At 43.4% G+C, this 72,089-nt stretch overlaps 1 protein-coding gene across 1 annotated transcript; it reads left to right on the top strand.

Moving 5' to 3' along the window:
• Positions 1 to 3,276: 3,276 nt before the first annotated feature.
• LMX1A (LIM homeobox transcription factor 1, alpha) lies at positions 3,277 to 45,535 on the top strand (the record flags this gene model as incomplete). The annotated part of the gene is made up of 6 exons (XM_008584901.1): positions 3,277 to 3,509; positions 35,273 to 35,445; positions 39,575 to 39,652; positions 41,082 to 41,151; positions 43,285 to 43,455; positions 45,375 to 45,535. Coding segments are annotated over 6 exons (886 nt in total), but the record flags the coding sequence as incomplete, so codon positions are not given.
• Positions 45,536 to 72,089: the final 26,554 nt, after the last annotated feature.

Below are 72,089 nucleotides of genomic sequence, written 5' to 3' on the forward strand. Positions count from 1 at the left end.
ACTGGTGTGGTGTCTCAAGACCTGTGTTGAAAGTAAGATAGCATGTGCATTTCCCCTCGCGCAGACTGGCCCTGTCCTGGGAGGCTGTTCCCTAGTGAATTCATGGGAGGCAGCTTCATTCTCTTCTCCAAGCCTTGGCTTCCGTCACTCCCAGAGTTTGCATGGCCTCCCTCTTTCTTGTGCCAATCTGTGTGTAATTCCTCCTAGGGAATTCGTCCTTCACTTCCTCTTTACTCCACCCTCAAAACTCTTCCCTTCCTCCAGAAAGCTTCCAAGGTAAACACACTGTGCACATGTATTGACTTAGAGTCATAAACTAGTAGAATTTTAGAGCTGGGAAGTGATTAAATATTATAATGAAATGTATTACAGCTTTATGTCATTCTATTTTGTATTCATAGGACATTGCTTTGTACTGTTCTTATATTCTGTTTCCTAAGTAAATACCTATAGCAGATATTATCTATCCGTTCATTTATTTGTTTATTTACTGTCTCTCCTACAAGCACGTGAGCTCCATGGGGTTGAGGATTTGTCTTGTATCCTCCTGTGTCTACAGTGCCTGACACATAACACTCGATATATCCTTGTTTATGTACCTGAATACTATCGGGGTGGTGTTTTTTTTTTTTTTTTTTTTTTTTTTTTTTTTTTTTTGCCTCACCTCCCTGTTAAGACAGAGTGTATGGTGTATTGTAGGACTCACAGTGAATGCTTCTGAATAAATGAAAGATTGAACGAAAAGAGTAAATAATTGAATGAATGTGTGAATGAACTTTTTAGATGAGATTGTCCACACTTAGGCCATCGTGGTAGTTGGCCTGTCTATAGGAAAATGCTCTTCACTTATTCATGTTTTCTTAGCTCCCGCCGAGGTGGAGCTCATGAGCAGAGCAAACTGGCATCAGCTCCCTGGATATACTCGGAGTCAGCTTGTGTCTGTCTTTGGGAAGAGGGAGTAGCGTGGAGTTTTATGTGCTTACTCTGGTCTTTCTATCCCTTCTTTCCATTCTCTCCCTTACACCATCTGACCTTCGTACATCTATTGACTCCTCTGGTATGTGGAGACAAACAGAGAGTGTTTTCGAGAGAGTTTTTTCTCCCCAGTGTGCTGCTGCTTTAAAAAAGAAAACGATTCTTTATTTTGGAAATAGTGAAATGACTGCTATGATGAATGAATCCCAGAGATACTTTTAGGGTATATTGTCTCTGTGCTTATGACAAAGCTTTGAGAAACACAAGAATGGTATCATCAGGCAATTTGAAAAAGACCAAAAAAAACAGAGAGATCAGATGTAAATGTTAGGGCTTTCATAGGCTGCCACGAACTGTTATTAATCTAGGGTGACAAGAGAAGAGACACCTTTATTGGGTGCTTATTATGTGTTAGGTCCTGCACTAGGCTCTTTACACATGTTATTTTAGAAAAAAAGTGAACAAATGAGATCCATGGGTCAAATCAAATCAGCTTTTGTTGAGTTCCCCCATGTACAAGAGGCTGTGGAGTATGTGAGTATCCCATAGGCCTTGTTTTTGAAATACGAACTGTTGACAAGATAAGTTATAAACATGGGAAAAGTTAAATAATAAAGCAAGATTAAAATGATATTTTGAGTCAGCAATGATGATAAAACTTTTGGAAGTGGAAGAGATGGTCTGGCCTAAATGTCTTTAACAACAGCCAGAGGAAAGGAGGTGCCTGGAGTGAAACAGTTACCTGTGGAACTGGCAGCAGCACCCAGGCCTCCAGGTCCCACTGCTTCTTGTGTTATAGTCCCGAGACTTCTCCAGAACACTGTGAATGACCAGCACAGACAGTTTGTGGTACCTGCACTCAAAGGCTTCAGGCCGGGGCAAGGAGATCAGGGCAGGATTCAATGAGAAAGAGGGAGCTGCTGTGTCCTGGAGGGTGGTTTGGATTCAGAGAGATTAAACAAAGAAGGAAGGGCTTTCCAGGAGGGTGGAATGGCATGAACAGCTCCGAGGTAGGAAATGAGGGGCATCATCATCATTGTCACCTGCCAGCTCTGACACCAGGAGCCAGGGGGAAGCCGCCACGCTTCCCTATCTCCCAGCTGTGGGTTCTGCGCCCTCTCTTGTCTTCCCTGCTGCTGCCTGAGTGCTGGCCCTGGTCCCTTCTCAGCTGCTCACTCATCTCTTTACCTCCATTTCCATCCCACCTTTCATACTGCTATGAGTCCCTTTTCCAAAATATGTTTTATCATCTTAAAACATTGTTCAGTGACCCCTTATTGCTTGTCAGATGACATACGGCACCTTATTGTAGGATCCGATCATGACTTACCTCACCTGCCACCCCTCCTGAGGCCCTGCCTCGCACCTGGTGTTGTACACCCCATGGCCTGAGCACACCGTGCACACTCACAACTTCAGGACTTCACATGTGCTGTTCCCTCTGCTGGGAATCCCCGCCCCCCCCCTCCCCATGCCAGCCTCCCTTCCTTTCTTCCTACCTTCTGTTTGATTGAGATTTACTGAGTACATAATAAAATCCCCCCAGTTACCCACCGTGAGTTAGTTGTTTTCCCCTCTCTACTCACTTTAATTATTTGTATATGTCTGTCTCTCCCATTAGCCTGAATTTATTTCTGGAAGGGATTTTCTTCTATTCACCTTCACATCACTAGCACTTACTGCTTTTGGCTAACTTATACTCACATAAACATTCTCTAAGTGTTTTGTTGAAAATAAAAGAAATGAAAGAAGAGTAAAGTCCTGAGGGATAGGCTGAATCCACTGAATGTCAGGCTGGGAAGTAGGGGTGTAGTTTATCTTTCAAAAACTAGACTACACATCTAGGAGCTTACACATTCGGGAAACTTGTTAAAAATTCACATTCTGGGGCCACACCCTTTTACCTGTTGGTTGATGGGAGTGGGCCTGGACATTTTTGTTACTGTTATTGTTGATTTAAGTATTAAGCTCCCTCCAAGATTCTGGGCAGCCGTCTTGGCACCAGTCTATAGGCCAGCCTTTGGGAATACTGTGTCATGGACCACACTAAGTACATCCCAGGCATTCGCTCAGACGCTCTTCTTCTAGTGTCTCTCAACCATTCTTTGCTTAAGCCTTTGAGAGAGTAACTCAACTGAATGCTTTAGTTCAACCTCCTCAGGGAATAAATAACCCAATTTAAAGTAAATTCCATTCCAAGCATCCTCTTCCCAGTTCTTGGCTCCTTTTGCTGTTGAGTTTAGGGGCCCATGCCAGGCCTTAACTCACTGTGCATATCCTCCCTTTCTCCCCTGCTGCCAGGCTGTTTGCTGTCAAATGTGGGGGCTGCTTTGAGGCCATCGCACCCAACGAGTTTGTAATGCGAGCCCAGAAGAGCGTATACCATCTGAGCTGCTTCTGCTGCTGTGTCTGTGAGCGACAGCTTCAGAAAGGTGATGAGTTTGTCTTGAAGGAAGGGCAGCTGCTCTGCAAAGGGGACTATGAGAAGGAGAGGGAGCTGCTCAGCCTGGTGAGCCCAGCAGCCTCAGACTCAGGTGAGTGCCATGTGGTGGGCAGTGCTGCGTTGGGGTGGGTAGAGTGAAGTGGGGTGGCCATCTGCACTGCTTCCTCCCTGGAAGGCCAGCCTCCAGGGCAGCCTGTCTCCATGGCAAGGCAGTTCTGTGTATTCCAGAAACTTTCTTAGTAAGCTCAGAGTGATCAGCTATTGCCATAATGATGCTGTGTAACAAATTACTCCCCAATTCCATGGCATGCAACTGTGGATACTTACTTACACATTCACAAGTCACTGGGTAAACTGGAGTGACCATTCAGTCTTCAAGTCAGCTGGTGTCTGCTGATCTCAGCTGAGCTTAGCTTCAGGTTCAAGACCAGGGTCTGGCCTGCTCTGTGTGATTCATTTCAGGGTCTAGGTTTGAGGAGCAGCAGCTACAGGGCAGGATCTCCTGGCAGTCGCAAAAGTACAAGAAGGCATGCCTAACCACACAAGCACATGTCGAGCCTCTGCCCACATTGTATCTGCTAATCTTTCATTGGCCAAATTACAGGATGAAACCCAAAGTTGTGGTGAGGGGAAATATACTCTGTGCAGCACAAAGCTCTGCCAGACTTACATACATCATTACATGTTATGTGTAGATGCATAATACTGTTAAAGGAAATGATGAATTGGAACCAGCAATTCAGTCTACCACAATATGAACTGCTCTAAGCCTCTGTTTCCTTGTCTGTCAAATGGGAAAGATAGAATCCATCCAAAGCTTGGTGGGTCACATAAAGAAAGGAACCAGAATATATTTGTTCTTCCTCCTCATCACCTACCTTATTTCCACCTTGAGGGGAAGGGCAAGAGGGGAGACAAAAGAAGTTCAGCAATTTTACAGAGCAGATTTCACAAGGCCAGAGAAATTATATGAAATCAAAGCTGTCTAAATTTAGTATGGAATGCCTTTCCAGAGTGTTATTCCCCACAGTGTAGAGTGTGTCATATCCCCAAGACTCTGTGAGATCCAGTGAGGTGATATCCATGTGACTTCCTAGTTCTTGCCATTGCCCAATTCCAGTCCAATTCCAGACCCCTTGACACAACTTCCCAGGCCCTCTGGAAGCTCATTCTGCCCATCTCTTTCATCTCTTTGGGAGCCTGTGGTCCCCTCCAGCCTTACTGGATTCCAGCAGCCATCAGTGTCTCCCACCCACTTCCAGACCTGAAAGGCCTGTTTCCTCTCTGCCTCTCTCCCTCTCTTGTCTCTTTAGCACATCCACTAGGTTTCCCTCTAAATGCTACTTCATTGGGGAAGCCTCTTATTCCTGGTGCTGGGTGAGTTTAACCTTAATTTCTCCTGCGACAGTGATCCCACTTGATCGTGGTTGCTTGTTTGGTTGTTTCTCATTCCTCTCAGAGTGCTAAGCTCCATGAGGGACAGTGTGTGTCTTATTTACCACTGCGTCCCCAGTGCTTAGCACAGTCCTGCCACATTGAGGGTGCTCGATACCCTCTCTGTTAAAGAGTGAATAAACACATGAAACAAAAGCACCATGGCCTGCTGATTAAGCTCAACAGCTTTGGAGACAGACAGATGGGGTGCCTTATCCTGGCTGCAACACTGTATCTGTGTGATTCCGGGCAAGTTTCTGAACCTCTCAAAGCCTTGATTTTTACACCTGTGAAATGGTGATAATCGTGCCTATCTAACAGGTTTATTGTTGAGGAATAAAAGAAATCATGCATATAAAGATCCTAGTGTTCAATAAAGGCTGGTGCTTAACATCTGCTGGTTTTAGTCAACATCTTCATAGCCCTTGTGTTTTGCTTCCTTTCCCTCCCACTTAGTTCTTGCCTGACTCTGCTTGCAGCTTAAGTAAACTGATACCGGGACAATCCCAACTCCTGCTGGGCTTGTTGGTCTTACGTTTTCCTGGATTTGTTTTAATTTGAGGCAAATTTCTCCTTGTCAGGAACACTGACACTGACATATTGACTATCTCCTGGAGTAATTGGGCACATTCTAATGGCCTCTACTTGGCACAAGAAGGTCAGCTTACCCTGCCATATCCCTTCAGGTGTCCTGCTGTGCCCACCCACATAGACCTCCTCTCCAGGACATTACAAAATCTTCAAGTTCCCAAAAGGCTTAGGTGCTATGGTGATCAGAATACCAGCATGACCTTAGAGAGACACGCATACCCAGAGGGACATACCATTCTTCTGCATATGGAAATAAATGCTGTGGTCTAGCCTTTCTTGATATACAGTTGTGTGGGGCTTCATCACTATTAGCCCCTATATTAGAGGTTTACAGATTTTTTCTTTACTACGAACTCATTATGAGGCTTTAGTGTATTGTCCCCCTGCCCCCTTCCACACTGCTCTGCAAAAAGAAGAAAAAAAAGGCAATAAGGAATATCTTTAGAGAGAAGAATTAGAATTCATTCATTTAATCATTCAGCAAAATCATGGAGTTCCTATACTATAGAGAGAAAGGTGTAGGGAAGCAATTTTTGACTCAACGCAGAGAATGTTGGAATGGCATTCTAATGATTAGATCTAACAAAGAGTAAAACTACTCAAGAGATAGCTCCTCTCCTTCCATTTGTTAAACTAGTACTGGCAGGGTGGCTCTAGAGGACAAAACCTCTGTTGTGCCTTTCAACCCTAAAAATCTATCATTATTTAGGTAGTTTTAAATAAAGTGACATCAAAGTCTCAACCAAAATCAAGTATCTTGTCTGTACCACTCATTTTGTCAATTGTATAAGTGCTATGTGTCTTGGATCATAAAATGCTTTTTTGTGCCAAAGCCTGCTTCACTATTGAGAGGACAAACTTCTAGAGAACAGAGTTGTAGCTTTAATTCCTATGTTCCCTTCACAAAGCTTAGCATAGTGCCAAGAGAAAAGTAAGTGATCAATAGTACCTAATGAGTTGAATTAAATCTTTGAGGAAAGAAGTCCACCTCTTCTTAGGGGTTTACAGAAAGCAAACAATTTTAGAGTTTGTTTCAGTACAGATACAATTTCTCTTCTGGTTTCTATCCTGAGTGCCTTATATAATGTAGGTGCTCAATAAATATTTGTTGAGTGAATGATTGACTGACTTGTCATCTTTAACATTTTTATCAATGACACAGAAGGCAGGTTTATTCAATTTGTGGATGACACAAACCTGGCAGGGAATGCTGGTGTGGCAGCTGAAACTCACAATGTTCAAAAAGATTTTGACAAGCTAACGGAACAGCACAAAGCTGGCGAGATGAAATCTAACCAGCAGTTTCCAAAATTCAAGTGTAATTGTATGAAATGGAGGCTGTTTTGATGGGATTCCACGTGGAGTTCCAGTTGATGATAAAGTCCATAGGAGCCAAAAGGATATATGCTGCATTAGTAGAACTAGAGTGTCCCTAACAAGTAATTGTAGTTTTTCTTTTTTACATTGGTCGGACAGAGCACATTTAGATATTTGGGCTAATTTTAAATGGTACATTTTAGGAGGTCACTGGCTAATTAGAGAGAGTCTTCAGGAGAGTGATTAGTTTGTTAAATGATAAATAACTAAAGAAACTAGGTATATTTAGCTTTGTAAAAATAAGGCTAAGGGATATATGAGAGTCACACCCAAGGTTGCAGACCTATGTACTAGGGGTGAAATGAGAGATTTTGGTTCAATATAGGGTAGAACTGTGTCTGACAAGGGTGCCCACTGGACCGCCTTTATGGGAAGTGAAATTGCTTGCCTCTTAACATCTTAATTGCAGTTGGTGGAAGACGGTATCAACCTGCATCAATGACCTCTGGGGCTGCTTAAATGTAGGATGCTAGAATCTATGGTTTTATGATAATGACTTATCTGACTTACACAGAAGTGTTAGACGTGTTCACAGATACACGGGACACTGAACTCAAGACATCTTCAGCTGTTGGATACTTTTTTCTGGTGTGATCCAGCCTTTTTTGTCCTGGTCCCTTCTTTGTCAGTGGCCTTGAAGTATCCTTTCAAGCAGATAAATGGAATTTGTAGCCAAAGTCAGACAATTTTCTTTGGGGCTCAGTGGGCAACTTGGATGCCCAGGGTCACCAGGACAGACCCCGCAAATTCATGCCTGTGCTCTTCTCCTGCACCAGCGAATCTCAGGCTCTTGCAATTGGTAGGCATTGGATGTTAACTAGCTCAAACTTCATCAGATGCTTATCCAGCCCACGAGTGAATATCTTCAGCCACAGGGAGCTACAGAGATATAGGGGGAAATACCCAAAGTGCATTTCCTGCTCTCTACTCTCCACTCAACACAACACTTCTGACACCAGATATATGGGTTTTTTTCCCCCAAACACAAGCAATTCTCCACCGAACACCAGCTGATGTCCTCTAACTCAATTCAATTCTGACATGATCTGCCTGGAGATAGTATCAGATTCCACAGGTTAAGGGCTCAGTCCTACAATATTGCCTCTCCTGCCTTCAGATTCCAATCACAAGTGATAGATCGTCACTAATAGTTCTGACTGATTGGCTATATATCGGGGTTCCCATGACCCCTTTCCAGGTTAAATTAATTTGCTACAGCAGCTCACAGAACTCAGGGAAACTCTTACATTTACCCATTTATTACAAAGATATTTTAGAGGATACAAATGAACAGCCAGATGAAGATACATAGAACAAGGTATGAGCATGGAGTTTCAATGCTCTTTGAGCGTGCCATTTTTCAGAAACTTCTGTGTGTTCAGCTATCTAGAAGCTCCATGAATTCCCATCCTTTTGGGTTTTTATAAAGGCTTCATTACATAGTCATGATTAATTACATCATTGGCCATCGGCAATCAACTCAACCTTCATCCCCTCTCCATCCCCCTCTCCCTTCCAGAGGTTGGGGTGTGGGGCTCAAAGTCCTAACCCTCTAATCAGGGACCAGAACCCATCCTGAAGCTATCTAGAGGCCCCCAGCCATCCATCATCTCTTTAGCATACAAAAAATACTCATCACTCAGATTCCAAAAGCTTTAGGAGCTTTTTGCCAGGACACTGGACAAAGACCAAGTATATATTTCATATCACAGGAGCTCTTGGCTTCACATCCTGAGTATAAATTGTCAGAATTAATGTATTGAGCCCCAATGTCTGTCTCCATGTGTAACCTCAAACCTTGGTCTTGGCTGTACTTTCAGGAACTCATAAACTAAGTCAGTCTTCCCTACATGTGGTAGCCCTTGAAGTTGAAGACAGAAATCTTCCCTAAGATCTAAGAGACTTTCTAATTCTTCTACTTTTCTTTCTATTTCTTCCTCATTATTCCAACTGGCTCTTACAAGAGACTTTTTTGCTCTCTGTGAAAATACTACAATCTCTTTAAACAGTACCACCAAGATTTTCCAAATGTGGTCTGAACTAGCACAGTGTCATTATTATTCTTTGTCATGGATACCATATTCTATGGATGTAGTCCATGATTTCATCAGCTGTTTTGACCTGGGGGTGGAGGCAGGGGCCTGGGGCCTGGCTGTGGACGACCGTGACTTCTGCTGGTCCATGTTGCACTTCTTAATTATCTGCGCCTGTTGTCTTCACATTTTCCTTTAAAATCAGAGATCATCTGAGAGTGAACTGTGCAGCAATTTTTTAAAAGTTTTATTTTAAAAAGTTTGAAGTCAATTTAGATTTACAGAACAGATGCAAAACAGGATAGAAGTTCCCATATACCCTTCATCCAGCTTCCCCTAATTCTAACATTTTATACAACCATGATACATTTATAAAAATTAAGAAATTAACATTGACATAGTGCTTTAACTAAACTATAGACTTCATTCAATTTCACAAGATTTTCCACTAATGTTTTTATCCAGTCCAGGATCTAACCCAGGATATCACATTGCATTTAGTTTTATGTTATATTTATGTTAAATTGCCTTCCTTTTTTTCCTTATTTTGGGATCACTGAAGAATGTCTTGTCACAATTTCACTTTTAGCTCCTCCCCCCAATAAAATCTTTTACATTTTATTTCCTTTTAGCATCTCTCACCATAGGATCAAACTGTGGTGTTTTTGCTTGTTTACTTGGGGGTTTGTTTACAATTTAAACATTTTCCTTCCTGAAGGCCAGTATGCATTTTAGATTATGCCTGTGATTTTTTCCTTGGCTAAGGCAAGGCTCCTTTAGGTGCTCTGCTTTTGCAGAAAGATTTTCCCAGAGGAAGCCTGGGTTGTAAAGTCCCTGTCACGAGGGCTCCTTTCTGCAAAGGATGTTCTATGTTTTGGATTAATGCAGTGATTCCATGGCCTCTGTTTATCAGGTAGTCTATATTGCACTGCAAGGCTTATGCTCTGGAATTATCCTTGTCAGTTCATAGCCATGAATTTTACGAAGCAAGATATAAAGGAAGAAGTCAGCAGGAGTTATGAGAAAGCCTCATTCTGCATAGTGTAGTGCGAAGGGCTAGGGCTCTAAAGTTATGCAGCCTGATGTGAGTCTTGCCTACATTCACAAGCACTGCAAGCTTGGGCAAGCCACTCCCCCTCTCCATGGCTCTACTTCCTCATCAGTGAAAAGGGGATTATAATACCTCCTTTGTGGGTTGCCATAAGAACGAAGAGAGGTACTATAGATTAAGGACCTGGAACTTGGTTGGTGCCCAATGAATGGCAGTCACCATTATCATATCCTGGTGCGGGGGCTAGAGTGTTTCTAGGGGATCATGTCTCAGAAGCTTATTTTGCCAAAGACCCATCATTTCACAGACATCTCCTCTTCTTTGCTCTTCTGACTTAGACTCCTCTGGATAGCTGATCTGTGGCACCTTGCAGTAGTACAGACAGAGGGCCTGTCATTTTGGGTGGCTAGAGTGCACTAACTGGAGGTAGCTGATTCACACCATGGGCCTGCATGTCCCAGAGGTGCTCCCCAGTTTCTGAACATTCTAGATAGCATTGCATCCTTCAAAGTCAATGCAGAAGACCAGGAGGAAATAGTTTTGCAGTCGCTTCTAGAACTTATTAGGAAGTTCAAGCAAGAATAGGAAGGATTTATCAAACTTAGCTGCCATTCTTTTATAGACTAGGAAACTGATGCTTATAGTGGTTATGATTTGAGATCTGTTGAATGCCCATGTGCTTTTTTATTCCTGAACATAACATTTCCTGATATATAGTAATCCTGGAGATGGATCTCTCTGTGTCTTGGTCTGAGGGTGGTGGTGTGTCTCCCATCTTTGAATGAGTTGCTTTTGGAGTGGATTAGATTTTTCTCCTGCTAGTCATTGAGTCTAGAAAGAACATTGAATCTGACAGTTACCCATTAGTGAATGCACTGCACATCTGAGGCCAAAGTCACTCTTTTTATTCCTGAATAGGCCTCTTAGCATTGCTCTGTTACACACCATAATCTAGGCAGCCACCTTATCAACCTTTAATTCAACAAGTATTTCTTACAGATACCTACACTGTGTCAGGCTCTGTGCTAAATGCTGTGTTTTAGTTATAGAAAAAGAAAGGCAGAAGAGTTAGTGAATATTGAACAGCACTGTTGAGAAAAACATCTCAAAGCCAACATCCTAATGTTAGGGGAACAGTGGGGCAACTTTATGATATAAAGGGGCTGCAAGAGGGAAAAGGAGAAAATGCATGGAGCTCAGTCTGGCCATTCTTCCCTTTAAGAAGTAAAGGGGTGAGTCATTTGAAAAAAAAAACTGTAAAAATACTCTGATAAACATTGTATTTGTGAAGAAATGTATTTAAATCATATTTTATATTTTCCTTTAAAACAGTGCTTTCAAAGACACTACAGCACTTTTTAGAAAATATTAACTGCAGCTTGGTAAAAAATACATTTTTAAAAATCATGACTCAGTATGCACATTCATATGTGTGTATATGAAATTAATTTCCACACTTTGATTCAATGCTTGCCCTATATGCTGATGTTTTCTATTCTATTTATATTTTAATTCTAGTCTTAGCTTATTGTATTAATTTCATAAGCTACTGATGGATCAAGGTTTGAAGTTTGAAAAATACTGCTTCAAAGCACAATTATTTACAAACCTATTCCCTACTTTTGGGGAATTTCAAGCCAGCCAATAAATATTTTAAACATACATACTGTGTCAAGTGCTGAAAATAAGATGAAAGACACAAAAGATATCATCTCTGGCCCCAAAGACTTGGTGCAGTGCCTTACATACAGTAAACATGTAAGAACTGTTATTTCTTTTTATTATTATTATTGAGACATGAAGAACACACATTTTTATATCAGGGCTTGCAGAAAGGTCTTCATGGATGTTTTCTGATTTATTAATCCAGTATCTCTGGATGGTAGGTAGGAGGCAGTTGTAATTGCCTGAGCCTTTCAGGTTGTTTTCAAAATCAAGTTTTGTCTCTTGTTAGTATCACAGCCATAAAATTGACTACCAGAGTTACTTGTTGCCCTCAGTCTAAGGCTCAGCACTTCTTTTCTGTACTAAACCTTTGTCTTCTAGTGTATTTGTTTTGTCTTCCTAATACAGATGGATAAATAAAGACACAGGATACTCTAGTCGGGGATAAGCCAGAATAAGAACTTAATTCTACCAATTACCCAGTCAGGACACTTGATACTAAAACAGAGGAGTTCAGCCCTTGCTATAATTGTGAGTTGGGTAGAGTTTATCTTTGGTGCTTAAAAAGTTACAGGCAATATACAGATTGAGACAATGCATTACCTCTTTTTCATTGACTGTAATTTAGAAATGTGCTCACACAATTTTGATTAAAATGAATAATAATAGCCATAATTTAAAATTAGTGAAGTTTCTTTGTAGCACATTTATCTGTAATACTGAGCTGTCTGTGTGCATTCATTTCTCCTGCACACCTCTGTAAGAAAAAAAAATGGCCAAATGGACAATTGGTCATTTGTGATTTTTGCATAATGATTATGATAATGATATAAACAATTATTGAGTCCTTACTCTGCACAAAGCATTGCCTTAATCACTTTACATGAATTAACTAACTTGATCTTCATATCAATCTCATGAGGAAGGCAATGTTATAATTATTCTGGTTCTATAGATGAAGATGAACAAAGAGAAATTAGTAATTTGCTTAAGGTCCTAAAGCAAGTAATTGAAAGAGCCAGAATTCAAGTCCAGGCAGTGTAGCTCCAGAGCCTGCATCATTAAGTTCTATGCTGTGTTGCCTAGTCATCGAAAATGTACATGTATATGAAAATGCACTTGACTTTTGTTCTCATGTCTCACTGACAGCTCTCCCTGGCTGGCTATGGCAGGGCTCCAGGTACTCAGTAGGACATACTACTTGAGAGATCCCGACTGAAGAACCTTTCACATATAATTAAAGCAGTGAAAATAAGGTGATTTGAACTGAATTTACAATCCCTTTCAAAATTAATCAGAAGTTCACTTTCTGTTCTCACCTCTAGTTCCTCTTTAATCATTACTCACTATCACTATACTTCTTCTGATGGGCACCTCCTATAAGGAAATAGCCTTTGCAACATCGAAAGACAACATGGTATGTGAATGTGGAAGTACTTTAAAAGTGCACGTAAGGTACTATTATTAGTTTTTTGGTTTGTCTGTTTTGTTTTGTTTTACCCAACAAACTTCTGCTCCTGCTCCTGTAGCGTATCTGATGGTAGCAGGAAAAACCAACTGGCTTTTTTTTTGTCAAGAGGTATCAGCTGGGCAAGCCACAGCCCTCATTAATTAAACAAATAAAAGTATGACAGTGGAGTAAATCAGTACATATCAAAACTTCTTCTAACAAGCTTCTTCTGCAAGCTGACCTGTAATGTCCCACCATCTGTTATAATCCCATTCTCAGGAGAAATGTACTCAGATTTGTTTTTTCAGTAGCAGTGATGACATTGTGCCTCTTCGTAACCACCTTTGCAATGGGTCCTCTTTGGGTGCAATGGCAGGGCTTTGAGTAGGACTAGTGAATGTTAGGCATGCAGTCTCTGGACATGCAGAGCCAACCCCTGAGTTCGACCTTTCATTACCAGGGACTCACTTTCTTACTATCATGTAGTGAGGGTGGGGGAGAGGGTTCAGGGAAGATGCTGGTTTTCTTGCACTGACATTCCAGCCAAGCCCATCAACTTTAAATTTCCAACCAAGAGTTTTCGAGATGGATCTGAAAATGCTTTAGACTATTTACTAAGCAAATGAAAGAATTGCCTCCAATATTTCCCTTTGCCCTTGTGTCTGTGACCGAGGAATAACTCCAAAATCCAGTTTACTAAGGATTGGTGGCACACCAGGTTATGGCTTCCTCTGAGTACTTTGGTATTTGGTGCTCTAAAAGTATATGGAAAACTGGGTAGTTTAAGAACTGTTTGATTCTTAGTGGTGCAAATACAGGCTTGCACACTGGGAGGCATACGTGATTTTTTTGGTGATTCTGACCAGGGATTTGAGTCTTATATGTGCTTATGTGTTTGCAGTAGGTGGGATCAGTGGACCCAACTGGTGCTCAAGGTGAAGTGTCCAAGTATTCCTTCTTAGGAATTGGTAAGGGTGGAAAACTGTGGCTGAACCAACTCAGCATCCATTCCATTCATAGAAATTTGCTGAGTACTTTCATCGGGTGAGGACTCGGTATGTGGTGTGGAACATATAGAAGTACATGAGGTTCAACCCATGAGCAAATATTTTAGAACATAGACTTAGTAACAGGTGCTGGGGTGATAGCTGTGCTTTCACAAAGGTTACATTCTAGTGGAGACAGTCAATCGCCAAATAAGTAGATACACAAAATATGCTCAAATGAGGGTTACCCTTCGGTGTAGCCACCCCATAAATCTTATTATACTTATGAATTGAAAACAAAATAAACAAAAAACAACAATTTTGGACTCCTCTGGAATGGGCCTTGGGGATTTAATTCGTCTGGGATGCAGCCTGGTATTTGGAATTTTTTTTAAAAACTTCCTAGGTGAGTCTAACATGCAGCCAAAGTTGAGAACCATTGCCCCAGAAGAAGCTCTGGGGGATGAAGTTAGGGCCCCTCAGTCAGTCGTTCTTCCCAGTTGCAGAGCTTTGGTGCTTAGCTAGGGAGATTCTGGAGTTAAAACCGAAGGCGATATTTTCCTTACCGTGAGCAGGTGTAGTCAGGGTTGTGAGAGGTAGCAAACAGAAATGCATGGTGCATGGATAAATTTGAATTTCGGATAAACAACGAATATTTTTGTATAAATGTGTACCATGCAATATAAAAAATTATTGTTTATCAGAAATTCAAATGTAACTATGACTCTGTGTATTATCTGGCAGCTCTAGACATAGTGAAAATCAAGGGAGGAAGGGGTTTGTGCCCAGCAGGGGGGTGATCGGTGCTGGAGCCCACAAGGGTGTATGGGTAGATGTCTGATTGATTGACAGACAGACAATAGGGAGAAAGAAATGTAACACTGTCCCAAGACATCCGTGTTCCCGTTTCCTTCAGGTACGCGGGCTTGGCTCCAGCCCAGCACGCGGAGGCTCCCCCTCTCCTGGGCCTTAGAGGAAGGGCGGCGGGTGGGAATCTCTCGTTACCTTGGCAACTCCCCCCTGCCGTTTGCTCACAACAGTTTGAATTACACCCCTGCCTGGCAGTCCCCAGTCCGATTTCTTCTCTCTCTAGCCCTGCTCTTCCCTCGCAGCCCTCAGGCTGGATGGAGGCCGCGGCGGTGCCAGGCCAGCCCAGGCCGCGCCGCAGAGCGCGATGTGCATTCCCCCGCGCGCTTCGGCCCGTTCTTCAAAGGCCCTTTAGAAATGGAAGAGGCCGGCGCAGGAGCACACACGGACCGCAGTTTTATGAGAAACTGCAGATAAAGAGCCCGGCGGTAGGGCCATATGTTCCCCATAATCTCCAAAGCCGTCACTTCAATTAGAGCCTCCCCTGAGCTCTAATGCCCAATCCTGAGTAAACAAGCCGCTCTGAAAGAAGAACTCGCTTTCCAATTAAAAGTGTACTAACATTTCTCCTTCCCTTAATGCCCGCGGAGCAAAGCCCCGCGCGGGCGGAGGCGCGGCCGGGTCGCGGCGAGGTCGTCCCCGGTCCGCGCCGCCCCGCGCCACCGCGCGTTCCCAGGTGACGTCAGGCGGGCCCGGGATTAGGCCCACCCTGCGCCCCCCGCGCCGCGCCGCGGAGTTAATTAAAAGTAATGCCACGGTAAATCCGCCGGCTCTCCGCTGGCCCAGCCGCGCTTTCGGGCCAGCCTGCGACAGGGGGCTTTCCGAAGCAGGTGCTGGGGAGGGGTGTGTGTGTGTGTGTGTGCATGCGTGTCTGCGTGTGTGCGCGCGTGTGTCTGTGTGTGTGTGTGTGTGTGTCTGCATGCGTGTCTGCGCGCGTGTGTCTCTGTGTGCGCGCGTGTGTCTGTGCGTGTGCGTGCGCGCGCGTGTGTGTATGCGTGTGTCTGTGTGCGTATGCGTGTGCGTGTGTCTGTGCGTGTGTGTGCACGCGTGTCTGTGCGTGTGCGTGCGCGCGTGTGTGTGCGCGTGTGTCTGTGCGTGTGTGTGCGTGTCTGTCTATGAGTGCGTGTCTCTGTGTGTGTCTCTGTGCGTGTCTCTGTGCGTGTGTGCGTGTGTCTCTGTGCGTGTCTCTGTGTGTATGCGTGTGTGAGTGTGTCTGCGTGTGTGTGTCTCTGTGTGCGTGTGTCTGTGTGCGAGTGCGCGCTAAGAGGGCAGGCCATGTCGATGTTTTGGAGACTGAGATTGCTTCGCCCTTCGCTCTCACGCCTCCATCCCTCGCACTTGCACTCAGAAAGAGACGGACAGACGCACACACAGGCCACCTGAACCGTGCTTTCCTTTTGGATCCCAGGGTTTGGTGTTAGCGTCGTTTGTCACATGTATTATTTAGTGCATAGTCTCCTCCCGCTGCTCACTCTCTTTCCTTCGTGCCCCAACCTTGACAATTCTAAGGGCATACATAAATGGTAGCCAGATGTGAAGTTACTCAAATACCAGGAAAGCAACCTAACATCTTCTGGCATTCTTCAGGAGCTCTTCAGAGTGCCTCTCTGAACACTGCAGGCCCTACAACCTCTGCATTATTGCGCTCTAAAACTTGGTATCTATTGATGTTTTCTGTCAGCAGGATCGGTTGAAAGTTGTCTGTTTTTAGATGGGGGAGTGATTGATAGATTAACTTTCTGGCCTACTCTCTATACCATGAAAGAATCAAAGAACTGAAGCCATTATCTGAAAAATTCCAGAAACATCAATAAGCAGAAAATCCTCACTAGATCATTCAAATGCAAATGGTTTTACTTCTTTCATGAATTATCTACCCAAGTAATTACTTTAGTTTTCAGTTTGGCCTTGGCAGTGAAGATCTCAGAGAATTAGTCTCAATAAGTCCATGACTGTTTATTCCTTACTCTCCGATTGATGCTAACTAAATTAAATTGAGGCCAGCTCAGCAAACATTTTGAGGGCCTGTCAGACACTGGGTTAGATACTAGTGATTACAAGAGGAAGGGAAACCACCTCTGTGTTCCAGGCACCCAGGTTCCTCAGTGAGTAAGAAACCCCTGTGACAAAGTACAGTAAAATATACATGAATGTTATAGTAGAGATACAGAGTGAGATGGGATCATAGAGATGGGAGCAATAATTTCCCTTGGGGTGCGTGTATGTGTATTAAGGGGCAGAGGACTAGGGACTATTTGGAAAATGCTTCACAATGGATATAACATTGTAGTTAGGACTTGACAGAGTAGGTAATTTGCAGGTGATGAAAAGCAGATGACTATGTTAGAATAATGGTGTAGCTTAGCCTGTACTGAGTTTCAGAGTGGGGTTGTACCCATGCATATGAGGAAAGGCTGGATTGTAGGGTTCCTCTAGGGTACTGAGATCCTGGTGTTATGAGGGGTAAGATTGATGCCAGAATGTGAAGGGTTTTGTATATATTATTTGAATATATTTTGATCGTTGTGGGAAGTTTGATCAGAAGTTTCTTAACAGGGTTGTGATACTACTCAATCTTTTTTTTCAAAAGAGAAGTAGGGAGCTTGGATTGGATTTGAGGTGACACCTCCGGCAGGGGAAGGTGAACAGAAGGTTATTTCAGTATTGCAAGTGAAAGGTGAAGGTTTGAACCAAGGCACAAATTAGAGAGGTTTCTGAGAATTCATTCATTCATCAATTCATTCAATCCGCGGCGCGGATATACCCTGCTATGCACCAAGCATCCTTCTAAGTGCTGGGGATAAAGTGGTGAAAACAACAACCCAAGCACTTGCTGTAAGGAAGCTTAAATTGTAGAATTTAAATGAGCATTAAATATAGTATATAGGAAGAGAGGTTGAAATCAAGGATGACTTTGAGGTTTCTGAATTGTATGAATGGGGATTTCACAAGAAGAAGTAGAAAGTTCAGAAAAGAAAGAGGGATCTAGATAATGAATTCAGGTGGGGCATGCTGAGTTTGAAGGTCTTTGTGGACCAGTGGATGTGAGCTTCTGGTGGGCAGTTTAACACATGGATTGAGGGTTCAAGAGGGAGGTCAGACATGGATTTGGGAGTCACCGCAAAGCTGAGGGTTTAAACTAGGTAGTTTTTCACCATTGTCTCCACTGATGCAATTGTCTGTGTCTCTATGGCTGTGGGAAAATAAACTTGTGAGGCTTGTATAAGATAATATATATAAAGTGTTTATTATGGTGCCTGGTGCAAAGTAAGTGCTCAATAAAGGAAATTCATTATTATACATAAGTATCAGGGATTTTTGCTGGTCCTTTTCAGACGTTATTCATCCATTGGCAAAGGGGAGTGAGGAAATCCAAGATGTGGTGACACTTCAAGGACATCTTCCTGACTCACCAGTGTGCCCTTTTCATATGTTTGGGAAGCTGCATGTTAAGGCTGCTTGACAGTGACGCAAGGAGTCACAGCTGGCATTACCTAATCTAACAGCTGGGGTGTGACCAGAGGGAATTTGGGTTTTTGAAGGAGGGACAGAGGACACCAAACACAATCTCTGCAAAGCAGAACATGCCAAAGGGAATGTGACACTAATTCCAGCACTTTCCCCAAGAGTTAGTTTGGATCTGTGTATATGAGGCAATCATTTGATTTTGAATTGTGTTTATTTTCTTCTTAAAAAAACAAGTACAACTTGGGAAGCTGCTCTTCATCTTTGCAGAAGTGTGTGCTTTCTTAAAAGACCAAGCAATGACGCCAGAAGCCTCCTCCACTGAAAAAAGTACAGAAAGTGTTCATCCTCCACCAATTCTTCCCTTGCCAGTGTCTCGTGGCTCTCCAGGTTGCTGAAAGCCTACTCCATGTAAGGGAGATCCATTGAGACCTGGTTTGCCCTTCAAGACGCTGGTAGAACCATGCGCTGGCATTTTCTGTTGCTTTTCTGAAGTTTGAGGTAATGAATGGGAAATGCCACCCTCTCTTTGAAGAGCCCTGGGTCTCTGAGTCCAGACATGATAACGCCCAATGGGAAGGGCTTAGGACAGGGCTTCACATGTCCCTGAAAGTGACAAGGCTCCCCGGGGCCAATCCATACCCTCATCTGGGGCCCTCTGCTGCTTTAGGATAGGGGTGTATCCCCACCCAGCCTTCCCCACTCCATGGACCTCGGAGGCTGGTTTCACAGAGCCCACTCCCCAACCCCTCAGCTTATATTCTTTGACCTTGGATATACCCAAGGACCAGTGGGACAGCAGAAAGAGGTTTTCCCTTCTCCTTGTCTGAGAGAATCCCCTCGAGAGTGCCTTTTCAGATGCATACAACATACTGGTTTCAGTCGCTGTGGTGCCTGCAATGCATTTGATGAGTCTGTGTGGGCAAATTTCTAGTAATAATATATTTGTAATCATTAAGGTTTCAGAAAGTTGGGAGAAACTTGTATCAGAGTGTCTCAAAAGTTAGAATTCTCAAATTATAAGCTTTAGAATTTTCAGAACAGGTTAAAAGAAGTCTATTATATCAGTTTAAGTAGTAGAAAAAAGGATTATACCAATGTAGTCACAACTGCAATTTTGTACCAAACAAAGGTTCATAGGAACTCAATTAACTAGAACATTCAATTAGGTAGAATATGTCATTTGAAATCCTCCTTTAGTATAAAGAGGGAATTAATCAGAAAATAAGCTGGTATGGAAGATTTATTTCAAACAACTATGAAGAAGCGTTTTCCAGAGTAAGTCCCCACTCAGACCAATCTCCTATACTTTCTACATGTGCAGTTGTATAAAGCAATTGCTTGGGTTGAAGACAGTGCCCTCAGGACTCACCAAAAGATTAAGAACCATCAAAAAATAAAAATGAAAAGATTATGTCTATAAGCTCTGTTTAGTAAACCAGGAAGATGGAATGATTTACTTTATAAAACTTTGTAATCAACAAATGTTAAGAGTGTTGCTGCTCACCCTTTTGGATTGAGTGCATGGTGTTCATGAGAATAGCCCATTCCCTGAGCAGTGGGCAAGTTTCTCCAGTCTGCTCCGCAAGAGCCCGAATTTGAACTGCTGGGGATTTTCTCCTCTGGCCACCTATGACAGATATTTGGTGTGGGGAAAGAGGACTGGATCTGAGCCAAGAGACTTGGGGCCTAGGTTTGGGGCTACTAAGCAGGCATATGATCTTGGACAAGCTCCTCTATCTATCTGGGACTCAGTTTATTTATCTGAGGAAATGTGAATGTGAAATCATTGGTCTGGATATTCTCCGAGTTTCTTTATTCTGGGATGCTGCACTGTTTCCCAGCATGTCCCACCAAGGGGCAGCTGGAGGGTAAGTCATAACTCTAGGTTCATATGATGATTTGTGAATGGGGCAGTGGGAACTCTATGGGGTCCACTTAGCCCATACAGGGAGTAATTGTCTTACGTGTAGGGCTGGTCTTGTCACCAGGAAAAGTGAAACTTAAGATGTTCATGGGAGAATGTTAAGACTCAGACTGCTATCTAACAGCGAATTGGGGATTTTTCCTAGGCATTGCCTAAGTGACAGCTCCTAGAGCTATCCACATTAAATTACCATAATAAAATTAAAATAGGAAAGAATCATTATGGAAACAGTATAAACTCAGAGATTTCTGTTCACCATCGTAAATGCCTTCTCTGAAGATTCCTGTCTTAGTCCACTTGGGCTGCTATAACAAATACCATAGGCTGGGTGACTTATAAACAACAGACATTTATTTCTCACAGCTCTGGAGGGTGAAAGTCTGAGATTAGGGTGTCAGCACGGTTAGGTTCTGGCGAGGACCCTCTTCTGGGCTTTCAGGCTGCTGACTTCATTGTGTCCTCACATGGTGGAAAGAGAGCAAAAGGCCTGGGGTCCCTTTAAAAAGGCAATAATCCATTCATAAGGGCTCCACTCTCATGACCTGATTACCTTCAAGGGCCAAATACTATCCCATTGGGGTTTCAGATTTCAACATATGAGTTTGGGCTGTGGGGCACAAACATTCAGCCCATAACAGTCTCAGTCAGTATTTCTCAATATGAGCACTACTGGCATTTTTTAGTGAGAGAATTTGCTATTTTGCATCTATGGCTCCCATCCACTAACAGCCAGAAAAAGAGCCCTTGTATATTGGCAAATGCCTCTAGGGTGACAGAACTTTCCTGACTGACAACCAGTGGTCAATTTAGTGGTCACAACCAGACAGCAGATTTGCTAATATTCCCCCTTTTCATTTACAAACATAGAAGATTGTGTTGAAAGGAATCTAAGACGTCATCTATCACAATTCCCTCATTTCGTAGTTGAGGAAATTGAGGGTAAGTGCCTCAGCCAAGACCACATTGTAGTAACTGGTGGGAGTGCATTTCATACCGGGCTTTCCCCCACCCACTGCAGAGCTCTTCTGCTGCCTCCTTGGTTGTCATATAAACATAGCCAAAGAGATATTTGGGAACATGTGGAGGAGTTGTGACTAATAATGGAAATGATTGGGAAAGCCATCTATAATTTCTACTAATGGATGGCCTCCCCCAGTTCCTGACCCTTGGGTTTTCTAGAATGACCAGTCCCTCAAAAAGTTTATCTGGTTTAAGAGGACCTGGGTGCCTAAAGGAGAGCTGATGCTGTATTTCATATTCTACAATTTTGATTGCATTTTAATATATGCAAAGTTGATAAATGACTCACAGTTGAGATGATGAGAAAGCATTGTATCAAAGTTTAAGTGGCCACATTTCTTTTCATTCTTTCTTGGTGGTCCATAAGATAATGACATGTTTTACTATTAAAGGTGGTTTATATTTGATGAAATATGATAGATCATTTCCAGGACAAGCTGCAGAGATCAATTCAATTTTAACTACTCCTAGAGGCGATGCACTTTGTGGCAAACCCAATCTTTTCAATTGTTTGGTCTGTACATAGCACATCAGTACACGTATTGGAGATAAGTTGAAGAGAGGCTCTGTGAGCAAAAATGATAAAATGTCCAGTTTCTCTCTCCAGTCTCTGGATAAGTTTTCTTTAAAGTCCTGTCTGGCCTCCAGTTTTTGTCTGTGGCCTCTTGGATCTGGCCATGGTGCTGACTGCTCATAGAACTTTAGTACTACATTTTTGACCTAAAGTCAAACTCCTGGGGAAAATGTTGGCCACGTTTCATTACCTAACTGCTATTAAGCTTTACAAAGCTGATTCCAGGGAAAATAACAAAGTAAGTGAGAAGATGATTTTAGCTAACTTAGTTTTCAATATGGCTAATAAAATGGAGTGTGTGGAGATGCTTACCTGGCAAATGAATGGACAATCACCAAACCTGTGAAATCCCCTGACACTGTCAAGAACTGAATCAGGGTTCAACCTGAAGAAGAGAAGCAACTGTCAACATGTAGAACAGAGAGAGTTTAATACGGAGAATTGATTACGCAGCTACTGAGATTGTTGAGATGCAAACAGATCAGGACAATAAGAATCTACAAATTAGCAACAAAGGGAAGCTGCTACCACCCCTAAGCTGAGGGACAGAGAGAAGAGGTGATATGACTGCTGAGGACATCTGGTGGACGCTGAAGCTGCAGTGGGCCTGTCAGGTTGCTGCCATGGAGGAGATGCAACAGCTGCTGGAGACACCACCCAAGGCGGAGGGAGGTCAAGGAAATACCTGGGTTTCTCCCTTTCCTCTGACTTCCTTGTAAATGCCTGTCATTGCCTGACCCCAAACAGATGGAGCAGCCTGCAAGGGTCAGCCCCAGGTGACAGAAGGGAGACAGAGGGAAGGCAAAGAATATATTCAAGAACCAAAGAATAGCACTTAACCTAGGAAACCCGTAAAACAGATGAGGAAGAAAACTAGAGGCACCTAAAATGGTGGAGAGAAAATTAAAACATCAGTATTTGTTCAGAAAAGTTGGAGCCTTCATTTTTAGTGAGTAGACAGCAGGCCTCCCAGAGTTGCTTAGACAGGGATCAAAGTGTAGGAAAGCCCTGAACCAGGGAGGTAAGGGACAGACACTGGGATTCTACTCCTATCTCTTCCACTGACTAGCTATAGCCTCCCTTCACATTTAAAATAAATCTGAAGTCCCTGTAATGGTTTCTGTGCCCCTATGGTCTGGCACCTGCCCCCTCATCTTATCTTGTCCCCTTCTCCTCTTCGGGCTATGCCCCGCTGTAACGGCTGAGTACACCAGGCTCACTCCTGTTCCTTCTGCCTGGGGTGTTCTGCCCTGAGCTCTTCACTTGGTCCTCTCTTTCTTGTCACCTTCAAGTGTCACTTTCCTAGCAGTCTCTTGACCTCTGAGAGGCCTGATCATTCTGTATAAAATTGTATCTGTGATCACTGATTTCTCCATCAAAGTCACCCTATTTTCATTCTTCGCTTATCGCTTTTCACTATTTAAATTGTATTTAGATTCTAAAATACCTAGTTCATTCTTTACTTATTTGATATATCTCCCCCCTGAGGAAGGTAAGTTCTACAAGAGAAAGGGATCTCGTCTGTTTTATTCACTACTGTATTCCCAGAACCTAGGACAAGTCACTGCATCGTTATGTGGGTCAGTAAATGTTTGCTAATGGCATGAATAAAAGTCTCTTTACATGGTATTGTAATTATCTGCTTGTGTGACTGTCTCCCTAGCTTGTGACTAAAGTTTTGTTTTCCCTCTTTCCCTCCTTCCTTTTTAAAAGTAAAAAAAATGAAAAAATTAAAAACTTTTGGTCATTTCTCAAATAAATAAGACACTCTTGGGTAGGGTATATGATATTACTTCATGATTCTGTAGTTGCAACTAACAATGCTAATGCTTTGAATTTCTTGAATGCTTATTGTGCCCAGTACAGGAAACTGGGATTTGGAGAAATTAAGTAATCTGTCCCCACAGAGCCAGCAGTGAACCCAGGTCTCTTTGACTCTGAAGTCCTAGACTGCTCTTCAACTTTTCACTCTGCTGGCTCTGCATTTTAGAAAACAGAAACACAAGCCTCTTCTTGGTCAGCTCTGCTTACCACTCCTTTACTGTCCGTGCTCCTGTCTGCTCTCTCATGCTAGAATATTCTTGCTTCCTCCTTTATTTAAAAATTATTTTCATTAAATCCTTCCTACTCTTTCTACAGGTGTTCTTGAGAAAGCCTGCCCTGATCCCCTGTGCCCACAGCAGGTCCCCTCCATTGTATTCCCCCAACAACGTGTACTTTATCAAAACACTTCTCATCCTGTTATGTAAAGGCCTGCTAATCTGTCATACACTCCACTAGGCTGCAATTCTTTGAGGCAGGGACTCTGTCTTGTTCATGGATGTATATTAGGCACTTTGCAAAATAAATACTTTTAGATGAATACATGAATGATGGACATATGATGACCCTCTGTATATTGAAGAATATTTATTTATCCCTGAAGATTAAGCATCTGTAAAACTACAAACTCCTTCAATAAGAAAGTAAAATTCAACTTTACAGAAGACTGGTCTATGCACAGCTTCTCAGATGCACATCCATTACATAGACTAAGGCACAGGATATAAAGAGTAGCTATGTTAACTTAAAACACAATAGCAAGGTTAAGTGCGGCACCTCTTCAGCAGCTGCTGTTATAGCCCTTTAGTCACTCACATGTTCCTGAGGTTCAGCTGTATGCACAATGGCTGAACCTCAGGAACATGTGGGGATGAACCTTAGTGGGGATGAAACAGCTGACTGTGAGGTAGGACTCATTTAAACGCTTGATCTAGGACACTACGCTAAACAGACACATTTGATGACATTTGTGTTCTGTGAGAGCTGCACAGCTTTGAAGTCATCTGAGTCTTGCAAACAGAAGGGCTGCTCAGCACTTTGCCTCGATCCTGGAAGAGGTGATAATGAATAGAGGTGGAAGAGAGCAACTTGAGCATGAAGGTAGAGGACAGGTGAATCACGATGCAGAGTCCTTTCAGGGGCTCGCTGCTCTTGACCAGCCCAGCTATTCATGGCTCTGGTGTTTAGCAGCCATCACACTTGACAAAGAGGAGGTAGAACTGACCCCTGCCTGGTAGCGTACTTCATGACATTGCATACCAAGGGTCAGGCCTGTTTGTGTCAATCTTAGGTCACCATAAACTCATCCTCACCTTTACCTCCAGTCATACCATTATTTTTACAGAGGAAAATACTGATTTTTTTTTTTAACACAGTTTGTTCTTCCCTAGTTATCAAAATTAGCAGGAATCACTCTGAAGATTTGGTTGAAATAGTTGAAAAGGTATGAAGGTCTCTATCGATTGAAATGCAAATATGTTATGGTCATTTGCACTTCTTCAGAAACTCCTATCAGACCTCCGTGTGTGTGTGTGTGTGTGTGTGTGTGTGTGTGTGTGTGTGTGTGTGTGTGTGTGCAGGGCTGGGGGGGGAAGGGAGAGGGAGGTACATTCTAGATCAGTGGTTCTCAAAGTGTGGTTTCTGGACCAGCAGCATCAGCATTACATGGGATATAGAAATGGAAAGTCACGGACCCCCTTCCAGACCTACTGAATCAGGAACTGTGGGGGTGGGCTCAGCAATCTGTGTTTTTAACTAGCCCTCTAGGTGATTCTGAGACATATTCAAGTTGAGAACCACTGCTTTGGGGTCTAGACTATAATTACAGTGGTCTTAGGTTCAGAGTAACTGTATTTTTCCTCTAACCCCCATCTCAACAATAAACTATACACTTAACAAGTAATGACAGGATTGGAAAGAAGAGTGTTTAGTGTTAGAAATTCAAGGCTACCTAATTACACTAAGTGTTGGTGATGGTGCTGTTAGCAATGATTTCATCTACATCAAGATCATCTTGGGGCATCCAATTTCACTGCAGGGTAATAATCATAAATACTCTCCAAATGGCCATAATGGAGTTCACTGCACACAGTTATACTCAGTCTGTGGTTAACTTAGGGAATGCTTTCCTCACCTAACCTTGTGCTCTCACACATGAAGCACTGTGACTACGGGAGTAGCAGCTGAAGATCTCTCAGTCACGAGGGGCTGCCCAACCTGCCAGGGCTGAGGCCTCCTGGCCAAGCACTGCCCTACTTCCTGCACGCTGTTCTCAGAGACTATGTGCTCCAGCCACGGGAGGGCTGCCTGGATGACAGACCATACCATTGTCCCTGCCCTGCAGTGTTGTTCTCCCTCTCTGCTCTGTTTCTATTTTCTTCTCTTTAGTCTCTCTCCTTCTGCTATCTATCCCTAATTATCCTAATTTTGGGTTTCTCTTTTTTGTGACCTGTTTTCCTGTCCTCCTGTTGAAACGTAACTGGATGGGTCTTAATGAAACAGTGGGCCACCTGTGAGATCCATATCAACATGAGAGAGAAATTCAGATTGTAGTTCAAGGGAAATCAGTTTCATCCCGGCTGAGCCCTAGCCATAGAGGCAGCTAATAATTCTTCAATAATTTTTACAACCACAACAAACTTGAAAAAATCGAAAAACAGGACTCTACAGTGTGCTTGTTTGTGCTTTATCAGTATGACCTTTGACTTATTTCTGTTAATTCTGCATCAGTTGAATATGAACTATTTAACAGTTAATTATTAATTTCTTGAGTGCTTAGTATGGTGTTGTGTTTTAGAAGATACAAAGATGATTTAGACTGTATCTCTGTTTTCTAGAAGCTTATTCTAGCTATATAGAAGATACACAAAATTATAATGATGATGATAATTGGCCAGCATTTATTAAGTTCTTACCATGAGCTATGAAGACAACTTGTTTCAATCGATTCTTATGATTATCCTGTTCAACCCCATTTTATAGATGGGGACACTGAGACTAATGCAGGGGGAGCTTGGCCAAGATCACTAACTAGTAAATGGTGTAGTGAAATATTTGGGTCCAAAGCACTGCTCTTAACCACTCTGCGATACTGCCTCTAAAAGTTAGGCAAAACAGAATCTTTATATTAGTCTAGTACACTATTTTTTCAAATTCACACTTAGAGCATAGTTGGAGAATAATGCAAGACAGTGTATGAAATTGTCTTCTAATTTGAATATACTTGAGTAACTAAAATGTTTGAGATAGACAAACATGTGGTCTAGGCATGTGGAAAGGGAAGAAATCAACCTGGACAGGAGTTAAGGAAGGCTTCAAGGAGAAGATAGGTTTGTACCTTTTCATTGGCACAGAATTATGGAAGCTTTCCTTACTCACCCCTGTCATTTTTTAGTCCATTGCTCTATTTTCTTTTCTTCCCAGCATTTAACATTGTCAAAGACTAGATTATGTTTTTATTTATTCACTGTCTGTCTTCTGCTACTAGAGGCAGGAAGGTAGAGGCTTTGTCCATCTTGTCTATTCCTCCTTATCTTGGGTCCAAGCCAATGGCTGCACATAGTAGGCACACTTAAGATGGAGTTGTTAAATGGTGAGAATTTTCCCTATGAGCAGTTTGAGTTTCATAGACAGTGGAGATATGTAGTAAGCTCATTGACATTCAAGAGGCATAATAAAAATATTTAAAATACCTTACATTTTTATTACAATTTTTTTTCAAAGTGCTTTTACCTACTCCATCTGTTTTGAGTTCATAACAATCCTATCAAGGTCGCTTGTCAAGTCTTTAATTTGATTTTACAAATTAGGAAGGTAGGGCTGAGAGAAGTTAGGTCATTTGCCTTAGGTCACACAGCTGGTCAGTAGTAGAGGTAAGAACAAAGTTTAGGTGTCTGACCCGACTTTTCCCTGCTCTTTTGAGATAGCCTGTCAGTGGTTTGTGCAATGGACTGGAGTCTAAAGGCACAGACCTGGCTGGGTATTGGCCTTGGCTTACCTCTCCAAACTAGCAGAGGGTCCAATTGGAACCAGGGCGTCTTGGCCAAGGGCTCAAGCAGTCTCATCAACTGTGGTCATCCAGGCAACCTCCCTCTATAATTGAGTCCACAGTGAATTTGACCAGGGAGGATTCACTTCTGCAATGAAAGCATTGAGAACATTTAGAGCATTAGCCAACTCACTCCAACTCCCCAGCCACCTAGAGGATTGTTGTCCTGGTCTTTTTTAATTTGGAGGAATAATTAATCCTTTGTCTTCCAAACCTGCCTAGAAACAATTTAATTTTCTCAGATAATTTATCCTCCTGAAGACTAGTAGTTAATGCACAAAAATTTGACTACTCCAAAGAGAGATGATATTTGATCCATTTAAGTCAGTTCTCAAATCGACCAACAACTTTATTAATATGAGCCTAGTACAATGCCATCCATAGAATACTCCGAATCTACTGAGCCATTGGGCAGCTGGATTAATCAGCTTTTATTTAGACTGATTTCGGAGCTCCAAATGTCTGAATTAACTTGTTATGAGCTTCAGTCTCCCTCTCAAAGTCTAGCTAAATCAAAACAGTACAAATTATGGTTTTCATTTAGTGTATTTATCCACGCTTGAGTTGTATATAATGATGTTGGTGTAGCAGGAATCTTCTGATGTTCTGATGGTCAGTATTTCCAGTGTATGACAAATCTATGCGTGGGTATGTCCAGCATTTACAGCTGTGCTTATCATTTAGATTGCAAGTAGCCATGTTTTTATTAGGAAGGTGAAAGAGATGGAAAAATTCAGAGAGGGAAAGATGCAGTGTGTGTGTGTGTGTGTGTGTGTGTGTGTGTGTGTGTGTGTATGGAAGAGAGGTGGGATAGGTGTTAGCATGAGACTTATTCAAATGTGAAACGGCCTGAAACTGATGTAAATCAATAGTAATTCCGCCAGTCAGTACCAATACTGTCCTGTTTCCCTACATACTTGCCAAGCACAAGGTCTCCCTTCACGAGCACCAGCCAGTGAAGGAAAGCAAGATGAGAGGCCTCCAGGCTGTGGCGTTTGCCAGCGCTCACAGAGTGAACACACAGCTCCCCTTTGGGGCCTGCCTGGGCCTCGGTGTCTGAGCTAGAATGCCCTGCCCCTCCCTTCTCCTTTCCTGGCACAGACACTCCCATCTGCAGGGGACATCTCTGAACAAAGGTGTCTTTCTTGGGACACTTTACCTATGGCCTGAATCAGGAGTGCTGCTTGGCCTCTGTCCTGCTCTTGAAATGCTTAGTACACTGTGATTAGAGATCTTTCCTGAGCTTGTGCTGGTGGGGATTGCTGTGGCAGGGCAGGATCCTGAGGGGAGGGAGCAGAAAGGGGGCTTGGAAGCGGGGGTGTGGTGGGAGGTGAGGAGGTGGAGGGGGAAATATGGAAATTCAGAATAAGCTCTGTCTGTTTTGGACTGAGAAGAATGGCTTTTCCAGCAGGAGCTCAGAGTCGTTCCACCTGCCCCAGAAAGCCTTCCCTTCAAGCGTTCCTTTCCTCACTCTTTAATAACAATAATGCTGCCTGCAGTTAAACAGCACCTGATATTTTGCAAGCACCAGGTATCCTTGGATCTTCACAACAACCTTGTGAGGCAGGTCAGGCAGGCAGAGGGGGCTTGGGGGTAGGAGGAAGAGCATCCCAGCTGTGTGCCCTTGGGCAAGAGATCACCTCCCCACCCGCCCGGTCCTCCGTTTACTCATCTGTAAAAAAAGGTTAACGATGCATTTCCTGGCTCATAAGATGTAGTAGAAACAGTGAAACAATGCAAATGTAATATGATACTTGTCAGGTATTAGATATGAATAGAAATGTTTATATCATCTTGTAGATGAAGACCTTGAGTCTCAGAGATGTGAGTAGTTTTATCCAAGGGTACATAACTTAGCAGAAGAATTAACACTAGAATCCTGGTCTCCCATTTTGTGGTCAAAGTTACTTTCTTCCACTCCACATGCTCTTCTGATGCAAGAGTGATCTTTCCGTGGTCTATGGGAGACGAAGCATTCGTATTTTTCCCACACTTGAGCCAGATACGTGTAGGCGACTGTCATTTGCCTATGCCTGATTTGCTGGTTAAATAGCTTGTTTCCGTCCTCCCTGCGGGGGTTCTCTGGTCCCGGGCTTGGAAGTAGACAAGTTTTGCATGAAACCTAGCCCTGCCACTTAGGCCCTGTGTGTGTTGGGACAGGTTCCTGAACCTCTCTGATGCTACATTTATTTCTTAGGAGGAGAGTTATGATGTACCCTGGACACAAGGCCTGTCACAGAACTGGTACTAGGGGCGTGGGCATTTTTAAACTTTTTTTTCAGGGTCCCTGTCTAATGCTGGGACCTGAGAGACTTCCTCAGCCCAATTTCAAAGTGGATGTGTGGCCAGGTGTTGTCACTCACACATGAGCACAGAAATTCAGGGACTGATGTCGGTGCTCTGGGACCATGCTTTCCCCATGTAGCTCCTGCCACAGAACCCCACCCCAATCCTCATCATGGCTGATGACACTGGCTCTGGGACACCCCTCTAGTTAGCCCCAAGTGGTGTTTCCACCCTGTGTTTCTTCCTCCCCTGAGATGTGCACCCTCTTGAGGCCCAGAGGCTCCCCTACTCATCTCTGCACAGGCTCTCTCACCTTCCCTGTGGTCCCAGGCAGGCTGAGCCTTTCTTTGGAACACCTGCTTCCTTCCCCTCTGGCTTTCCAAATCCACTCCTCCTTTACCTGTGAGCTTTCTTAGTTCACAAACTTCTCTGGCTAATTGACACTCCTTTCTAAATGCTCACATTTTTATTCCCAGTCTTTACAATGCCTGAAGAACTTAAACCACAGACTGTTTAATATTCTCTATTGTCTCCTACATGTTAACTCTCTAACGTGAATTTCTGTTCCTTAAGAGCAAGGGGTTCTTCTTTTTACTCCATCAAAGGACACAGAACAGTGCTGAGTGTATAGTGTCATGCAAGGAGAGTTTATCTTTGGGGAGCCCCCCTTCCCAGGTTAACATCTTGTTTTTGTGCCATTAAATGTTCTGTTCTCTTGGCATAAAATGCCCTTTCTCTCCTTTTGTACCTGGAAACTTCTGTTCATCTTTTATCTCATTTATTTTCATCTCGGGTGACACCTGCACTGTGCAGCCTTCCCCTGTCCCCTCTTCTAGCTCCTCTGAGCAGAGTTATCACTATTTTGGTACTGGATCTTTTTCCTCTACTAAGCTGAGTTCTCTGGGAGAGCAGACGCTGAATCTTCACCATCCTTCGTCCCAGTATTGTCCATGCACAGTGCCTCACACAAGAGCCCACAGTAAATGCTTATCGAGACCATGATTAAATGAACAAGTTCCAAGTCAAATCTTTCACCAGAGCCTGTTTCTTGGTTTAAGTGGAGACCTCCTTAAAGAACTATGTGTAGGATAGTTTCTAAACAGTAGCTGCGTGGACTTCGGTTTTCTAAAAAACCACACTTATTGCCTCTTGGATTTTAAATGCTGCTTTGAGTTGTACACATCCAGTGTTGACGACTGTTATTCTCAGGAAGAATGGAATTCCAATCCTGCAATGCAGGGCAGTGGCTGAAATAGCTTCCTATATATCCTGTCTTCATAAATTCCTCCCTGATTTCTTTCTTTCCTCCCTACCCCCATAACAAACCCCAGACCCTTCCTCCACTCCCCCAGTCTGAAAGACATTTACGAGGCTCATCACTGGGGAAGCATCTGAGGCCTGTTCCTGCCTCTCCCTCCCCTGGCATGAGGGTCTCTCTTCTTCCCTCCTTCACCCTTGCCTCCTGGGCCAAGCTCAGATATCTCTCACCCTGTTTATGGGCCGTTGGGATTTTTCCAATAACCTGAAATGAATCTCCGAGGCCCCACAGGTAGTACAGCTTCGTCTCCGAGTCGTAAACCATGGCTGGGTCTTTTATCTGCAATTGCTTATGTCATAAGTGAGTGGGAGGACCAGCAAAGAGAACAACAGCCCTGAACCATTCCAGATTGTTTTTTTTTAACAAGAAAGGGGAAAGAAAGGCCCTGAGAAACATGTTCAAACTTTGTGCCAAGCAAATTCATTTCACTCTGGTAGGCTGTGCGTGGAGACTTAATCTCCGGACTTCCCCACTAGGAGTCAGATTTATGCTGCGCTTGTGTCTAAATGGCCTCCAGGGATGTTGACATTTGTTGCTGGAGAACAGCGAGTGGTGTTCCTTTCATCTCCGCTGAGGGGTGTCAGCTTAAATTATGAGGGATCGCTCCAGTCTGCATCTGGGTGTGGGAGTCTCTGGCAACAGAGAGAGGCCGCCTCTCCCTCCACTCCCCTCCTGGGCTGTCTTAAGGTTTTTCTTCATCTTCTGGTTTCCAGTACTCCTGCTGATTCTGGGAGAAATCTCCTGGCTCTTTCAGAGTTTTCCTTTTTCTTGGACAAATCCATTAGGGTGTATTTTGGGAACTGCATAAATTCATGAAGAAGTTGGGATCCGAGACAGGCAGGTCTGCCCTTGCTGAAAGAGAAGACAGAGCCTCAGTGAACATCACCACAGCAGCTTGGCAATTCCCCAAGGAAGTCAAAGGACACCGTTATGCCTATAATATTTACAACACAGTAGACAGAAACTGGGCGATGGGTAGTGATGGTCCACATTCCTGTTGGCAGCTGGGTTGTGGCATGTCTGTACTTTGAGAGGTGCCAAAAGGCCCCTCCGTCCCTCTGTCTTCAGACTCACACTCAGATGGGCCAGGACACCTGAAATTCCACATTGATGACTGTTTAGGTAAAGGCATTTCTTATTAAGTGTATACATTATTGACTGCGGGAGAGAACACATCAAACCATGCTAACCTTTAACCCCATGGTGTGTCACATGAGCAGTGTGCTTCCTGCCCCCAGAGTCAGAGCCCAAAAGAATGGGACATGGCATGTGTAAGTTTTGATGGTGAACAAGAGGTCAGGAGAGGTCTCGGGCAGGGATCAGCAAGCCATGGTATGTAGGCCAAGTCTGGCCTCGTTCCTGTTTTTGTTGTTGGAGCACAGTCACACCCATTCAGTGTCCAGGGCTGCCTTCGTGCTGCAGCAGCAGAGCTGAGTAGCTGTGATGGAGACCACCAGGCCACAAAGACTAAACTATTTACTCTCTGGCATTTTACAGAGAAAGTTTGTAGACTCCTGGTCTAGAGCATGACGTGCTTCTCAGAAGGCAAAATGGGGGACCTGAAGCTACAGAAGAGAGAATGAGGTCTTTCACAGCAGAAAGGAGTAATCAGAGAGAGAAAAGAGACCACAGAACAGTAGAAACACTCCAGAGACAACCATTACTGCTACTGCCACCTTCCTTTCTCTTTCTCTTTTTCTCTTTCCCCTCCTCCTCCTCCTCTACCTCTGTAAACAAATATGTTTTCCTCTCTTTCTCCGTACAGGGGTGTGGAGAGAAGGAATGAGAAGCCACCTCTCTGCATCCTCCAAAAGTGGGCACCAAGGGCTAGCCTAGGAGCTGGTTCTCTCCTCCCTCTTCTCTGTTATTTCGTGATGGGAAATGTGCATATGTCCTAGGCAAGGCTGAGGACAGTGACAGCAGCAGGAGGACCCCAGAGGCCCTCAGCCATCCTGCCTCTGGGGTTTTGAACAAACTTCCTTCTGGAACCAAACCCCACCTCCCTCTGTCTGTCCTTCTCACAAGCACTGACACACTCACATTCCACACAACTTCACTCTGTTGGCTGGGGCCATGTATGCAGAAAGAGAGCAATGAAAGCCTGCAGTGAAAAACCTCAACTCAGACCCCCACTCAGTATGAGACTATTATTTAAGAAAACATGTGTCTAGGACCAAGAATACATCTTTTATGTGGAAATCATAAGAATAATAATGTTTATTGTTATTTATTGAGCACCAGTCACTTGTGGATTACAAACCCTCCACAGCAAGGTATGACCAAGATTGATGCACTGCATTAGCCCCGGGACTCCAAGTTGAAGATGCCAGAGGAGCCAGCCCTTGTCATGAGGATTCTTGCTTGAACTCTTTTCTTTAATCTTTGGGTTTTTAAATTTGTACCGTTGAAAGGGATGAGGCAGAGGGAGAACACATCTTTTTCACAACATCCATTAAGAGCCACCTGTGTACCATGGCCAAGTTAGTTGCTTTGCACATAACAGCACTACTTCTGTGACACCAGCTGGGTGGGTATTATTGTCATCAGTATGCAAATGAGGGAACAGAGGCTCAGCAACATGACATAACTTGCGTGGGGCCGTACTTAAACCAGAAGGCAGAACCGGGGCAGAAACCTAGCTCTGCTTACATTAGTCCCTTTTCAATTATATTGAAAAGGTCGTGTCCTCAAGGAACTTAACAATTTAGTATCCCTTTATGTTCAAACTGTATGTTTAAATGTTCATAGAAAGAAGAAACCAAAATATTTTTTCAGTTAAAATAAGGTTTTTGGATCTGGCAGAGCCCAAAATTAGAACTCAGCTGATTGTCTACACTCAAATTGCATATGCAAATGAGCATTCTACACAGAAGAGGGCGGGGGAAGAAAAAAGATGAGCAGCCCACATGCAGTGGGTCCCCTCATCCTGGCTTTCTGGAAGTGGCCAGCAGGAACTGGAGCAGGGGAAAGCCCTTGCGGCAAAGGTTTTCCCTGGAGGAAAGAGGACAGCTGAGCTCTGTGAAGAACCAGAAATAAGCAAGGTTCTTGTTAGGATAATTTGGGCACAAAACCTATGGCTTTTAGTGCCCAAAGTAGAAAGAAGTCTCTTTCACACGGTGTTTCCCAGACCTCAGAAGCACCTTCTCAGAAGTGTGAAGTCTGAGGGATGAAAGAGGGAGCCTGGGAGAGAATGTGACATATACTAGAGGCTTCATTTCCTTTCAAAGTTTCCCCTGAATTGCTCACTGAATATAGAGTCGAAGTACTTCACATAGTTATACAGCTACTTTAGTAGAATTATTTATTTTATAATCAAGCAATTTTGGCTAATTAATTGGTGCTATCTGTCCATTCTCAGTTATGTGTACCAATAGGTATTCTAATGTTGTTTCTGTACAGCCTTTTAAATGGTAATATTTTCTAGCTCCTGGCAGTATCTAGAATTTCAGACATAGTGTCTAGGAAGTTATATATAACTTCTTCAGGTCTAGTCTTGAAAAATGATATCTGAGAAATAATATTAGTAACTAACACTTATTATATGCTAAGCAGCATTCTGAGTGCCTTATAAGTATAAACTCATTTAATCCTCACAACCCCGGTGAAGCAGATTCTCTGATGTCATGATTTTGTAGATAAAGAAATAGAGTCATAGAGTTGAGTGACTCACCCAAGGCCACGCAGCTGGTAACTGTGGAGCCAGGGCATCATATTGTGCTAAAGCTCTGAGGAGTGATGTCGGACTTTCTGGTTCTTGACTCTGGGTTTCGAGTATTTTTCTTAGCTCCTGGAAGCTTTCAAATCAATACCACATAGGTTATTGCATTCACACATAAAGCCACCCTGGGGATGTGGACCTGAGCACTTTGTTATAGTATAACATACATCTCCAGTCAGTGACTTTCAACAGGACTCACAACATTGTTTTCTGCTTCCTTTAGGCAAAAGTGATGATGAAGAAAGCCTTTGCAAGTCAGCCCATGGGACAGGGAAAGGAGCTGCTGAGGATGGCAAGGACCACAAGCGCCCCAAACGCCCCCGAACCATCTTGACAACCCAACAGAGGAGAGCATTCAAGGCCTCATTTGAAGTGTCCTCCAAGCCCTGCAGGAAGGTACAGGACAGAGGAGGGAGGAAAGGGAACTGGGCTCCACCCCTCTGTGTGCACCCGGACTCCTCTGGGGTGTCATTGGATACTTGGGGGTCAGAGCAATGGGGAAGGCTGTTCAGACAGAGCCTGTGCAGGTGGACATGCGCCCTATTGGAGACTCCAGGGACCATTCAGCTATGGCCAGGGAGGTAACAGAATCTCCCCATGCTTGCAGGCATGCATACGTACTCCAAATGGCCCTGGCTCACACCTTTCATTCCATGGAAAGCAATGGGAATAACAATAACAACAGGTACCAGTTGTGGTATAGACCAAGATGCCCTAACAAAGAGTGGAAAAACACACTGGTTTGCAGTGTATATTCTTTTGTGGCCTGCCTTGTTCCACTTTGTGTGGTGATGTGGGGATTCATCCATGTTGCAGTTCATTCTTTCTTGTTGAACGGAATTCTGCTGTGCAGATGTGTATGTGTGTGGATATGTGTGTGTGTGGATGTGGATGTGTGTGTGGATGTGTATGTGTGTGTGTATGTGTGTGTATGTGTATGTGCGTGGATGAGTGTGTGGATGTGTGTGTGTGGATGTGGGTGTGTGTGTGTGAGTGTGTGTGTGTGGGTGAGTGTGTGTGTGGATGAGTGTGTGTGGATGAGTGTGTGTGTGGATGTGTGTGTGGGTGAGTGTGTGCGTGAGTGTGTGTGTGCGTGTGTGTGGATGTGGATGTGTGTGAATGTGGATGTGTATAGATTGTGTGTGGATGTGTATGTGTGTGGATGAGTGTGTGTGTGGATGTGGATGTGTGTGGATGTGTATGTGGATGAGTGTGTGTGTGTGTGTGGATGAGTGTGTGTGGATGTGTGTGTGGATGAGTGTGTGCGTGAGTGTGTGTGTGTGTGTGTGTGGATGTGGATGTGTGTGGATGTGGATGTGTATAGATTGTGTGTGTATGTGTATGTGTGTGTATGTGTATGTGTGTGGATGAGTGTGTGTGTGGATGTGGATGTGTGTGGATGTGTGTGTGCGTGGGTGTGTGTGTGGATGAGTGTGTGTGTGGATGTGGATGTGTGTGGATGTGTGTGTGCGTGGGTGTGTGTGTGGATGAGTGTGTGTGTGGATGTGTGTGGATGTGTGTGCATGCGTGGGTGTGTGTGTGCGTGGATGTGTGTGGGGGTGTGTGTGGATGTGTGTGTGTGTGTGGATGTGTATGTGTGTGGATGTGTATGTGTGTGGATGAGTGTGTGTGTGGATGTGGATGTGTGTGGATGTGTGTGTGCGTGGGTGTGTGTGTGGATGAGTGTGTGTGTGGATGTGGATGTGTGTGGATGTTGTGTGGATGTGGATGTGTGTGGATGTTGTGTGGATGTGGATGTGTGTGGATGTGTGTGTGCGCGTGTGTGTGGGTGTGTGTGGGTGTGTGTGTGTGTGTGGATGTGTATGTGTGTGGATGTGTATGTGTGTGGATGAGTGTGTGTGTGGATGTGGATGTGTGTGGATGTGTGTGTGCGTGTGTGTGTGGATGTGTGTGGGTGTGTGTGTGGATGTGTGTGTGTGTGTGCGTGGATGTGGGTGTGTGTGTGCGTGGATGTGTGTGTGTGGATGTGTGTGTGTGGATGTGTGTGTGTGTGCGTGGGTCTGTGTGTGTGTGTGGATGTGGGTGTGTGTGCGTGGATGTGTGTGTGTGGATGTGTGTGTGTGCGTGGATATGTGTGTGTGCATGGATGTGTGTGTGTGTGTGTGAATGTGTGTGTGTGTGTGGATGTGTCCATCTGTCCATTCACCTGTAGATGAGTTTGGGTCGTATCCAGTTTGGGGCTGTTACATATAGGGCTGCTGTGAACATTCATGTAAAAAAAATCCGGTGACTTAATGAGATAGGAGGTCATCTTTCTCTGATGTCACGGTCCAGAAGTGAGCAAGCCAAGACTGTTGGGGCAGCCCTGTTATTCATCACATGAGTCTGAGGGGCTGCTCCATTGTCACCATTTTTCCAGCCACGAGGGTGGAGGAAGAGGAGGTGGAGGGTGAGCAGCTGCCTTTTTAAGGACATTCCCAGGGGTTGTTTGCATCACTTTCACTCATATGTATTGGCCAAAATTTAGTCTTATGGTCACATTTCCTATGCTCATTTTCCTATGGGAAATGAGTCAATCTGTGTGACCATGTGCCCTGCTAAAGCTTAAGGAGTCAATTACTGATAGGAGGGAGGAGAGAATAGATGTTGGGGACAACTGGCAATCTCTGCCTCAAATAGCTGCGCCCATTTATTGAGTACTTGCATTTATTGACTGCCTGCCATATGCTGAGTACTGACTTTTACACAATAAAAAGAAAAGAAAACATTTTTTATTGAAATTCATAAAAGAAATACATTTTAAAAAATTGTGCCATTGTTTTTCCTGCATCTGTATCTGTATTAGTCAGCTTTTGCTGTGATAAAAAAGAAACCAAAGTCTTAGTGGCTCCCAACGAACATTTCTTTCCTGCCCCTTGGCTGGAGGTTGGCTGTGGCCCAGCTGGGCTCAGGTCTAGGCCTGCTCCACCTGTCTCTCATTCGAGGGTCCAGGCTGACAGAGCAGCACCCTCCTGTGGCACGTTGTTCTCATGAGGATGGCAGAAAGCAAGAGGCCAAGTCAAAGCGGAGGCCATTGAAAACCTCTTGCTGGATGTCACACGCACCACATCCACTCACATTCCACACACCAGAGCAAGTCATGCAGCTCAGCCCAATGTGGATACAGCGGTGAAGCATACACCCCCATGGGGCAGGGGAGGGAAGGATGGGCATTTGCTGAACAGTCACACGGTCGACCACACCTTCTGACCTTTGAGAAGATTCACCTACAGAACTCTTCTTTCCCCTGCAGGGGAAGCACTTGTAGAAAGTTAAATACCTGCCAAGGAGACTTGCGCAAGTCAGAGCATAACCTTCCTCCTTCATTTGCTTATTCTACATGTCCTGAACTCCCAGTCTCTCTACGGCCTTGTGTTGGGTGCTTGTCCCCAGGTGGCCTCCAGGCCACCAGCGAGGAGGAGATGCGCGCACACATACTGCAACACTGGGGAGAGAGCTCTGAGGACCCTAACAGAGGAGCAGCTGGGAGCCACAGGGAAGGGAAGGGTCATGTCTGTCTGGGGAGTCAGGCGAGGCTTTGTGAAACAGGTGGCTTTTGAGCTGGGCCTCTGAAGAATGGATAGAATTTCAGCAGGTGGAGGTGGGGCCCCTGCGTATGTTCCTATTCTAGTTGTCTTAGCAGAAGGATATGCTTTAAAAACCTTGTCTAATCACTCCACTTCTAAGCCTCAGCCCAGGTAGCATGATAAAGGTGAATTACTTTCCAAGGCCTCTGGTTTGCTCTACTCATGTGTTTATTCAATGAGCTCCTTCAATCCCATCTCTTCCCCAGAATTGAACCAAGAGGGGGCCGTGTCTCTCAGGCTCACTCTGATAATCTATCTGTGGTTCTGGCCTCTTCTGTTCTCCACTTTGCTAGCTCCTTGCCCTGTGCCCGCATGGTGGGCAGATGTTTAAACACATCTCCATTATCTAGATCCCGGTTGTCCTGGCTTTGCTTGGCCCCAGTGCATGTGCATGGCTCAGACTTGTCTACCTGGCTCTTCCAGAGTATGCATGGCTCTCATCTTATTTTCTTTGGGCAGGGCTCAAACAGTGAATATGAATATTCATGAAACACTCAAATTCACCTAGAGCTAGGAGGGACGAAACCATAAATTTAGGTCAATGAACTTAGGCAGGAGAAGAGAACAAGAGAGAACCATTTGTTTTTGCAAAGTGATTTTTACCTTCCTTCTCCTTAAGTAGGTTAATGTGTACGCATGGTTAACAGCCAAAGCACCAAATAGACCTAACTAATGTCTAAGAACCATTTGAAGGGCTAATTTTCAAACTCCGAGAAACCCAGAAATGCCTCTTGGGAATGCCCATCTAAACTAATGATTATTCCTTTGTTTACTTGGTGAAGGACTCTATCTCTACCTGGAGGGAAGCATGCTAAACACTAGCTGGCTCCTATATAAGATGCAGCCTGTTGGCTTCCATACATGCTACATAGGAAATGTTCTGCCTCCTACCCTGAGATCACAATGCTTCTATATTTCTAATGTTCAAATTCTTCAAGGTGAGGGAGACTTTGGCTGCAGAAACAGGGCTGAGCGTCCGTGTTGTCCAGGTGTGGTTCCAGAACCAGAGAGCCAAGGTAATCTGCTTCCTACTTTTGTCTGTCTCTGTGTTGCTGGTTTCCTGAAATAATAGCAGCAGGACATTGTACTTGCAGCCAGGTTTTCTAACCTTAACTCATTGGATTGAATAGTTCTTTTGATTAAAAAATTCTGTTATCAACAATCATTTCAGCTGTAGCAGCCCTGCAGAAGGAGAGATACGAGGCATTTGTTCCAGTGAAATGGCTTTGATATTCCTAGTGGCCATGATTATGAACTGGCCAGCTGTCTGTCCAAATAAATGTCTAGGTCGTTTGGTAAACACATGTTCTTTAATTCACATTGATCTAATCCAAATACCAAAGTTCTCTAAAAATTTCAAAGTGAAGCTGAGGTAGCACACATATGACTGGGCTAAGACAACATTATGTCATGGTAGAATTACTTCCCTCTTCCAGTGCCCACCCCTCACTAATACAGGCCCAAACCATCATACTGTCTTCTGGATCCTATCAAGGTCTGTATTCCCCGTTGCAGTCTGGTCTTTGTTTTAGACCTTTTACTCATTTATCTTTCTACTGAAAATATGTGTGTTCTGTGGCCCATTTCTCTAGGGTCCTGTCTCGTTATTTGATCATGATTGGTTAAGGTGGCATTTTCCTGACTGAATTCCTCAGAACAGGGCTGGTGATATGTTACCCATCAGAAAAAGACTCCACGGTGCAATGAGTTTGATTGGCTCTCTAGCCTGTGGATCCATAAAGCAGAAGGTCACACTTAAAGCTCTGGGAAATCTTGCAGTACAGAAACTTTTTTTTATATCTAGTGTTCCCCTCCACCACACACACACACACACACACACACACACACACACACACACACACACACACACAAAGTGTATATTAACATCTCATGGAACCCTAATCCATGGAACACAGTTTGAGAAACACTGGGTTAAAATGTTCCCTCAAGGAAGTCTGTGTGTTAACAGGGTGCTTTGGGAGACAAGCTCTTCACCCAGGGGCAGGCATCTCTGGTGGATGTCTCAAACATGAGGTCAGCACAAGGGGAAGGAGGGACAATAGCCACCAGCAGCCCATTGCTCTACGCATCTAGCCTGGGCTGCAGACCCCACAGCCACACTCACTACCACCTGTAAACTGTCACACCTAAGCATCAAGTTTTATTTGTGGAGGGGAGATTCCTGTTCCTGCTGTGACAAGCTGTGCCCTTGCCTCTCCCCTGCCGTCTTCCCACTGCTACAAAGTGGAAAGCCCTCAGCTGCCAGGCCTCTCACTGGGGACGCCATTCCTCATGCGTGGCTCCTTTGCTGGGTAAAAGCAAGAGAAGCGGTCCCTCTGCTTTACCCAAGCCTGCTCAGGGGAGGGCTCACTTCTGGTTCTCCCTGCCCACGGGAGCCTGCGGCAGGTCCCCTGACTTCTAATCCTGTGGTCCTCTCCTCATCAGATGAAGAAGCTGGCCAGGCGGCAGCAGCAGCAGCAGCAAGACCAGCAGAACAGCCAGAGGCTGAGTTCTGGTAAGCCTGCTGCCCCTCGCCAGAGTCCAGGCCTCTCCTACACAGGTCTCCAGCCACCCGTCTCTTTGAATGACTTTCCAGGCTCAGCGAAGCCCAGTTTACAACTGTTTGAGAGAGAGACCTTCAAGTGAGGACTGAGCGATGAAGATCTTGTGAGAGGGTTGAGGGCACCTGGGCTGCACACCTAGATCTGCTGATGGGAGGTGGCACAAACCTTGTCCAAAGCTCTCTTGCCCAGAGCCTGCACAGTGTCTGGAGACTATGTCAGTACCATGTGCAGAGTCAGACGTGTCATTTCTCCTCTTCTTTTAGGCTCAGCAGTTTAATAGAAGACACCACTGTGACTTATTCCTTCCCAATATAATGCAAAAGAGTAAAAATAATGATAGTGAAACAATAATCCCCTCCTTTCTTGAGCACTTTTATACTCCACACATGCTGACTTGATCTTACAGTACCCACTCCCTAAGGTGAGCAGAGAAGTTATTACTATCCCCATCTCACAGACAAGCGAACAAAGGCTCTGTGAGATTGGACGTGGTCCTAGATCACTAAGGGATGGAGCTGGGGCTAGAACCCATCTCTCTGATTCTATGTTCCATTCACCCCTACTTGGAGGTACCCTTCATTTGTCTTTTTTTTTTGATGGGGTGGCATGAGGATTGGTGAGGGGGTGAAGAGGGACAGATGTGGGAGCCTTCGAAGAAATTAAAAATAAAAAAAGAAATCAAGAACCAATAGATTGGAACTATGTTGTTCTTTTTTATTTTTATTTTTTTGCGACGGGCTGGTATGGGCATCTGAACCCTTGACCTTGGTGTTACTAACACCATGCTCTAACCAAGTGAGCTAACCAGCCAGCCCAAACAACAATGTCATTTTAAAGGAACACGGTCCCCAACTTAGCCATCTGGGAGAGTTCCTTGAATGGCTGTACCTTAGAGCAGGGCTTCCCACACTTTAATGTGCACATAAACCACCTGGGATCTCATAAAGTGCAGATTCTGATTTATAAGGTCTGGGTGGGCCCTGAAAGTCTGCATTTTTAACAAGCTCCCAGGTGATGCTCTTGCTTCTGGTCTGTGGACCACACTTTGAAGGCTGCGGAATGTGATGTTGGCTCTCAGGCTCCTCCACAGAGCCCCTTGACCTTAGGTGGACCCTGCCTTGTGTGTGACACCTGGGCTAGGTGTCTAGAATTTGACTCTTGCAGCCAAGAGTTCCCTTAGCTTCTTCGCTTCTAGGCTAAATAGGGAGAGAAGAAATGAAATAGGAGCATGGGTGCTGGGAAGGGTGGAGAAGCAAGCTGGGCAGGAGCCTCAGTTCTGCCCTCAGCTCCACCCCCAGTGCTGTGTGGCCTGGGACCCACTTTCAATCTCCCTGTGCCTAGGATGGGATCGTACTGCCTGCTAGCCCTATCTGACAGGGCCCTTGTGAAGCTCGAAGAGGGTCATGGCTATGAGGGACCTTAGTAGGAGCCATGTGAGTTGACTCCATGTAGGCCAAGAAGCTCAAAGGCATCATGAGAACACAAACTCATAGTGCTTGGGACTTTGTTTAAAGAATTATAAGGGTAGTTCCTAGGGTGGATTTAAGAAAGCAGAGGCTGGTAGAGAATAGAGTCTCTAAGAGTTGATGGAGCCATGTTCAGAGAACCACAGGAAGACATGGAGGTAGGAACTGAGTCCTCCTTTTCTTATACAATTCTATACACAAGTGTAGCAAGTTGTAATCCCAAAGCACATACACAGAGTCTCATGGAATCTTCATATCAGCCCTGCAAGGTCAGCTGGGCCAGTGTCATGATTCTCACTTGAAGGACAGACTTATAGTGGGTTATCCCCAGAAGGATTTTTAGAGTCATCCTTTCCAGTTGCTGCCATACCAGAGTATGGCATCAAACCCTTTGTTTCCATGGTATAGTTGAAGGATGCTCTCAAAGTCCAGCTGCCCAGCCCCCACCCCATCCTTGTCCTCCAGGGTGATCCCTGATGGTCTTTGGTGGGGCACAGGCTGGGAACCACTGATGTCTGCTCATCCCATCCCATCTTACAAATGAGGAAACCAGGACCCAGGGAGGTACCCTGCTGGGCTGCACACTGAGAATGACCTGCCTTCTTCTTTGTTCCACAGCTCAGACAAATGGTGGTGGGAATGCTGGCATGGAAGGGATCATGAACCCCTACACGGCATTGCCCACCCCGCAGCAACTCCTGGCCATCGAGCAGAGTGTCTACAGCTCTGATCCTTTCCGACAGGGGCTCACCCCACCCCAGATGCCTGGAGACCACATGCACCCCTATGGTAAGAGGGCCTCAAGCCCACAGGGCCCTCTCATGCCTTGCTTGCTTGGGTTTCTCCTGCCCTCCCAAACACATTGATGCAGTTTCTATGTTCCCACTGAAGCTCCAAAGCAGAATAAATGCCTCACAAAATTCTGCTAGAATCACCTGACCAGTGGCTACAGAAGAAAGACCCACGTGCATATTCATTAGTAATGTTTTCGTTCATTCTCGTTTTCAAGCTGCTGCTTTGTTAGTTTTAAATAGGAGGTTGTGCTTTCACTGACAACCAGCTTGTTGTGATGGAATTCCAAGAATCCTGTGTTTCATGCCAGATACCACTCTTAATATATTTGCAAACAATATCAGTGCTGACATAGGCAGAAGGCCTTAATTAAGCAAACATTTACCTAAAGAAAGAAAATATATGAAAGCACGGAAGACAAATTTTTCTAATTGGACTATTCTACTGTGGGTATTAGTAGGTGCTCTAATTTGATTCCTGAAACAGAAACTGACTTGTAAAGTGGAAAGTATCTCCCCTATACGGGTGCGTAAATTAAATGCTGAATGTGTGAATAGCTGAGCCTCCCCAACCTGCCCAGTTTGCTAATGAACAGCAGCTGGGGGCCTGGAGACCTTGGTGGGGTGGGGTAAGCTCTGGAGTGGAAGGCTCAAGTTCAATCTCAGGGCCAAGTATAGGTCACAACATTTATATATAGAGAAGGTCAGTGGTGGATGCAATGCATCAATGCATATTGTGTGATCCATGATAAATTACTCTGATAGCTAAAAATAAAGTTTAATTCAGCAAGACTTCAAATGATTAGCATCAGAGACATAAGCCTCCGATCACAGATTTTGTCAAACGGCTTCTGTTTTACCTTCATTAAAAAACCATACTACTTATTGTAAAATCACCCCTACCTTCCCATGTCATACATTCACAAACACTTATTAAGATCTGGCCCTTTGCAGGACCATCACCGGCTGACCTCAGTTATTCATGCATTTGTAGAGATATATGTGCATGTTGCAGTGATGGCTGTCGTCTTTGCCTCCTGAGAATACACTTGTTGCATCTGTAACATTCTTTACTCCACAGCTATGGGAAAACAGGGCAAACGGATTTTTTGCAAATTCTTAAGTTTTCAGAGTCTCAGGGGTCTTGTTATATACAGGATTCCTGTGGTGAGTCCTTTATTAAAAGGAATAATCAAAGCCCCATGACAAGTTATGTAAACTCCAGTTTTCACCTTTCCCATTTACTTGAAGTGGAGGTAAAACCCACTGGGTTCAGATTGCAGTGGTCCCTCAGCTGTTCCACAGTGTTCCCTACTGGCATCTCTATCAAGGGTGTAAATTAGTTGAGGGTTAGCAGTTAACCTTCCTTTCTTTTGTGGTACAAATTTGTGGAAACAGCAGGCACTCAGTATGCTGTTGCTGTTCGAAAGGACAAATGTCATCGTGGGAGGTTTCCTTAGCCTCACTTGAAGAGCTGATTTTTTTCTTTTATACCATCTCTCCTTTAAGAACTATTTTGAAGGCTCAAGTCCTGCAGGAGCCCTGCCCCCTTCTCCCCAGCGTCTGGTAACGTGTTCTGCCTACTCCCCACACTCCTTGTCTAGACACTCTGAGGTTTGCTTATGCTGTACTCAGTTTAGCACTTTGTTGTATTCCTAATTCATATTGTTTTCAGTTGTTGCACTTTGGACACAAGCCCCTTAAAGAGACAATAGACCTTTTGTGGGGTGGGGATTATGCCCCCTCCTGCTTTTTTATGTAGTTCTCCCCGACCCCCACCTTTTCATCAACACCCACTGGAAAGTTTCACCTGGGGGATGTGCTGAAGAAACATTTGTTGATTTGAGCTGGATTTCCTAGCAGTGAAGTGAGTCTCTTCTTCCAGACCCTCATGCCAGTGTTTCTTCTCCATTTCAGGTGCTGAACCCCTTTTCCATGACCTGGATAGTGATGACACCTCTCTCAGTAACCTGGGTGACTGTTTTCTAGCAACCTCAGAAGCCGGGCCCCTGCAGTCCAGAGTGGGAAACCCCATTGACCACCTGTACTCCATGCAGAATTCTTACTTCACTTCTTGAGTCTTCCCCTAGAGTTCTGTGGCTAGGCTCCCATATGCAACAACTGTATTATGTGAGGGGTCACTGGCTTTAGGACGGGAGGCCAGGGAAGAGGTGGGTTGGGGAGGGAGTTGTGTTGGGGATGCTGTTGTATAATGATATGGTGTAGCTCAGCATTTCCAAAGACCGAATACATTATGGATTGCATAGTTTAATGTTTCTGATGAGTCTTAGCATTAGATATGAAGATGTGTTTATCGTTAAGGACAGGGACTTTTAATATAGACATTCTCATGCAAACTAGATACCTAGGGACTCCTAACAACTTCCCACCATTTTGGGGAAGCTCTTGTCAAGAGGTGCATATGTCTATCCATCTATACAACCATAGACAGACAGGTAGATGTGTGTGTGACTGTGTAACCTTTCATACTTTATCATCAAAGTTTATTCCTAATTATAACAGACACCAACTGTACAGCAAAAGTAACTTTATTTTCAGTGTGAACTATATTTAAGGAAATGCTTGATGAACTTAAGTTATAAAATGAGATAATTTACTTTTATAAACTTTATTTTTAGTTTGAAGAGACTTGTCGGCAGGGCAGAGAGGGCTGTTCCACCTACCCCCATAGCTTTGAGTGCTTGAGTTCATTCTGTTTTCAGAGTGTCATTGAGGTCTGGAAAGCGACTCTATGTGGCTGATGGTGTTCTCTCATGGATTCTTGCTCTCTTTTGGGTTGAATCACTGGGCTTAGGTGAGACAGGACAGTCCCAGATCATATTCTTAGAAAATGTAATGCCCAGACTCTCAGGCTTTCTTTTACATCCTGACGTGTGGCTGTTGGGTAGCATTAGGAAGGTGGGTTCTGCTCTTGAGCTCCAGCACCTGCAAATGTGGGATGAGGCTGATAGCATGTATCTACCTCACTGGGGGATACTGAGGCTTAATTTACCCCCAGGACACATGAGTGGGCTGGCAGAGATCCCAGCTCAGGACAGCTCAGAGGATGCCAGAGTCGCTCCGTGGTGAGGAGGCTGAGGCTGAGGGGATGGATGAGGGCGTGGTGGTGTTCTAGAGCAGGGGTGGACAGACTGCGACCTGTGGGCCTGTTTTGCATGGCCTGCCAGCTAAGAATGGTTTTTACGTTTTTAATAGGTCATTAAAAAAAAAGGAGAAAAAGAATACGTGACAGACTGACTATGGCTCAAAAAGCCCCAAATATTTACTCTCTGTATTGTCTGGCTCTTTACAGAAATATTGTGAAGGCCCTGATCTAGAGGGTCCATTTCTAAACAGCCTCGTGAAGCTCATAGAGGCAGAGGGGTCCATGTGGAAACCCAGGGCTCTTCTTTCCAGCTCACTGTTCTGACCCTGAGCGCAGAGGACCAGCAGCCATGTACGCGGGGACAGTTCCATACCCTGGTCTCCGATTGTGGTGCTAGGATGGGATCCTTCTGTGCTAGAAGCCTCTTGGGAAACCAGAATGAGTTAGTGGGGAAGACAGAGGTTCAGCTTGGACTTATCTGAGAGGGGCTGTGACAGGCTTAACCTCACTCCTCGGGGCATCATCGGAGCCTTGAACACAGCGATGTGTCCCCTTCACTCTCTGCAAGGCCAGAGGAGCACGTCCCCTTATGGTAGAGTCTGTGTTGTGTGATTTTTGTGCTCTTGTTTGTAATTTATGCAAACCACCAGGAAACCCACCCCAGTCTGGTGGGTGACCATGACGCCGATGCTGTGCGGCTCCACAGGCTTCTGTGGTACAGATCAGCTGGAGAACGTAGCAGATACTATGTGAGTGAAAACAAATAGAGATCCTTATTCCACTCCTTAATGGCATACCAAGATGAAATTAAAAACCTCTTACAAATGAGCTGTCGTTTATTCAGGGGTGGGAGGGAGGGTAGGGAACCAGGGGAATGTAGATATTTTGTGCACAGGGCCATGGAGATGGACTTCTGGTGAAGCTTTAAATGAATGGAAAAACTGACTGCAGCAAAGCATAAGGAGAAAGAAGTCTTCAACCTCTTGCCAAGACCCCAGTCTTTACAAAACCCCCACAGATGGAGTCACTGTGAACATCGTCCCATCAAGTTCCCTCATGGCAGAGCTGTTTGTGATATGCATTGCATGAACATTTGCTTGGAAATCAGAGCAGAGTCATGGGGCAGGAGAAAGATTTCTCACGCAGGGCTGAAGGCAGATGCCTGGCCAGGGTTGGGAAGCAGAGCAGCAGACAGTGGCTTCCCGACAGATTCTTCCAATGTTCTCAATAACTTTAAATGTGATATATGGATGGGCAATTGTTGTGACTATGGACAAAAGAAGTAAGGAAACAGTATGAATGTAAGACTGGGAGACACACTCAAAGGGTGACATCATTTTTTGTGTGTTCCCTCACCCATCTGCTGTTGTTCAGACCCTGTTAGAAGCTGGTTCAGCCTCTTGCTGAGGGCCTGGAAGGAGAGAGATGTGAGTTACAAGGTCAGGCTGACAACAGGAGGAGCACACCAAAGAAGCCTGTATTTCAGACCACCTTCACGGGCTGGTCTTGTTTCTGAACTCCAGCATCCAGAGAGAGCCTAGGCATGAGACCTTTACCCCAGATGTTTGCCTATATGACAATTACTTATGCTTTAGAATCAGCATAGACTTGACCTTCTGAAAGAAACCTGCAAAGCTAGGTTAGGTGCCTGTGTGGAGTAATAGGACAAATGCTACCTGCTGCAACAAATAATGCCCCAAATTTTATAGTAGCTCAAATGCAATAGAAATTTATATTTTCACACATGTAGAAGACCTGGGAGGGAGTTTGGGTTGAAAGGGCACCTCTCTTCCATGTATAATGAAGGCTCTGCTCATGGCTTCCAGGCTTCCACTGGCAATCATTGTTTCCTTTCTTCTATTTTCCCCTCCCAACTGGTAGTAGGCATGTCTAGATGTAAATCCCAACTCCTCCACTTATGAGGTATTTGTGGCATTGAGTAAGTTTCTTCATTCTGCTGGGCATGCAGAAAAAGTTCCAATTACAAAGGCACATTAGGAACTCTGACCCCTGACAAGAAGTGATCAGATCTAGCAGATATCTCCATCCAGATATCACCTTCTTTTCATGACCTGCACCAGAGAGGAAGACTTTAGGGCTGGAATGAGAGTGGAGAGCCTGGATCCATAGGCTGAGCCTTTACTGTCTGGCAGGAATTTGAGGTGACCTAACATGAATCAAAAATGGGAAGAATATGGAGTTAATCTGTCAGTTCCAAACCCCAAGACAAAAATTTTTAACTGAACTGCAAGTGAAATCAAAGTCTCCCTCTTCCTTTCTTTTTCTGTCTGTCTGTCTGTCTGTCTGTCTGTCTCTAAGTCAGTCCAAACTGGGATGAAAGCTAATATGATTTCACTACAATAAAACTTTATCACCAGGAGTCATAAATGAATCGGAAGGGAAGTAGTATATTGTTTTCCTGAATCCTTTTGTTTACCATGTTGCAACATTGTGTTCAATAACAAGAGAGGAGAGCTATCCATCTTTAGGGCTTCAAAGAAAGCCTGGAGATTTTTAAGCTAAAAATATGGTCCCTGCACACAAGATGTTGTAGAAGAATAGAATTGCCTGGCTTTGAAGTTTATGTCATATGTGAAGTTCCCTAGATACACAGCCTTAAGCAGGGCTCCGAGACTTCATTTCTTCATCTATAAAAGGGGGACAATGACACTTGTCTGTCTTACAGGTTGGTTGTTGTGAGCATCAAAGGATATAATTAGGAAAGAGCTTTCTAGACTATGAAGTGCAATACAAATTGGAGGGCTTTTTAGTATTTTGTCTCAGGAGACAGATGCAGATCGGCCACGTGGGGAGTATAACATCCATGCAAACAATGCTCCTGCTTGGGTGCATGCCCACAGCAAGGAAGGGATACCCCAGGTCAGAAGGTGAATAACTTATTTTCTCTCCCAGTAGTTGTGGATTATGGCTGTGAGTCCCTAATGGGCTTCAAACCTCCAGTGGCAGATTCTGGAAAAGGAGCCTAGGGTGGCCCAGCCCCTAGTGGATGGTGCCTTAGCTAATCTGTTGCAACTTCTAACCTCCCTCTTGCAACCTCCTGTGCCTAGGAAGGGAAAGGTGGAGCCTGCCCCTGATTTGAAGTGAGCAGGATCTACCCTAGATAGTTGTGCAGCTGACCAATTTGTCTGGCCCTTTTAGCACTTATTCATTTTTTTGCTTACTCATTTCATTCATTCGGTAAGCATTTATTAAGCACCTAGAATATGTCAGGCTCTGGGATAGATAATAGAGATACAGAGGTTAGCAGAAAGAGACATTGGCCCTGTTTGTAGCAATGCAGACTTACAGGGGAAAGAGCCATTAATCACAAACTCAAATCAATTTAATTTTCACTTTATTTTGAGCCACAAAGGAGAAGACTTAGAGCTGAAACAGCATAGAATGTAGAAAGGCTTGACCTAGTCAGAAAGGTCGGAAAAGATTTCTCTAGGAGGCAACAGACCTGAGATTTTATTCATCTCTTCTAGTGCCCTCCCACCATCAAGTAGTACTTCCATTTGTCCTTTCTGTAAGGTCTTTTTCTCACTTCCATAAGGAGAGAGAATCTGATACCGATGCTCTCCAAGGTGTTCACTGATAAGGTCTAAAGAAGTAGCTTATAGTATCTTATAGTGCAAAATGTCTTCAGAATCAAAGAAATGGACCACTGTCATTCAATCAACACATGTTTATTAAGTCCTGTGGTGGACATTCTCTGCTTTCTTGCCACCCAGCATCTATTCATCCTACTTCTGATAATGTCACATTTGTTGTGTGTAGTCTTTGTGAGACTGTGAATCAAGGTCACCTAGGCTGCTGTAACCAAGGAATGGGGTCACACAACCAAAGCTCAGCCAACCAGTGTCTCCCAGGACTTGAATCTGATGGAACAACACAAAGTTGAAAACTTGGTTGGAGCTAGTTCATTTCTGGAGATGAACCTCATGAGATGGCCAAGCAGTTCCTGCTGCCTAGAACCCGGAGCTGCCCTGCACCCCATCTGTTTTCAAGACTGGTCTCCAGATACCCTTTGATTCTGCAAGCAATCTGCTCTGCTATTCTGATAAAGACCCTTTTTTGCTCAATTAACCAGAGTTACTGCTTTCTGTTGCTTGCGGTCAAAAAAAATTCCTGACAGAAACGACATACCGGCAATTTTTGTGGTGTTTAGCCTTGCACAAAGGGGGTGTGGGTATGGGTGTGGGTGTGGGGGGTGTTCCTTATTATGTCCCTCTGGATTAAGTTAGGCAGGTGTTCCTTCATTTTATAGATGAGAATCCCAAAGCTCCAAGAAGTTAAGTGCCTTGCACAAGGTCACAGAGCTAGTTAGGGTCAGAGCTCAGTTTCTGATTCATTTTTCCTGGCTCTCAGTCTTATGCTTGTTCCCCCAAGACTGACTTCCAAGTGGCAAGGTATGTAGAGGTCTTAGGAGCACATGCACACCCAGGTATTGTGGGAGGTATAAAGAAGAAATGATATCTGTCCTGCCTACGAGGAGCTTGCAATCTAGTTGAAGGTAGAAGACATGCATGTGAACTTAACATATATGTCTATATACGCTAAGTGTCAGATTACTGGTATAGGTAGTGTGTCCTATGGGAGTTCAGAAAAGAGAGAGGTTACTGGGAGAAAGTTAGGGAAGAAGAGTCTTTTCCAAGAAGGTGGGGCTGGAACTGAGCCTTCAAAGAATTTAGATAGGTAGAGAGGAGGAGGAAGGGCATTCTAGACAAAAGGACCAGAGTGGGTAAAAGTACGGAGCAAAGGATGCAAGGCATGTTTGTGTGTGAATGCATAGAGACCATTCTGGTGGGAGCGTTGGGTTGTCTAATGGTGGAATTTGAGGACTGAGTGAGGTTTGTGGTGAAGGTGTTTGTGATGGGAGCATGTTGCCAGTAATTCCCTGACACAGATAAAAGGTACCCTATTTCAAGGTGTGGCTGAGGCTGATAGTCATTCCCCATAATCTTCTCCTCTAAAATAATACCTTACATTTTAGCTGGCACAAGGTTACTTGGAATAAAGCCTGCATTTCTTAATCTCTATTGCAGCTGTTTCTGACCAGTGAGATAAATGGAAGTGTCATACACCATCTTTTAGGTACCTTCCTTAAAAGACAACTGGCATGTGCCCTTTTTTCTTCTTCTGTGTCACTTTTTCCTGGCTGGAATGTAGGTATGATGGCTGGAGCTGGAGCAACTATATTAGACCATGAGTTGAACATGTGAGTGGAGGTGACACATGATGAAACAACAGAGTTGAAGGAGCCTGGATTCCTGAGGACTCCTGGGAGCTGCTGTTCCAGCCCTGAACTGTGTCTTGGCTTATATTTATATGGGAAATAAACTTCCTTCTTTTCTTGTTATTGTTTTTTGTCCTTTTTTTTTACTCACAGCAAACCTAATCCTAACTGATACATAAGGCCAAATCCAGTTTGGAAGAATACTAAACCCATTTTATTTGTCTCATGTTACTAAGACAGAGAGTGAAAGGTCCAGACAGTACATGCTTAGGTAATGGGATTCAACTGAGGCAAGCCAGATAGAGGACAGAATGATTACCTCCTGACTTCAGAATATATAGATGATCTGAAAGGACAGACTTTGGAGATGGGTCCTCTTATCCCTTAGAGAAAGGAAGGTCAAGGCAGATTGTTTTCTTGACCCTCTCAGCTCAACAAACTTTTCTAAAAGTTCCTATTTGGGGGTCGACAACCAATGTGGAATTTCATCAGATTACCCAACCTCCTGAAGGAGAATAAACAGGCAATTCTATACACTTTCTTCTACATGCCCCAGTTCTAGCCACCAGTGCAACTTTAAAAATCAAATTATTCATATATATATATGCATCATATGTATACATGTATGTGTATGCACACATATGTTTGCCTGCACATATGTATGTATACACACACATACTTACATGGAGGTTTGGCTAGAAGTCACCCTCCCAAGGCTGGCCAGTTATTTTTCCTTAATCCCAGATCTGAGTTATAATTTGGACAAAGCCTGAGAATGGTTGTAGGTGTGTGTTGGGGATCCAGGAGAGATGGGACTTGAAGAGAATCAAGATGCTCTTTTCATCTCCTATAATATGAAGAATAATTCTTCTAACCATTTGCTAAAATTTGGGGGTGAAAGCAGAAGAGAGGAGACTGAAATATTACTCTAGGGAAGTTTGCTCCCATTCTGAAGTAGGAACAAGAACTTAAAGACATCAGAAGCATCAGGCCTTGTCACGTCTCCCCCAGGGTGATGGAGATGCAAGGGATGACTCAAAAAGCTCATTTCTTCTGAGCAGTGAGAAGCCCCAAAGGGGTTAATTTCCAGGAACCCTCAAGAGAGAGGCATTCCTCCTTGGAAAATTAACACCAAACTGGGATTCTTTCTCAGTATTTATTCTCCAGGCCAGAGAGTTACAGAAAAGGAAAATAGGTGGAGTTATGGCTAAGTATAGTTAAACAATAGAAGCTGGTAACATCAGTGAAATAACAAAATGACATTCCATAATGCAATTAGTAAAAAGTTAGGTTGGTCCACCAACAAAAGCTTGTTCTTAGCAAACACTTTCTTTCTCTACAGCAATTTCCTTAGCATATTTACATAACAATCAAGTAACTTTCTTAACATATCCATCAGTAGGTTAACCTGCACCAAGGACATCTGTCCTTGAGCCAGCAATTTTGCTGTGTTACAATTCTTTATCTTCAATAGAGACTTTAGCCTGGGGAAAGTTTCCTGTCTTTTGCAAGCTTAACATTTCTGTATGTAATTTTTAAAAGTTAGGTTATACCTGAAACTACAGGGCTTTGGAAGCTAGGCCATGTGAGATACATTTGCTTTATTAATGTTAGTATCCTTCACAAGGCCTATTCCATTCCATCTTGACGGACAGGCCTGAGTATAGAACCAGTCTAATGGTATTAGGATGGGGTTACAGCATTCAGGAGGCTATAGGTGGAGTTGAGTTTATCATGAATCACACATCATGCTAGTGCTCAGCTACTTATTGATTTTAGGGAGGAGCCTTCACTTTCTGGGAGGAGAATCCCACTGGAGGAGCACTGTGGCCTTTCTCCTCACCCCTAACTCACTTCTCTTCAGGGGAAGAGGATACAGAATCTTATAGATGGTTTGGGAAAAGGAGCTAAGCATGCTTGGCTCAGCCCTGCTAGGTCTGTGGGCCACTGGTGTCTCTCTCTGGCTTGGACTCAGCATGTAGGTGTTCCTGGTTCCTCCATGTGGAACATTACCAAGTCAGAGATGCAGTTTGGGGGAGAGTTTCAATTCAAGGTGATTGCATTAGGGATCCTGACTGTGGCTACAAATCTAATCTTCATTTTTTAGATTTTCCAATAAAGTTGACTTAAAAAAATTTTTGTTTGGATGGTTCCTTTGTATATTTGCCACTTAGTTGCAATCTTGGGAAGCAAAGACAGTGATGTTATTTATTGTTCCCTTAAAACTCCAATGATTGAATACCCATTAGGCATACCGTAAAGACTTCAGCAATTGTGTGGCAAATCTGTATTCATTCATCAAGTCAACACTCAAGACAAACTTTTAAAGAACTATCTCTGTGTCAGTTGCTTGGCTAGGGTAGTGAGTATAAATTTTGGTTTGAAAACTCAGCTTTGTAAGAAATCTCTATTTTCTATATGGCAACCTAGTGTCTAGTTTTAGCTACTTTCCTACTAGGCGGGGTTTCTCTCTCCAACCCCATGGCCATTTCGTAGTGTTGGGCCTTGGGCAAGGCCATGGTGTCCATCTGGTGTTGGCCCTCTGCCATTACCCTGAGCGTGGAGAAGGATAATCCAGAATAAAAATAATTAGAACCTGAGCAAAATATACTATTTAAGGAGAAGACAGCCATTGTGGCTAGAACATTGGAGGCAGGAGGAAGTAGGGTTGAGAAATGGTGGACACAGGCTGTGAAATTAGGGCCTTATGGACTGGAAAGGATGTCAGATACCTCCTTAATAGGCTGGACTTCATCCACTGGGCATCCGAAATTATTTAATTCACCAAACCTCTACTGAGCATCTTTCAGAAGTAGGCACTACCATGGGATGCAGTAAAGGCAAAGACACAGCTTCTAACCTTACACGGTTTCACATTAGTAAGCAGATAAGGCATATTGTTAAATATAGTATATTTAAGAAAATATATAAGACAATTTATTTAACAATCTATGTAAGACATATAAAACAAAATAGAGTCAGCAGTATGAGGGGGGTCTTCAAAAAGTTCACGGAAAGATTTGTGTTATCTTTTAATTCTATTTTTCCATGAACTTTAAAAAGTACCCTCGTATAACAGAGACCTAAGTTTAAATTCCAAGAAGTCAGGACTCTAACGTGTCAGCCAACTGGGTTGGACAAAGCCCAACAGTCAGATGTTTGAAACAACTGGTGTTAGGAATACAATTTTTCACTTTTCATTCAGACATTGGCCAATGAATAAACTGACACAACCTAGAAATGGCTTATTTCTTTTCTTATTACATCAAGATAAAGAAAATAGGATGGAAAGAGCACAGACTTCGGATTCAGACACACTTGAGTTACAATTCTGCCTGTGACTTAATGCCACACATTCTTTCCACCCTCAAATCCTGATTCCTTATCAGAAAACGGGGATAAGGATGCCAGTTTGCCAGATTGGTATGAGGGATAAGATGTACAAACCATCAGCTGCCTGGAATCTGGTGGCAATTATTGCAGTTGCTCTGGATGCAAAACCATGGCCTGGTGTACGGCAATGGAAATGGGAATGTGGAGAAAAGGGTGCTAACCCTGGGAATCACTTGTTGACAAAAGTCACTGGACTTGATCACTGATCAGACAAAGGAAGAAGAGAGAGGGGAGAGTTAAAGACATTTTGAACCTGAGTAAATGGAAACATGGCGGTGCCTTTAAAAATGTGGAACACTGAGTAAATCCTGCCATATCCTGCCCTCCTTTGTTTGGAAATATCACCTTTGACAAATACAAACACACAACATGGAAGTAGGTTTGAACCAGCCCCTGTGGGATGTCAGGCATGGCGAAGTGAGTTGCTCAGAGGGAGTTTTATAGGGAGGCTGCTCAGTGCCTGCCATCATTCCAAGGCTGCAAATGAGAACTCTGGCACAGCAGGAAACTGGGGAGGCTCAGAGATGAGGGGTCTCTTTGGGGGGGGGGGGGGGGGGCTTTGCAGGGAAAATGAAGTTCTGTTTAGTTGCAGGAGGGTTCAGAGAGGAGAAAGGATGGATTGGGATTGACCTTCGTGTAAGGATTGGAGCATTCCATCAACAACCCCTCCTTTGTGCTCAGATCTTACCTGATGGCCAGCCTGAGATTTGCTGGGAGATTGTCTTTCAGGTGGGGGAGTACCACGTGATGTTATCACAAGAGGGAAAGAGCTTGCTCTGAGTGATCTTATGTTAATTACCTTGCTTTGCAAAGGCAGGCAGAGACTGATGACTTGGAGTTAACTGAAGGGATTTCTGGCCAAGTGAACAGGAGGGTGAGGCAAACAGATGACTGGAACCAGGGCCCTTGCTAATCTGAATGTCAGGTGGTGAACTGAGGCTGCTATATAGATTCACGCTGCCCAACAGGAATACGATGTCAGCCTTCTATGTAATTTAAAATCCTTCAGTAGCCATGTTAAAAAAGTTGAAAAGAAGTGGGTGATTTTACTTTTAATAATATATTTTATTAAACCCAATATACCCCCAATACTATTTTTCAACATTTCCCACTAACTACTATTTAAGTGCTCAAAAGCCACATGTGGGTAGTGGACAATGCATATTTAAACAATATGGGCCAAAAAAGAATTTCAAACACTGGGTCAGTGGCAAAAAGAAAGTGGTAGTTTTAGCTTGAAATTTCTGAACAAGTGGCTTAATTGCAACTAAAATTTATTAGCATTCACCTGACTTTTACTGGCCAAGTGCACCATAAATTGAATTATCTTTCTTGTTTTATCTCTCTCTTTTCTTTCTACCTCCTTTTACCCCAAAACCTGCCAGCAAGATAATACTGAAAGAATGAGAGAACAAGGACTTGGTCAAGTTTGTGCATCATTATTCAAGAGGAATTGTGCCAAATAGTTGTTGAAACTGGGTAAATCTGACCACCAGTCTGCATAAAGTATTTTCTATATTTCATTACCCTAGGGTAGCTGTCTACACTTTTTGAGTTCACTGGATAGTTGCTTGCTTTTTGGCCTATTTATGCCCCAGGATTAGGGCTAAATTTGGATCCATCTGGCTGCTCAGTATGCACTGGCCCTGTATTCCCTTAACCACAGAAGGCAGGTTGGGGCAAACATAAAGCAGACTAGTCATTTTCTTGCTGGAACACACTCTCCATAAGCTCACCTTTTCTTCCAGTACCTAGCACAGTACCTGGCATGTAAAAGACATTGGAAATCTATTTGCTGAATTAAACTAAATGTCAAAGAGGTAAATATCTGGCTTTGCCCCTGTGAAGAGGGAGAAACAGATATATTCATTCAGATGTAAAGCCAGCAGGGTGGCCTGATCAGTCCCTGGAAGAGATGGGTGTCACTGGATCAGCTGTTCATTTAGTCCTTCAACAAATGTATCTTGAGCACCAAATATGTACCTGGCATTGCGCTCTGTACCAGGGTAGAATGATGAATCAAACAATTCCCTGCCCTTGTCCAAGAGAAAAGCAGATACAGATAATTACAAGCACCACATGACACATATCAAAATAGAAATTTGTAGAAAGTGGTATGAGATACAGGGAGGGTAAACTTAAATCTGCTTGGAGAGTCAGGGCATGCCTTGCAGGAAACATTTGAGCTGTGTCTTGAGAGGTGAGAAGGAGTTAGCCTGGAGATAAGAAAAGGAAGAGTGTTCTGGACTTAGACAGTCAAGGGCTCCAGAAAGGCGAGAGAGGGTGTAGAGAGACAGCAGTTAGTCTGGTGTGGCTGGGTCAGCAGCTCTCAAACCTTTTTGTCTCAGGACCCATTTACACTTTTAAAGATTATTAAGGACCCCAAAGAGATTTTTATGTGAATTATATCTATTGGGATTTACCATATTAGAAATCTAAACTAAGAAAATTTTAAAATATTTATATATTAAGTTAAAATAATAAACTCACCTTTATCATAAATACCATATTTTTAAGGAAATGACTATATTGTTCAAAACAAAAATAACTTAACATTACATTTGTTTTAAATTCTTGCACATCTTTTTAATGTCTGGCTCAATAGAGGACAGCCAGATTCTCATACCTGCTTCTGCCCTCAGTATGTTGCAGTCTGTTAAATCTGGCTTCATACACATACACCAATAAGTATATGGAGGGAAAAATGTTTTAATTGCCTTTTTTTGATTATGTGGATAATCTTTCATATTACACTAAAAATTAGCAAGTTGTAGTTTCTTTAAAGTTTATTTGAATCTGATACCGTATTCTCTGTTACATTGAAATATTTTGGTATCCAGTACCTAGATCTTGCTTTCTAACACCATTTTCCAATAAATGGAATCAGAGCTCATGGGAGAAATGGCTGGTTCTAGTAGAACAGGGGCAGGAAATATACAAGATGAGTCTGGGGCATTGTGTAGTGCCAGAAAGTAGGGAGATGCTCAAAACACACGAGCACGCACACACACATACACACACAAACTCACAATGACAGGGGCATGTCAAAGGGACACAGGAATTAACTGAAAGAGCTGCCAATGGCCAAGGCTGGAACAATTTAAGCAACAAAATTAATAAAGTAGTATTGGATTATAGCCCAAAGTATGAAATAAATATCCATGAATCCATACTGGTATAAATGAATGATTGAATAAATAAATGGGAGAGAAAAGATAAATCTCCTATGTGAAGTATTCCAAATAATTTATATGCATACTCTGCCTTCAGGTAGGAGGATCTTAACACCCCCACTCCTTAAGTGTGAGCTGTAGTTAGTGACTTCCTTCCAAAGAGTACAGTACAAAAGGGGAGGAAAAAGTAACGTAACAGTGGCAAAACCTGATACACATGTCCTCAGCCAGGTGGTGGAGACATACATCAGCTTGACAGTGTGTACCTTTGATGTGACGTGATGAAAAGGGCACTTTACAGCTGTGGTCTTCAACCCCCAAATCATAAGTCCAGTCTCATCATGTGGAAAACATCAGATGAATCCCAGTTAAGGGACATTCTGAAAAATACCTGACCAGTACTCCTCAAAACTGTCAAGATCATCAAAGCAAGGAAAGTCTGAGAAATTGTCAGACCGAGAGGAGCCTTAGGAAGAGTGATGTCCTGGAAGAGATCCTGGAACAGAAAAAGGAAATTAAGAAAAAAAACTAAGGAAATATGAGTAAAGCATGAACTTTAGTTAATAATAAGGTATCAATATTGGTTCATTAAGTGTAATGAATGTACTCTACTTATATAATACGTTAACAATAGTGGAAACTGGGCATGGATTATATGGGAACTCTCTGTACTATCTTCACAATTTTTCTCTAAGTCTAAACTATTCTAAGAGTTTATTTTAAAAAACCCACAGGTCAATCTTGCACTTTTCATAGGTCTTTCAATCCATGCCTGGTTTTGTAACATCACTCATTGGTCTTTTGGAAAATATTGTTCACTGAGTTAGGCAGATCTTCCCATTGTTGACACATTTCATCACACTGTATTTAACAAATATCACATTTGTTAATATCACCACTGATCTCATCAGAAAAGTCTTTAAGTATCAGGGAGTTGTCAAGCTCACAAGCAAATACAAGTTTTCTAAAATTTGAATTGAATTCACTTGGATTTCATCACTGGCAACAAAACCTGTCAGTTTTTTTCCCTTGAATTAACAGGTTTACTTTTCTCATTTATGAAAAAATGTCTACCAAATATGTAAGTCTGCATAACCACAGTCGTTTTTTTCAACTAAAAATGGTGTTCCACAAAAACAGCAGCTAGTTCAGCTCTCAACTCATACTGTGCTTTGGACACGATGATCCTGCCTCAGTGCTTTGTGCATCCTGCTCATATCATCACATTGGATATCAGAAAGACATGCACCCAAGGGCTGAGATTCAATAAAATAAATACTTTTTACTGGTTCATCTATTACATTCTTAAGTGAAAATGACATTTTTTAAAAACAGGGGTGTGTGGAAGTAAAGAATACAAGGGCTAACAGCATAATTTGGTGTTACTGCCTTGATTCATGCTTAAGGTTCTAGGAGATTACCAGGCATTGCTTTGAAGAGTACTAAGCAGAGCAGTGACATGATAAGATATATTTTATACCAGATCCCTCCGGCTGCAGTCGGGAGGATCCACTGGAGGGGAAGAGACCCGTGGGAGAGGGATGCATTGCTGTGGTCCCCAGAGAGATGGTGAGCAACACTGTCAACTGACAGACACTCTCAGCTACCTGCCCTGGGCTTGCTCTTTAGAAAGAAGGGACCTGCCTGCATGCCACTGTGGACACCTCTGTTAAGGGGCACATGGGTCATTGCACCCTGAGTCTCTGCCAAAATGTCTGGTCCTCCTTCCATGGATGGCATGCTTCTAGGGCCCAGATGAATCAGTGCAGTAGAAGGAGGCTCTGCCAGCCTTCCCCATACTCTGGACTCTTCTTTGAAGCCCTGCCCCGGCATTTATGATAACAGTGTTTTCCCCATTTGTTCAGCACACGAGGATAAGTCTGCCGTTTTCCCATGTGCACCCTGAAGCCAGAGTGAACTTTCCGAAGGCAAATTGTTTTGTTTTGTTTTATGGTTGTTTTATATATCTTTATTATTATTGAAACAATTGATTGTATACATCTGTGGGATACAGTGTTGAATATCAACATCTGTGTGCAATATGTGATGCTCAGATCAAGATAATTAGTATTCTCGATATTACACAATGTAATCATATCTTGTGGCCCTATACCAATTTTTCACTAATCCTCCCTCTGAAGGCAAATTTGGTAACTCACTGCTGGCTTTAAACATCCACAGCCTTGTCTCTTCCCATTCCTCCCAATTCCCCTTACATTCCAGGTTCTAGTCCCCAGTCTCCACTTCAGCCCCTACCACACTGTCTCCTGTCTCCATGCCTTCGGACAGGTCATTCGTCCTGCACCCCACCCCCACCTCTCCACGAACACACACATACACCTGGCTAATTTACTCATCCTTCATGTTTCAGGTTAGATATCACTTCCTGCAGGAGGTCTGCTGACCCCTCCTCCCAAATCCAGGGCTCTACCCTTCTTGTGGGCTTTCGGAGCTCCCGCTGGACTGTATTGCAGGCTGTGGGAGGCTGGGGCCCTGTCTTGTTTGCTTTTATATGCCCGGCTCCCAGCCAGTGCCAGGCACTTGTAATAGCTAATATCTGTCAGTACAAGAGAATGTCCCCTGTCTATTCTGCCACTGCCTCACTCTTGGCTTCATAAGAACTCAGGCCCTGACACCCATGGTCCCAGGTCAGAAAACCAACCAGAGAAACAGCTGTTTTCAATGGACCGAAGAGCAGTGTGGCTAGGAGAGTGGGTTCTGGAGTCAGAACCCTGAGTTCATAACACTAGCTCTGGACCTTCCTGTCTGTGCAAACTTGTGAAGCTCCTATGCCTTATTAGGATGAGGATGATACCAACACCTACACCCGAGGTGGTCACAAGCAGTGAAGGACTCATTCGTGTAAAGCACCTGGTGCATAATAATCGTACAAGAAAATGTGGCTCTTATTTATCATTGCTACTGTTATCTCTCACCATTGTCTCTCTTTGACCCTTAACTGTGGCCAGTGCTGACACCACCCTCTAAATGGCCCTACATCCCACACTCCTGAGGACTTTTGGCTACAGCCGCTGTATTTGCTGCCACCCACTCTGAAGCCTGTGTCCCACTGACCCTAGAAGCCTCTCCACGGTGTCCCAACTCCTGGACCGAAGCACATGTGCTGACCTGGGACAGGTGCTGGCTGGTGGAGGGGAGGGGTAATGGGGCTGAACTCCCCAGCAGTGTCTCTTCCCAGGAGCTGGTGTCAGGCAGACTCCTTGGGGCATGTGAGCTTCTCCTGCAGGTGCGGCACTGAGAGGGTTCCCCATTTCTTGTGATATGTGCATGGAAAGACTTGAACCATGAGCATGGTTTTTCTGTCCTTGTGTCCTAGCTGCTGACTGCAGCCAGGCTCATGTTGAATGACATTCCTAAACCTCCAACCCTTTAGACTGCTGACATGGGGGTGGGGTGGGGGAAATATGAGTCCATGAGTGGCACAGGTGGAGGCCTTTCTCCTAAGGTGAAGAATGGGTTTGGATTCCAGCCCGGCCCCTGGCCCCCAGGGCCCTCTCAATTTCTTGACCCGAGCCCATTCCTGACCTGGCTCTGCCCCCTGAGGTAAGCAGGTAATCTTCACCCCATCACAGTCTTCATTCACACTCATTCAGCAACACAGGACCTGCGCTGCTGCTCCTGTGAGGCAGGTGAAGCTTATTGTCAACACCCTTTCTGTGTCCTTATCTTTGATTGCAGGAGAAAGACTTTGTCTGCCATTGAAGGGGTTTCGGGCAGCAGGAGGAGGAAGGGTTTGTAGCCCTATGGACCTCTGAAGGCCAGTGATCCAGAAACTTGTTTACAGGGAGGTCTGAGACCTTGGGGCCAAAGCATTCCGGGGACAACTAACATTTGCATAAAGTTTTCATAGATGACCAGCCGCTTCACAAGCGTAGCTGCCCTTGATCCTCACCACCACGCTGTCACAGGTGTTTAAACCCAAGAAAACAGATTCCCAGCACTTAACTGACTTGCCTAAGGTTATAAAGCTCAGAGCCTTGGCTGTCTCAGTGCTTGCAACTCCACAGACTACAGAATAGAAACTTAAAGGCCCCAAATATGCAAACGTTAGATATTTAATGAGTATATGCTGAGTGCCAGGCATTGCAGGAGCTGAGGATATAATAGGGAGAAAAAGACCAATCCTCTCATGGAGTTAACCATGCAGAAATCTCTTTATTGAAGGGAACCCCTAGAGAATTTCTTTTGGAGACTAGTTCTTCGTGCATCTGCAACTTTGTACACAAAAATGTCTCCATTTAGTCACCTCCTTGTGACCTAAATTAGTTGAGGTTAATAGGCTTTAAATTAAGCACAGGCCAGGCTATGAACTTTCCAACTTATTTTAGGATAATTCAGCATAGTCAGTGTGACACTACACTATGTGTATGTATTCTGTGTATGTGTTCTAAGACTTTTCACTCCACATTTATCTTCTTGGGCTTCATTCCTGTAGTTACATGTAGCTGTGGTTTATTCAGTTCAGCTGCTGAAGGGTAATTGTACTATAAAGTTGAACCACATTATTTTTATCCATTTCATTGATGGAGATTTAACTCGTTTCTAATTTGGAACTATATGAAGTAATGCTGCCTCAAACATTTTTGTACATATTTCCTGGTGCACACGTGCAAGAGTCTTTTGCAAACTGCGGATGGTAGTTCACTTCCTGATTAACATTTTTAAATAATGGAATAAAATAAAGTTTAATGTATCAGAATGCACCCCAAATAGGGAGGATAAGTATTGTGTCTGTTTTTTGTTCATTTTTTTTCTGACAAAGGACAACTATTGCTTCTGAAACATTGGACTTATCTATAGATCTGTCTATATACACACCCATGCACGTATGCACATATACACACACGCCCTACTCTTCACATCACATACATTTCAGGGCAGTGGCTGCAGTATAAACAGTACCTCCCGGAGTTGCATGGCATCACAGCTCTGCATATTCCAGTGAGTGTGTGTGTGTGAATGTGCACACTTTCTGGGACCTGATGTATAATGTCTTTTTTTTTTTTTTTTTTTTTGTGGGTGGAGCTCAAAGACTTCAAAAGCCACCAGTATATACAAATGTAATTGTAAAGTTTTAAGGAATATGTACTTTCAGCTTTACTAATGTGAGATTATTATTCACCGTGGTTATACATGCCCTATGTGTTTATGCTTTACAATTTACATGTGTGTTATTCAGCGTGCTAATTTTTTTTACAATTGGCTAGTAATGAAAATGTTTTTTGTGATTTTAACTTTCATTTCTCTATTAATGTGCTTATGCATAATTTTCATGTGTGTCAGCCACTCATGTTCTGTGAAATGCCTGGGCAAATTTTTGACCCATTTTTCTACTATTTTGTATTGATATTTAGAGTACTGTGACTAATCTGAATATTATCCTTTATCTGTTTATATATGTTGCAAATGTCTTCTCCCACTTTGTGGTTTTCTTTCACTTTCTTAATTCTATTAATGAACAAATATTATTAATTTTAATATAAATTTATCTATCTTTTTTATGGTTGACACTTTTTGTAACTTATTTAAGTAACTCTTTACTACCCTGAGGTTATGAAAAGAATTTTTCCTTTCACATTTAAACTTATGATTCACTTGCAATTATTTTTACTTGTAGGGGTTCTATTTAGTTTGTTTTTTCATCTGTTTGTGCTTGGGTTTTCAGGTTTCTATTCCTGAAATCTTATTACTCATATTTTATATTCTCAAGTGATAATTCTGATTTGTAATGTATTTAACAGGTTTTATCCTGCTGCCTGCTATTCTTGCAAGATTTCACTCATGCTGCATGCTTCTGTGTAAATTTAGTAGTTTCTAACCAAAAGCTCTTTCTCTTCTTTGGCATTTTATCTGTGAAAATTTGATGCCTGGCATGGAGGTAGTTTCTTCGGAGTGAATTTCCATTTGATTCTGTCAGTCTGAGACTGTCCTGAGTTCTGGGCTAAAGTTTTGGACCATTCAGGTAGTATGAGACCTTGCTTGAGCTTTGATGTTTAGTGAAGGTAATTCCACCCATCTCCATTCAAATCCGGAGTTTGATACAATTGATTTTATTTTATGTTGAACATGTAGTTCTCTGGGTCCTGACTCTATCCAAAGGTCGTCTATTAGACGACCTAACATAACTGTTTCTCAGTTCCTAAAAGAGCTGAGAAAACTGATGCTCAAATTTGCAAAACTGTCATGGTCTCCATTTACTGGTCTGGGTTCACTCTTTCACTCAGATGTTGAGTTGACTGTTCTTTGCACTTTTACCAGCTCATGGATGCATGTAAGAGGGTAGAAAAACTTATCTAGCATTATTAGATATTTTTAGTAAGAGTGTGAGTTCAGGTATGTAACCTACCATGCTACTGGAAGTAAAAGCTATTTTTAAATTTCAATCATTACTACATTTTTTTCTAGAAATTCTATTTTACTTTTTTTTCAAGTCTGCTTGGTAATTTTGATAATATCTTATTCTTTGCTCACATTTTCAATTCTCACTTTTGTTTTTTTAGACATATTTAGCATACTTATTTTATAATCTGTGACTGATAATTCCAGCAGCCAAAGTCTTGACAGGTATGATTGATCTATTGTCATTTCTATTGGCTCTCACTCATGGTGCCTTGCTCTCTAGTGGTATTTTGTAGTTTTTTAAAAACATTTTTACTCTGAGCTCCTATTCCTTAGAAAATATCTGTAGATATTATTTGAGGCCTGGGTGGAAGATGGGTATCTTCAGAGAGGATTTGAATATTCTTCTGCTAGGTGATAAGGTTTACTATCAACCTGAGGTCAGTCTATAATTACATTTTTGACTTAAGACTTTCAGACAACTCTGGTGATATGAATTTGGATTTCAAATGCTCATGTGGGTTGGCTAGTAATTATGAATTTTCAGGGGAGATTTTTCTTTACTCATCTCCTGATTTTGAGACCATTAATTTTCCTTCCTTTTCCTCGATAGAGGGATTTCTAGTTCACTCTTCACCAAGGCTATAACTTTTTGAGGTTCCAGCTTTATTTAGGGTTTTCTGTTAGTCTTCCCAACTGTGCACTCCCTCGTCTGTCTCCGGTTCTGCCTGTCTTATGAGGTATAAAATTTAAATCTCATGATCACCTGGTTGGCAAATGTTCTCAGGCAGCACTCAAGCTCAGGGCTCTTCTTAGCCCTTTGGCTGTCCTGCCATTTCCCCCTAGGTTTTCACTTCTGAAGTATCCTTACTTTCATGTATGTTCTTGAAATGCATCTCAAGATATTTTTAAAAATTACCTACACTTTTTTTTCCAGTGAGAAGGTTGTCCAGCTTTCTCACCATGATGTATGCATCATGCTGTCAGAAATGGATGTGCCCTGCCCACTCTTAGTAAAAGTCATGAGTATATCCAGTGATCCCTATACAAGAAGAAGCTCTGTGGTCCTTGTAGGGGAAATCTGAGTAACAAGACTTGCACCCAGTCCTTGCTGTTATATCACCTGGAATCTTCCTTGTTGAACTGGAAGAGATAAAGCAATTTCTTGGGCTCCTCTGGCCAATAGAAGAACACATGCCTCCCTCCCCACCTCTCTCCACTATCAGTATGCCTGGTACTATGACTGGAGCGTGGAGAAGTTGTAAAGCCTGCTTTTATTTCACTCATTTCCAGTGAGTCTGTATTTCCTCTGTAAAAAAACACTCATTTTGAGAAAAAACAAAACAGTCCTTAGTTTCACAATTGGAGCATTATAGAAATAAGTCTTTAATTAGATACTCTATTTCATTCCCATAAATAGAGGGAGGTCCCATTTGCCAAATGCTGCCCTTAACTCTTCCCTGACCTATTCATCTCATTCACATGTGTACACACACCACACACACACACATACACACACACACACACATACACACACACCATTCTTTGAAAGAAATCAATAACATGTGGACTTTAGGGTCAAGGGAGGGATTGCAAAGTCCATGAACACATTGATCAGCATAACACCCACATAAGCAGTCATGCAACTTAGTGATCTAGAATTTAGGCACTGTGACTGCTAGTCCCAAAGGCTATACATCTAATTCAACAGATAATGAGCATACACTGTGTGGGGTGCTATACTTGGTGCTAGGAGGGTACAAGGAGAATCAGCCTCTGATCTCATAGTGTGATTGGGAAGCTAAACACATACACAACCTTCCTCTACAAAATAGACTAAACAAGTCCTATAAAAGAGACTCAAGCAAGTTTTTATGAGATGGCACAGAGGGGACATTAATTCAGATTGAGAGAATGGTGTTTTAACTGGGTCTTAAGCAGAGGTTAGGGAAGTGCATTCCAGACAGAGGGGAAAAACAAGTTGTTCAAATGTAGGGCAAGCTGCAGAGCTGAGAGGGGCCTTGGAGACTGAGGATCCTCATGTGCTGTGATGCAGGGGAAGAGGTGTCCAGTCTGCGGTCAGACTAGCACTGACTTTGGCAGGTGTGGTGATTTAGGGATTGGCTCCTCATTTGTGAAAGGGAAATAACAATACTTCACTTAGAGCTTTGTCGTGGGTATTCAGAGAAGTTCACATAACAAGCAAGACACTTCAGAAGTACAAACGTCACGTATAGTGTAAGCCCTACTTTTAAGAGAATAAGAAACCAAGACCCAGAAAGGTTGTGACTTGCCAAAAAACACATAATTGGTTAGAGTCAAGATTTTTTTCATTATATTCTTACTGTTAACTCAATCATACCCACACTGGTTCCCGTTTTCAGAAAAGGTGTGCATCCTTTTGTTGAATTGCACAGGGACAGGTACATGTACATCACCTACAGAGACATGTTGACCAATGGATGGGTAATTGGTTGTTTGGCCCAGCCAACTGCATCACAGGCAGCATTTTAGGGTTTTTCTTGACTGTCTTTTTTCTTTACTCCTATTGTGAATTCCTTTTGACTGAGAGACTCTAGGCTGTATTCTTGTATGCACTGTTAGTGTTAAGTAGTTTGCTTTGAAGCATGATGTGAGATCCATGTTTGGAAGAACACAAGAACAGGATATCCCATTTTAGGAGGCAGTCAGGAAAGCAACAATTGGAACAGAAAATCAGATCACACTCTGTATTAGTTTCTTGTTGCTGCTATAACAAATGACTACAAACTTTGTGACATAGAACAACACAAGTTTCTTCTCTTACAGTTCTGGAAGTCAGAAATCTGAAATGAATCTTACAGAGTTAAAATCAAGATGTCAACTGGGATGGTTCCTTCTGGAGGCTCCAGGGGAGAATCTGTTCCATACCTCACTCCACCTGCTAGAGACTGCCAGCATTCCTTGGTATTCTTTGGCTTATCACATCACTCCAGTCTCTTGCTTCTGTGTTGACATCTCCTACTTCTGTTAAGTCTTCCTTTGCTTGCTCTTGTAAGGACACTTTAGGACCCACCTGGGTAATCCAGAATAATCTCCACATCTCAAAATCCTTAACTTAATGAAAGTCCATTTTGCCATATAAGGTAACAGTCACAGGTTCCAGGCATTAGGACATGGGTATCTTTGGGGGCAATTATTCAGCCGGTTACTGAGCTGTGTCATCGTCTTCTGAATATGGGAGGATATCAAGAAATCTCTCCCCTGCACAGCATTCCTCTTCTATCCCCTTAATGACGCTGTGTCATTTCATGCACAAGGAGAAGAGATGCTCAGAGAGGTTAGTGGTTTGATCATTGTCATATAATTAAGTCAGGAATCTTGTAGCTGAGTCCTGGGCCCACCTGTCTATACTATAGTAAGCAAATGGGTTTACAGCCTCCACAAGAGCCATGATAAGACAGGCCCAGTGCTCAAATGTTGCTGGTTCTTGGAACTTTTCCACAGGCCTTGGAGTCAGCCCCCGCTGGGTCCAAATCCTGTCTTTGTCTGTAGTGTTACTGGGCTACATGGCCTTCAGGAAGTTACTTTACATCTCTGGGCCTTAGATTTTTTATATGTGAAATGGGTAATGATAATAGTTCCATACCCACCTCAGAGCTGTTGTGAATATTTAAAGAGATAATGCTTATAAAGCACTTAGAATAAGGCAGGGAACATGAAAGCACCCTCCAATAAAGTTGGTTATTAAACTTTAAATGTGTACATTTTTGAGGCAGTGAAAAAAATGGATTACTCATAAAATTCAATTGAAAATAAACAGGTAATTCTTAGACTCAGGATATCAGAGATTTCCAATCACTATCATTGATAATGTAACAATTTCTCTTTCTCCACTGGTATTGGTGCCTTAGCTCTGAGCACATGGTTTCTAACATACACCAAACAGGGTATTTCTTATACCCACTAAAACAATAGGTAAATCCAGCTGAATCTAATCAATATCGCTATGAAAATTTATCTCTTTCAAACTAGGGTGAGTATGTTGCATGTTATCCAAACTTTATTGATTAGGACTGGATTAGGAGAATTGGAAAATCTGAGAATCTGAAACGATGTGGTATATTTAGCTTTTCATTTAGAAAGCTTTCAGAAGATTTTTCCCATCTTGGCAACCTCTGTCCCTGGTAGGTTGATTGGTCATTAAGCTCTCTGTTGTTCTTATTTATATCTACATGATAGTAACACTATCTTGTACATGTTAGTACATGTCTCCCCATAGCTTCCCCAGATAGTAGAACTGAGACTGAGATTTAACAGAGGAGGAGGTTTACAGGGATCAGGAGGAGGAACTAGCAGAACAAAGCATGAGAGGAGTGAGCTGGCCACCAACACAGGTGAGTGGTTGCTGATCCCACCGGACATTTGGGGAAGCCCTGTGAAATGCATGTCAACACCATCCCTGGGGGGAGTGAAGGGGAAACATTCACCCAGGGCTCCTGTTTACCAGGGCTCAAAGTTTGGTCCCATGGGGGTATTAACTCCCTGCACTTCTGGGTTGTGCAGGTGAGGGCTCCAGGTGGGTTTCTGAGATGTCCCAGATGACAGTGTCTACAGAGAAGGCCAGTGATGGGAAGTGAGTGGTGAAGGTCTGAAGTGAGGGACTGTTGGTCATACCTGTGAGAAGCTGGTTGCAGCAGTTGTACTGAGAGGATCTGAAAAGATACAAAAGGCATGTGCAATAGAGGACATTAGGAAAACACACCAGTAAATGTTTTTATTGTACGAGCTCACACCACACCTGGGTAAGAGGCTGAAATGTGTTCTTTGTAACCAGCTGTTTTGACAGTATATAGTAGGGCTCTGGGAAACCGTATGCTACTAAATGTTGATAAATTTGTATTTCTTCCTCTAGTCGGCTTAGCACTGAAACTAAACCAAACTCCTCAAGGCAGTTCTTGCCTCCATTGCCCAGTTAAAGCATCTGTTACATTCAGTAGCTATACCCAGTCCAGTCCCAGCTGATATGAACTTGGTTTCAAGCTGGGTTCATATTAGCATTCTCCTTTCATGATGGGGCCCTGATCTCCACCTTCCCATTCCATTATACTGTGCCCTGGGCCTCTGGGTTGCACTTGATGGACAGTTGTGAGCGCCCCACCCCCTCACCCCATCTGGTATGTTGCTGGGATCCATCCAAACCCCTCCCACGCAGAGCACACTCTGCTCTCAGGACACGGTATGCTGCCAGCATCTCATGATGGAGGATGATGTGCCCAGCATGACCCTCTGTTCCAGGAGCTCACACGCATGACATTCCTCCCCACCTCTGTGCCTCTCTACAAATGTGCACCCCCTACATTTCAAATGCTCTTCCCACACTCTCTGTTGTATTTCATGGACCAGCTATAGATCCTTGCTGTTCATGATACTGTTCTACACTGACCCTATCACACAATGATCCTTTTCTCAGAATTCTAACAACACTTGGCCTATGTTAATATACTATATTTTAGGAATCATTAATCCCAGTGGCATGCTGGTAAACCTACTCTCCTATTTAAAAAACAAAAACCTGGTTTGTAGCATTTGCCAGTTTCCATGAGGTAAATACTCCCATCATGGCCTATTTCAAGCTGCCAACACTTTAACAACCAGGTTGCAAAATTCCTGAATATTTAAAAATGGGCTGTTTGCAGAGGATATCACTGATTTATTCCCCTGATAGAGTTGATCACTACTACTTTTTTTAATCCACTGCCTCTAGTCATTGTACTTAGTAAACTGTACTGTGGGTTTTGATTCATGGTCTAGTTCTCTGCTGAAGAGCCTGGTGGCCTGGGTTCATAATTCTGATCCTGGCAGTTGCTGGCTATATCATCTTGCTCAAGTTACTTACCTATGTCTGTTTTCCAGTCCATAAATGGGTATATATTAGTTTTCTATTGCTGTGCAACAAATCAGCACAAACTGAGCAGCTCAGAACAACACCCATTTATTAACTCACAGTTCTGTAGTTCAGAATCTGAGCACAGGACTGTTGGGGTTCTCTGCTGAGGGTCTCATGAGGCTGAAATCAGGTGTCAGCCAGCCTGTTTTATCACTTGGAAACTTAACTAGGGAAGGATCTGCTTCCAGACTCATTTAGGTTGTAGGCAGAGTCCAATTCCTTGAGTCTTCAGGACTGAGATCCTTGCCTTCTTGCTGGCTGTGGGCCAGGAGTTGATTTCAGCTCCTGCATGCTGCTTGCTCTTCCTCTCTGTGTGGTCCCCTCCATCTTCACAGCCAGCAGTGGAATCTCCCTCCCATCAAATATCTCTTATGCTTCAAATCTCTCCAGGAAGAGCCAGTCCCTTCTAAGGTCTAATCTGATTAGATTGAGCTCACCCAGGATGACCTTCCTTTCTTAAAGTCAGTTGATTAGGGAGCTTGATTACATCTGCAAAATCCTTTTTTCCACATAACATAACATAATCAAAGAAGTGGATCTCATCATATTCACAGGTTCCTTCCACATTCAGGAGTCATTTGGAGTCATCTGAGAATTCTGCCTCCCACAATATTGCTAATAATAGTATCTGCCTCAAAGTGTTGTGATAATATATGAAAAGCATTCAGAATAGTTATTGGCACATAGTAAATGCTCAGAAAATGTTAGCCAAAGGCATTATTAAAAGAGAGGCTTTTTTCAGAGAAGGGTTCTTGAATTATTTATCTTGTCTCCAGAGCAAAGTACCACTGGGAACTCAATAGGTGTTTGTTAAGTGAACGAATGAATTGCTGTCACACAAATATATAACAACATTTCACCAATATAAGCTGCTTTGGAGGTCCTCTAGTTTAACATCTGCAATTTAAGTGTAACAAAATTGAGGCCCAGTTTTGTGGTGACAGTGTAAGGTCACTGGCTGGGGCAGATGACAAACCTCAATATTCTCTCTTTCACTGCATTCCACTGCATGGAAGACGTAGACCTAGAATTACCTTCCCAGTTATTTTATCTAGCAAGACTCTCAGCTGCCCAGGGCAAGGGCAATGGTTTCTACTATAATGTCTCCTACTAGCACCTAGCTTAGCGCTCCACAAACAAAGGACAAGTGGACTGAATTATACTGATTTGCAACATTATGGAAGTAATCTGACTACATGACCAGTTATGGTGCCAGAGACAAACTCTACCTCTCCCGACTTACCAGCAAGATGCCTGTGTGATCATTCACAGGGAAGCAGATGACTGTAGGAACAGATAGGTCCTTAGACACATTTCAGTACAGGGTTTCCCAGGTCATATTTTTATACAATGTCAGGTCCAGAGATAATATTGATACAAATTATTCTTAAAGAATATTGGTCATTCAGACCTCCCTTCTAGCACACTCTTC

This window comes from Galeopterus variegatus, unplaced genomic scaffold (assembly GCF_000696425.1).
Source record: "Galeopterus variegatus unplaced genomic scaffold, G_variegatus-3.0.2 Scaffold3401, whole genome shotgun sequence".
NCBI lineage: Eukaryota > Metazoa > Chordata > Mammalia > Dermoptera > Cynocephalidae > Galeopterus > Galeopterus variegatus.